This window comes from Curcuma longa, chromosome 8 (assembly GCF_044706935.1).
Source record: "Curcuma longa cultivar G26 ecotype Majalengka, Jawa Barat chromosome 8, ITB_CL_G26_1.1, whole genome shotgun sequence".
NCBI lineage: Eukaryota > Viridiplantae > Streptophyta > Magnoliopsida > Zingiberales > Zingiberaceae > Curcuma > Curcuma longa.
Window position 1 is genome coordinate 12,937,363 of NC_133868.1, and position 70,045 is coordinate 13,007,407.

General features: G+C 36.4%; 8 protein-coding genes across 11 annotated transcripts in view; 4 read left to right on the forward strand and 4 right to left on the reverse strand.

Moving 5' to 3' along the window:
• Positions 1–230, reverse strand: part of LOC141833687 (uncharacterized) — a 2,850-nt gene extending 2,620 nt beyond the window's left edge. Inside the window, exon 1 of the mRNA XM_074721174.1 lies at positions 75–230. Within this exon, the coding sequence (XP_074577275.1) occupies positions 75–211 (137 nt within the window). The 5' untranslated portion in view covers positions 212–230. The remainder of the gene's footprint in view (positions 1–74) is intronic.
• A 462-nt stretch (positions 231–692) lies between these two features.
• On the forward strand, positions 693–6,755 carry LOC141833489 (S-formylglutathione hydrolase). Its single transcript, XM_074720948.1, has 7 exons — positions 693–894; positions 2,586–2,703; positions 3,495–3,542; positions 4,630–4,826; positions 4,914–5,012; positions 5,098–5,163; positions 6,371–6,755. The coding sequence occupies exons 1-7, from the start codon at positions 748–750 to the stop codon at positions 6,551–6,553; spliced, it is 858 nt and encodes a 285-aa protein (XP_074577049.1). The 5' UTR covers positions 693–747; the 3' UTR covers positions 6,554–6,755.
• A 4,509-nt stretch (positions 6,756–11,264) lies between these two features.
• On the forward strand, positions 11,265–13,452 carry LOC141834055 (cytokinin dehydrogenase 4-like). The gene is made up of 5 exons (XM_074721507.1): positions 11,265–11,892; positions 12,002–12,129; positions 12,209–12,472; positions 12,551–12,813; positions 13,018–13,452. Exons 1-5 carry the CDS (start codon positions 11,265–11,267, stop codon positions 13,343–13,345), a joined length of 1,611 nt encoding a protein of 536 aa, XP_074577608.1. The 3' UTR covers positions 13,346–13,452.
• A 2,778-nt stretch (positions 13,453–16,230) lies between these two features.
• Positions 16,231–22,135, reverse strand: LOC141834200 (uncharacterized). The gene is made up of 13 exons (XM_074721654.1): positions 21,159–22,135; positions 20,976–21,057; positions 20,709–20,894; positions 20,381–20,445; positions 20,147–20,306; positions 19,832–20,077; positions 19,622–19,738; positions 19,321–19,506; positions 19,148–19,229; positions 18,093–19,036; positions 17,060–17,570; positions 16,795–16,985; positions 16,231–16,674 (listed from the first exon to the last, which is right to left on the reverse strand). The coding sequence occupies exons 1-13, from the start codon at positions 22,133–22,135 to the stop codon at positions 16,231–16,233; spliced, it is 4,191 nt and encodes a 1,396-aa protein (XP_074577755.1).
• Positions 22,136–23,773: 1,638 nt separating this feature from the next.
• On the forward strand, positions 23,774–34,326 carry LOC141833046 (uncharacterized). The gene is given in 11 exon segments (XM_074720437.1): positions 23,774–24,902; positions 24,904–26,097; positions 26,250–26,489; positions 27,308–27,437; positions 28,457–28,609; positions 28,755–28,942; positions 29,026–29,095; positions 29,884–30,090; positions 30,812–31,044; positions 32,411–32,627; positions 33,790–34,326. Coding segments are annotated over 11 exon segments (3,897 nt in total). The 5' UTR covers positions 23,774–23,823; the 3' UTR covers positions 33,976–34,326.
• Positions 34,327–36,932: 2,606 nt separating this feature from the next.
• On the forward strand, positions 36,933–41,735 carry LOC141833407 (nucleolar protein 56-like). 2 transcript variants are annotated; one of them, XM_074720837.1, is made up of 8 exons: positions 36,933–37,196; positions 37,282–37,496; positions 37,587–37,744; positions 39,755–39,942; positions 40,012–40,264; positions 40,488–40,636; positions 40,723–40,875; positions 41,215–41,735. In XM_074720837.1, the coding sequence occupies exons 1-8, from the start codon at positions 36,992–36,994 to the stop codon at positions 41,547–41,549; spliced, it is 1,656 nt and encodes a 551-aa protein (XP_074576938.1). In that variant the 5' UTR covers positions 36,933–36,991; the 3' UTR covers positions 41,550–41,735. The 2 variants fall into 2 exon arrangements, with proteins under 2 accessions (XP_074576938.1, XP_074576939.1); XM_074720838.1 differs by having other exon boundaries at positions 41,218–41,735.
• An 825-nt stretch (positions 41,736–42,560) lies between these two features.
• Positions 42,561–45,261, reverse strand: LOC141833303 (7-acetyl-epi-neemfruitin B aldo-keto reductase-like). Its single transcript, XM_074720707.1, has 4 exons — positions 44,904–45,261; positions 43,362–43,605; positions 43,097–43,276; positions 42,561–42,955 (listed from the first exon to the last, which is right to left on the reverse strand). Exons 1-4 carry the CDS (start codon positions 45,221–45,223, stop codon positions 42,731–42,733), a joined length of 969 nt encoding a protein of 322 aa, XP_074576808.1. The 5' UTR covers positions 45,224–45,261; the 3' UTR covers positions 42,561–42,730.
• Positions 45,262–49,778: 4,517 nt separating this feature from the next.
• Positions 49,779–70,045, reverse strand: part of LOC141832898 (rho GTPase-activating protein 7-like) — a 20,315-nt gene continuing 48 nt past the window's right edge. The window contains exons 1-23 of one of the 3 annotated variants that reach the window (XM_074720268.1): positions 69,938–70,045; positions 69,734–69,854; positions 68,492–68,540; positions 67,602–67,678; positions 66,765–66,835; positions 66,585–66,663; positions 66,320–66,464; positions 66,092–66,211; positions 65,558–65,635; positions 65,320–65,375; positions 65,161–65,230; positions 61,605–61,692; positions 60,949–61,192; positions 59,200–59,409; positions 56,245–56,574; positions 55,851–55,900; positions 53,897–53,957; positions 53,730–53,813; positions 53,019–53,132; positions 52,775–52,938; positions 50,787–50,856; positions 50,263–50,460; positions 49,779–50,193 (exon numbers count right to left, since the gene is read on the reverse strand). The exon at positions 69,938–70,045 is cut by the window's right edge and continues 48 nt beyond it. In XM_074720268.1, the coding sequence (XP_074576369.1) occupies positions 50,017–50,193; positions 50,263–50,460; positions 50,787–50,856; positions 52,775–52,938; positions 53,019–53,132; positions 53,730–53,813; positions 53,897–53,957; positions 55,851–55,900; positions 56,245–56,574; positions 59,200–59,409; positions 60,949–61,192; positions 61,605–61,692; positions 65,161–65,230; positions 65,320–65,375; positions 65,558–65,635; positions 66,092–66,211; positions 66,320–66,464; positions 66,585–66,663; positions 66,765–66,835; positions 67,602–67,678; positions 68,492–68,540; positions 69,734–69,796 (2,598 nt within the window). In that variant the 5' untranslated portion in view covers positions 69,797–69,854; positions 69,938–70,045 and the 3' untranslated portion in view covers positions 49,779–50,016. Of the gene's footprint in view, positions 50,194–50,262; positions 50,461–50,786; positions 50,857–52,774; positions 52,939–53,018; positions 53,133–53,729; positions 53,814–53,896; positions 53,958–55,850; positions 55,901–56,244; positions 56,575–59,199; positions 59,425–60,948; positions 61,193–61,604; positions 61,693–65,160; positions 65,231–65,319; positions 65,376–65,557; positions 65,636–66,091; positions 66,212–66,319; positions 66,465–66,584; positions 66,664–66,764; positions 66,836–67,601; positions 67,679–68,491; positions 68,541–69,733; positions 69,855–69,937 lie in introns of all 3 variants that reach the window. The other 2 variants (XM_074720267.1, XM_074720266.1) reach the window with 2 other exon arrangements.

A 70,045-nucleotide genomic window follows, 5' to 3' on the forward strand; every position in this document is an offset into this window, starting at 1 on the left:
CCATTAAAAAACCCTAACCATTAAGTTGAACAGCGACAAGTCGTAAAGAAAGAGCGGGAGGAGGCAAGGGTTACCGATTCCGGGAAATAGGAGGTGGAATCGAAGACGGCAGCCGCGGAGGAGCGGGTGAAGAGAGAGAAGGAGCAACAGATTTCACTTCGTCGATCTCCTCCTCTTCGTCGGAGGCGGCGTAATCCACCAGCGGCGACATGTTCGCCTCTTCAGCTTTTTTTCTCTCGTTGTTTTCTTCTTCTTCTTTCAACTGAGTTCATTTTAGAAGATAATTACATTTCACCCCTTCCAAACTTTAAGAACTCTTCAGAGAAACCCTCAGAATTTCAAAATTGTTAAAAAAATACTTTAGTGTTTCTAAATTCATCATTCACCCACGAACCACAACAATTGCTTGTTAAAAATTGTTTAATTTTATTATTTTAAAAATAATAAATAATTTCACCAATAAAAAAAATTTATGTCATTTTTAAACTCAGCCATTTTACTTTCAACTATTGATTAATAATTTCACAGATAAAAAGAGCTAAAAAATTAGAAGGTGTTTGAGATTTTTAAAACTGTAAAAGTTGTTTTCCAGAAAATTACAAACTGTGGAGGTGTGAAATGAATTTTTTCACCTTGTATCGATAAGAAAACCCCTTGGATGCTCTTGCCATTATTATCCTTCGTTCGGGCACGCGGCTGTTTACACATTCCAGATCGAGGCGAAGCGATTCAAGATTCCTGATCGAAATGGACCAAAAGCCGGCGGAGATCAGCAGCTCCAAGATGTTCGGCGGCTACAACCGTCGCTTCCGCCACTTCAGCCCCACTCTGGGCTGCGCCATGACATTCACCGTCTATTTCCCACCGTCCTCTTCCCCTTCCCAGAAGTTCCCGGTACGCTTGCCACTTCTCTCTATTTTGATTCCTTTTTCTTTTACTCTGGCCACCAGATTACTGCCCTTGTTTTGTTAATTTAGCTGCATTATTGAGATTGTTAATCTTTTGTACGCGCTAATGAAGCCTGCCTTTTAGCCTTTCCTCTTGGATGTGCATCTGTGTTTCACTTTTTAGGTTACAAAATTAGGATATTAGGAAATAATAAAAAAAGTCATTTTTATAAATTTCTTTGTATTATACGTAACAACGAATTTTCTTCTTCGGGTTTTGTACGGGACGTAGACCTAGTGAACTCTTTTGTCACTTAAGATCTGGACGTGTAAATGAGCTGATCCAAATTCATCTGTGCAGTTATTTAATATACAATAATTTTCATTTTTGAATCGATGGTTTATGATAAGTATGTTCTAATAGTGTAATGCTTTGTTGACCTTATCCATTTTAGATTTTTTTTATAAATAAATCAAGTAGAAATATGAGACGAGCTAACGTGTTGAGGAGGAGATATTCTATACAGGCACACATTAGGCCTTGTAGTATTGATAAAGATTTTTGTGAAGCGTGATTCATCATCCATGGGCTAGATGCCCTATTTTATAGACATGAGTATCATATGTGGGAGGAAAATTTGGATGAGAATAGCATTGGCACTATGGTAAATCAAAGCATATATGGAAGGAATAATCTTTCCTTTGACACCCCCTCAAGCTGAGATTCTACAGATAGATAAAGTTTCAAATAGAGATATCAAATGACCACATAGTGTAGAAGAGGTCCACCAAGTGTCTTAGAGGTTTCAACTTTGACAGCAATCAATCAGAAATAACTCAGCTGGCTTTGCTGGTTGAGCTGCTCATTTGATTGTCCTTGGCATCACTTGGTAATTGGCTGACAATAGTGACATGCAGACAGGATGCAAGAGATCACAGATGAAAAAAATGAGTTGAAGGAAATGCTCTCATAGGCAGTTGACAGAGTATCATGAATATGTATAGTGATGCCTCAATAAGGGATGTCAAACTTCATTTCAGCATTAGTGGCTAGGGCATCGACAGAATGACTTTGCCTGGAATTGGACAAGGAGCACCTGTATAAGAACATGAACTTTGAGGAGCTGTCAATAGTTATTACATTTTGTGGCTTTAGCATGGATGACCTAGATAGTTTTTGGGTGGATTAGTGCCTTGAAGCTACTGCACACATGTGCTACATCTTTCATGCTCTGTTGAACATATGATAGATTAACTTGGTAACTAGGCAAAATAGGAAGGAGGATGGGGAGGATGATTAAATTGTCTTTTCAATCTGTACATAAATGATTTGTAATGTTATTGCATGATACTTCATCATATTATTCGTCTCATAATTATGATACAATTAGAAAACAAACTGATTAAATCAGGGCAAAGAAGGGTAGATAAAGGAACAATTTTTTCTCCTAACAAGATGCTTACATTACCTAGACTTCTGGATGTAATTTGATGCTTTTTCTTCTCCTTGTACAGGTTGCAATTAACTTGTCACTTCTGATTATGACTTTTGTATTGTAGTTTATTGATTTTGTTCTGGTCTTTGGTAAAAAAATTCTGAAAATTTACAATAAAACAAAATTGGGGTGTTCTGTTAGTTGCTTTTCTGATACTGCTTCAAATTTTTTGGCCTAACTAGTAAACTTCAAATTATGTCAGATCCTTTACTGGCTATCTGGGTTGTCATGTACCGATGAAAACTTTATTATCAAATCTGGAGCACAGCGAGCAGCTTCAAGTGAGGGCATCGCTTTAGTTGCTGCTGACACATCTCCAAGTAAGCTATTTGCTAAGGTGTAATAGTTACTGGGATTTAGGTGTTTTTTTTCTTCTTCTATTCTTCAATGTTGGTTTGATACCAGATTTTTTACATGACTGCATCCCAGGCAATCCAATATTAGTGCCTTTAAGATATCTCTTTATAATAGTTCCCTGTTTGGGGAGAAGTTTAAAACTCTTAAATGAGATAGAGATTGTGCTTCAATGAATCATTGAAATTCTGACATGACAAGCTATTTTATATCATTGTAACTTTTTTACCGAGATATTATTTTTGTATAAATTTATCAACCAATCATTTTGCACAAGTTTGTCAAATTCATTGTTCAATATAGAAGCCTCTTGTTTTTTTTCAATTTATTAAAGTTCATCGTCAAAGTAAAAGCATTAGAGCAAACGAGGATTAAGGTATTTCAAATTACTGTATCACCTTTTAAGAGAAGTGTATTTCATGTTACTTTATGACATACAATTTTGGGGAACCGCCATCATGTTATCACACAGTGATGGGTATCATTTTAATTTTTCAGAATGAGACGAGAAGTGCAAATTTTATCCTCCTGCTCTGCCAGCAATTTCTATACTAAATTAGAAAACCCATATTCAGGTGTATTTCTATGTGTCCCATAAGCATCATAAATATTGGTTCTTCATGCCCCCCCCCCCCCCCCCCCCCCCCCCATTATTACCTTTGTGGTTGATAAGATTTAATGTGTTTTGAAATTTGATTGCTCAGCAGATGGACTAGGATTATGCAGTACATAATATGTTTCTTTGTGTTCCATGCAGGGGGATTAAATGTGGAAGGGGAGGCAGATAACTGGGACTTTGGAGTTGGTAAGCATAGAAAGTGCATGTTTTAAGCATATTTGATTGAGTGAGATTCTATCTCCCTTTCATATTTTATTCAAGCAAAGAACATTGTTGGTTCCACAGGTTAGTGTTTCTCAGGGACTTTGAAAATCTTCCTACATACTTTTTTTGTATGCAGTGGAACTAGGTCAATGCCTAAACAATTGATAATATGATGCACTGGAAATCCATCATTGCTTTGAGACCAAAAAAAAAAAAAAAGGGTGAAGCATGGATGTGCCTTTGATGTATGTGGGGAAGAAACAAAGATGGGAATTTACCTTCCAAATTCAGTATAACCATATAGAATTGCTAATCTCAGTCTGAATATGTAGCTTGTATTTGTAAGCCTGATTGGAACATATAGATCCATTATTATACTACATTCTGCATTTTTAGTGGGTCTACTTTGTTCTCCTCTCGTTTTTTCCCCATTAAAATCATGATCATTTTTTGGGTTTGTGTGCGTTGAGTGCATATATAATATAATTTGCTTGCATTTATTAGTCCCTGCAATATTTCATGAGATTATGGCCATCTTGGATTACTTTACTTTGCATTTAATAAAAATATTGAAGCATAACATGTAAATCATAATCTTAGGAAATGAACGTATCAAAAGTTTACACAAAACTCATTTGCATAAGTATAATATAACTCATATAATTTATTTATGCAGCTTCTTTATCTATTATTTGAATTTTCATTCATATAAATTGTCCATAGGTTTTTTGACAATTATTTTTACAATAACATAGGGAAAAAAACAATTCCTATGTTTCATTCTCATAGCTATACTCTCAGAGATAATCTCTAATTTGTTAAACCCTTCAAGGTAATTTTACCAATTAAAATTAATTTTTTGTTTCAAACCTCTCTGGAAATTACTAATAAGAGGGAAATTTTCTTTCCTTAGATTGCATATCAGTTTTAAAATTGGCTTTAATTTTCAAGTCTAGTCCTTAATTCACATGTCTTCCCTACTGTATGATACCTACTGCTGTCTCATTCTTAACATTAAGGAATAATTCCCTGTCATTTCTTGATTGAACTCATTTTTTGTTTTTTGTAGGTGCTGGGTTTTATCTAAATGCCACTGAGGAGAAGTGGAGAAATTGGCGTATGTATGACTACATCATAAAGGAATTACCAAAAGTTCTCGCTGAAAATTTCGAACAACTTGACATCACAAGTGCATCAATCTCTGGGCATTCGATGGGTGGACATGGCGCATTGACTATATACTTGAAAAATCTGGAAAAATATAAGGTACTTTGAAATGTTGGCTCGAATTAACAACAGCTATGTAAGAAAATTACATGAGTGTATGTCAGTTCGTCTTGCTATTGTTTTCAGTCAGTTTCGGCATTTGCACCCATTGCAAATCCCATAAATTGCCCTTGGGGTCAAAAGGCATTTTCAAACTATCTTGGCAGCAATAAGTCAGACTGGGAGGTATGCATCTTGCAATTCATCTGTCAGAGAACTGTTGAATTCTTGAGAACATTAAAATTTAACTTCTATTTTCTGTTACTTTCAGGAATATGATGCAACATCTTTAGTTGGAAAAAGCACGAATATTTCAACAACCATCTTAATTGACCAGGTATTAATATTGTTTTGTTTATTTACAATTTTTTTGTCAGCCATCTTTCTTTTGCCTTTTGCAAGTTAAATGCATCCTTGATGGTAAGACCTTTTCTGGGATGCTTGGTTTTAGGAATGGAATAGTGACTAGGAATAAAAGAAGAAATAAGTATTCATTAGTTTGGTTTATGAAATAAAATAGATATGAAACAATTGTTGTTATATTTGGTTCATAAGAAGTTCAAGAATAAACAAGGAATAGTTTACAAAATGATTAAACATCTCTATATGAAATATTTTATCTGTCAAGTCTAACTCTCATGATCTACTCGGTCCGGGGCGGCCAAACTTCCCTACCCATCTGCCCTGTCCAACCTGACCATGCTAATTGGTCCTTTAGTCCATTTTCCTATTTTGATTGACCCATTCAACTCACTCGGCTCAAGTATTATGTGCTTTGGCCCTCCAGTTTAACAACAGTTCCATCCAGATGATCACTAAAACTCATCTAATAGTTCGTTACCTCTAAAGATTTGGTAGCATTGTGCCATCCGCAGTGTGTAAAGAAGCCAGCCTGGTGTGATTTTGTTTCCAATGGTTTCCATCTTCCTAAACACTGCCCGACTCCACCTGCGGCACACTTTGGAGAGAATCTAGCTGGCGTACTTGATATGAGTTCATCACAAGTCAGGTTCCAGCCGGAAAAAGCTATTTGGCAGCAGAAAATGGGTAATCTTATAAGTTTGTGGCATCACTTGTATTCCCCTTGGGTAAATACACAATCGACATCATTCAATTAGTGTACACAAATAGGGAGTTGCCATCATTCAATTACTGAAGTCCTGAAACCTCCAAAATAACTCTACAACCATGAGATCGCTTACAATTAGTGTACACACAATAGGTGCCGCTGATGATTACAATCCAACCCAAACCGAAAAATGCCTTAGAAACTAGTTCCATCACGAAGGGCCAAGTAGAAAGCTGTAAATTGAAGAACTGTTATATGATATTCTTTAGACGGCTACACAATATCTGAAAGCAATTTAATAGGACACTTGTTCCATCTTAACATGGTTCTAATCCCATATAAGAATGTGATGTATGGTTGTTTTAGCCGTTTTATTATTTTTAGCTACTCGTACTATGATTCAAGAACTGTAGCTTTGTTTTTTCAATGAATACCAATTCCTCAAATTCTGACACAATTGTGGTTTGAATGACAGGGAGAGAACGACAACTTCCTTCCCAACCAACTTCTTCCAGCCAACTTTGAGGCAGCCTGCAAAGCTGCCAACGTTCCATTGGTACTTCGAATGCAGCCTGGTTACGACCATTCTTATTTCTTCATCGCAACCTTCATAGACGACCACATCCACCACCATGCCCAAGCTCTCAAATCGTCTTAAAATCATGAAAAATCTACCGCCAATGCTGCGGTTTCCTGGACGCAGAAGATGTTGCATCACTTTGTTTGTGTGCTGGCTTGTTTCAACTGAACCAGGTATTTTCACTCTATTGGCGAAAACTTACTTTCTTTTTAGAGTTGCAGGTCTGTAGTATGTCTGTTTCCCTACTTTCTTTATGTTATGAAAAATATGATTTCACTTAGGAATTTGTTCATTTTGTGGAAAATTGCAAAGTAGTAGAGGAAGGGTCCATCGATACTCAAACGCAGCCTGGTTATGACCATTTGTATATTTCATAACCCTCATAGGCAATCACTTCCACCACCATGCCCAGGCTCTTAAATCCTCTTAAAATTGCATAAAATTTTTCTTGATGCAACAGATATAATCTTTTACTTACTTCCCTCAAACTTGGGATATATATTCTTTTTTAATGACTTTCTCCCCTTGTTTTCTGTTTCCCTCTAGTTATTCCATTCCCTCTAGGAAATCGAGCCTAAAGTTTGCAATAGAATCGAGGAGAGTTAGAATTAGTGTTTATTTTAAAACATCCTCTAGATTTTTGTTTTTTTTGGCACATACAATAATTAGCCTCAGTGCTTAATATATCTGATCCCAACTACTTGGGGGGGAAAAAGGAGCAAAATTGTTTGATAATAATGGTCAAACAAATTAACCATAATTCTAGAAGAAGATAATAATGGTCATTTATTGAATATTCAATTAAAATTAAATTGAATCGAATTAATTAAAATTGAATAAAATTAAATTTTTTTAAAATTAATTGAATCGGTTAAATTTTTAAATAAAAATTAAATAAATTAAATCAATAAAATATCAATTAATTCGATTAAAAATTAAATTAATTGAAATAATTAAAAATTTTTAAATATTATAAAAAATTTATTAATTAATTAAAATTTATAAATTTATTTATTTAAAAATTTATTAATTATTTTTTATTTTAATTTATTAATTTTTAAAATCAAAATCAAATTGTTATTTTTAAAAAATAAATTAAAATTTTGAAATAATCAAATTGAAATTTTAAATTCTACCTATTTATTAAATTTAATTAAATTTTTATTCATTCTTAATCATTATTTTGACTTTGTATATTCAATCAGAGGGGGCCTGGCAAGACAAATTCCGTAAGGTAGGGGCCTGGTCAAGCCATGAGTGAGCTAATGCTCGAATTGTGAGATAACTATTCTATTCCTTCAAAAGATCTAACTATTCCTTCAAAAGTTAACCCTAAAAGGAAGTGTTTTTTAGGTGGTTGAAATGCGGGATGAAGGAAATGACTGGAGACAGAATTCACGTGTCGCTTTCCTTGAAATAGTGTGGAGATATAAAGGGAAGTTCATTGCTTTTATTTTTTATATATATATATATATATATATATATATATATTGTTATTTCATTAATGCTAACAATTATTTGAAACACACAAATTTGATTAATAATATATGGAATAGATTAGCTCAATCATCAATTCTTTCAGAGTTCAATCAATGCTCAATGGTAATGCTATGATTGTGAGATAAGTAAGTAATCAATCTCTCAAGGTAGGAGGTAGGTCTCTTGAAAACAAGGGGAGGGGGGTGGGTCCTCTTTCCATGGTCGGAAATAAAGGGTTAGAATAGGAGAAACCTTTTATGGATTCAAATTTTATTATTTTATTTTATTTTTATGTTTTTGATTTATTAAATTAGCTAGAAACTAAACAATCAACTTACTTATCCCTCCCTATCAACATTTTTGCTCTATGTGGCTAAACTTAATCTAGATTTATTAAAGCCATATTTAAATTGTCACATAACTTTGTGTAATGTCCGATCGACATATCCATCGACACAATCTTTCTAAAGATACGCATGATAAGAAGGAATAGTCGACAACATATGAGTCACCACTTTTTTCAAAAAGAAATATGGCGAGAACAATATACATGTAGAACAATAGTATCCACTCATCTCATTTTTATTATTATGAGAATAATATATTTTGAGAATAATATTATTCATCTCATCATCGAAATCCATGTTGCCACCCCAAATTCATGATGCCTTTTCTTTTAATTTCTTGCATAAGTGTGATAGTGGAGTGGATAATATTCAAGTTCTTAGTCTTAACATTGAAGCAATCACATCTCCACTTTGCCTCACACATTTTTTGGGGATAAAAAAAAGGTTGAAATAATTTAGGCATCTTTCATGGAAATATGTTGTCTCTCAAAAGTAATGCACACAAGTATCATCTTGATATATAATGTTGATTACCTCCGGGGTGGATGTGATGTAGCGATAAAATATTTAAGAGAAGAATAAATAAGAGGATTAGAATTCGAATCTTAGTAGAGATGATGATGAGACATCATTTTTCTCTTCTTAACCAACAATCTTAATTACCGCAAGGAATAATGCATGTTTTGACATTTCCCAATTGAATCTACAACAACAAAAACATGTGTAATTAAATTCATATGGAAGATCTAGATGACAATAATCTTCGAGACAGCACAATCTTTGCTATATAAATCACTTGGATTCTTTGTGTACCCGTTAACCCCACCGCCTCCGCAAGTGTACCTCTCGAAGGGTTCACATGAAACTCTTTCGACTAATGTTGAAATTTAACACATGTCATCTCAATGATAAAGTTTACCCTAGTTTCATAAATTGAAATGAATATAGTGGTTTGCGTTCGATGTTGATTGACGTTGTCCCGGCTAAGCTATGAATCGAGAAATTTGCCGATGTTTGATTAGGATTCTAGTACATACTTTAGATCTAACCTAGCCATATTTACCATATGAGGAAAAAGCAAGATAGTGATATCTCATTCTCATAGGGAGAGGGCCACAAAAGACACATTTTGTACTAAGCAATGTGAGGTGGTGTTTAGGTTGGTCCAATGCCATGTATTTTGCTCCCCTCCCCACATGATGCCCAAATGCTCCATGGCTAATTACATCACTCTCGCTCGCTTGATGAGTTCATTTCTCGAAGCATTCGGGTCCATTTCAATTCATTGGATGCGTTCTTGAAGCATTCGGGTCCATTTCGATTCATTGGATGCGGTCTTCGATGAGTTCTCGATGTTTATTAGGGAATACTAATGTCAATCTCATTGAATCGTGAAATTGAAAGCGTGTCAATAAGGAGAATTTTAACTCTAATGATTTAGATTGAATTCAAATGGGGCTAAGTCTAAGTCATGGGTTTCTTTAACCGTTTATAATCTTCATTCAATATCTAAACCCTAGCTAAATTGTGTGTTTACTTCGGAGGACTCCGAGAAGTCGAGCTAACTCTTGCTCGATTGGAAAGCCAAAATGTAATCGATCCTTGGTGGACAATCTTATGGAGGGTCCCTCCCTCTATGAAATTCTCGTTGCGACCTAAGGGACAAGAACTAAATGGAACATAGTGAGTTGTAAGAGACATGAAAGGAGAAAGGAGAAAGGAGAGGTATAATTTTGTTCCCATTATTAGCCTTTTGCTGTAGGATGGTCCTGCTCCCCTTTTGGAAATATCTGATCTGGCATACATGTATCTTTTAATTAATGGTGAGAGAGATGAGTCATTTTAATGAATTATCACGCGAATCATAAATCATATCAAAAAATATTATAAAAATAGGTTAAAAACAAAACATTTGAAATGAGATTCACATTTTGAATAACAATTGGTTACGTTGGCCCTCCAAACCAATTCAATAAGATCATCCTATCCTTCGCGCCTTTTGTCCTTCAAAATTAATTTCGAAGTCTCGAGATGGCAAATTCATCGAACCCCGACCGGCCACTTTGAGCTAACATTCGATAATTGGTACGCATAAGCATAGTTAGCAACAACTAGCTAGGTGTGACCTTCGCAATTGCGTTGGTAGTTGTTGTTGGTGGTCATGGCCATATGCAGGGCCCTCTCCAACTGAGTCTTAGTGTTGGGGAAAAGGCTCACCACTTAGACCCAGGACGGGCGAACCGGCCGGCAACTAGGCAAGGACCCCCCCTACATTGGTTCGATTAGGAAGAGTCAAGCTTTTTTTTTTGCTATTCCATCAGTAGTGGAACCAGGGCCCTTCAAGGCATGTAGCAATGGATTGACCCTAGAAGAAGATAAAATAGGTAGTACCAGAATCGAATCTTTATAGTGCTCAAAGTTACAACTCGAATATGATGGTCAAAATTGGTACAAACGGAACAAATCGGGATCATTACCGATAGGTGTTGTCGTGCATAACTCATTCAAACTCTTGTGCCGATCGACATGAATCGAGCTTGGCCGTGGATTTGAATATCTAATTTATTATGCTTAATAATTGAATTCAACAGATCATCCCACACATGTCAAAATGATCTCGTAACATGTTTAAAATGTTTGTTCGTGTTAATGCGATTTCAAATTTCATGTTGTAAATAGTTGAGACTGATAAAACACGATTTAACAACGACAACTACAGTTGGCCGTGGGTCACGGTGCTTGTCTTCGTATAAGAAACACATCTTTTTCTTAGTGACAAATAGAAAAAGGAGAAAAAGAAAAATAAATTAATTAATTTAAATTTTGACAGAATCATTCGTGTATCTTTATTTAATTCCAATCCACCAAAATCTTTTACTTCAATTCGGCCCTTTAAATTCTCTCAATTCCCTCTTCTTTCCACATCGTCAATGTGCTCGTAAATAACTAACAAACCATTCACCATGCAAAGCAGCAGCAGCTACTTCCTTCACCTCTTCGTCGCCGTGGCCCTCGCTGGCGCCGCCACCATGCACGTCTCCGCGCCGGTGGCGCCGCCGCCGCTGCTGGGGTCGCTCCGCCTAGAAGGCAGCCTGAGCTTCGACGAGGGCGACTTGTCCGCCGCCGCGCGGGACTTCGGCAACCGGCGCCGCCTGCTCCCCGCGGCGGTGGTGCGCCCCGCGTCGGCCGCCGACGTGGCCGCCACCGTGCGGAACGTGTTCCGGCAGCAGGGCGCCGCGCGGTCTGGGGCGCTAACAGTGGCGGCGCTCGGCCACGGGCACTCGCTGAACGGCCAGGCGCAGGCCGCCGGCGGCGTCGTCCTGCGCATGGAGTCGCTCGCCGCCGGCGGAGGGATGTCGCGGGCGGTGGTGCGGCCCGGGGCCGAGGCCGAGGCGTACGTGGATGCCTCTGGCGGAGCGCTGTGGATCGACGTGCTGCGGGAGAGCTTGAAGCAGGGGATGGCGCCCAGGTCGTGGACCGACTACCTCCACCTCACCGTCGGCGGAACGCTCTCGAACGCTGGCGTCAGCGGCCAGGCCTTCCGCCACGGCCCCCAGATCAGCAACGTCCTCCAGCTCGAGGTCGTCACAGGTTTGTGTCATTCGAATCAACAATAATAATTCTATATAATATATATATATATATATAATTAATAATTCATCATGAAAAAAAATGCGAACGATTATATTGTTGGAGGCAGGCAAAGGCGAGGTGATGAACTGCTCCGACAAGGAGAATGCAGATCTATTCCATGCTGTTCTTGGCGGTCTCGGCCAGTTTGGAATCATCACCAGAGCTCGGATCGCACTCGAGCCCGCACCGAAGATGGTAATGCATCGATACGATACGATACGATACGATGATTCCTATTCCTATTCCTATTCCTAATCCTATTACTTCGTTGCAGGTGAAGTGGATAAGAGTTCTGTACTCTGATTTCAGAAGCTTCATGGAGGACCAAGAGATGCTGACATCGTCGATGGAGAGCTTCGACTACGTCGAGGGGTTCGTGATAATAAACAGAACAGGAATTCTCAACAGCTGGAGATCATCCTTCGACCCACAGGATCCTGTTCGAGCCAGCAAATTTGATTCAGGCGGCAGGGTTTTGTTTTGCCTGGAGATGGCCAAGAACTTCAACCGCGAGGAACTTGAATCCAAGAACAACAACGTAAAGGCATATTACTTACACTCAAACTTTAAAAACTACTAGATTATTAACCATTTTGTAAGGGTGGTTTGATTGCAGCAAGTCGAGCAACTCTTGTCTAAGTTGAGGTACATTCCGTCCACACTCTTCCAATCGGAGGTCTCCTACTTGGAGTTCTTGGATCGAGTTCATGTCTCCGAGCTGAAGCTGCGGTCGATGGGCTTGTGGGAGATCCCCCATCCATGGCTTAACCTCTTCGTGCCAAGAAGCAGAATCCATGACTTCGCCAGGGAAGTCTTTGGCAAAATTCTCAAAGACAACAGCAATGGCCCCATTCTGCTCTACCCACTCAACAGAATCAAGTGAGTGCCACCTTACCCCTGCATATTCCTGCATTCAATCACACTAGGAGGAGGCAGAGCTCAAAACATTAATGTCTGAATTGTTATCCCACAAACCAAACAAACACACTGCTCCCATGTAATTCTGATACGTTAGAATTGTTGTTACTCGAATCTGAACTGACATGTCTTATAAACCCTGATTGAGAATGAATACTAATGCAGGTGGGACAACAGAACATCTGCAGTGATTCCGGATGAAGAAATCTTCTACTTGGTGGCATTTCTGTCCTCTGCGCCATCTCAAGGGAGCTTGGAACAAGCCCTGAAGCTGAACACTGAGGTGTTGGAATTCTGTAACAGGGCAGGAATCAGAATGAAGCAATACTTGCCGCACTACAGCACACAAGAGGAGTGGAGGGCCCACTTTGGCGACCAATGGGGCAGGTTTTCTCGGAGGAAGGAGATTTATGACCCTTTGAACATTCTTGCACCAGGACAGAGAATTTTTCACAAGGCAGGCGTTCAGTATTCTTCATCCACATGGCAGTAGGATTTTTGTGCAGGGGAACTGCTCAAGAATAGTGAATCCATACAAAGTCAGCAACAAGAAAAAGAAAAAAATAATAAAGAATTATGAAAAATGAGGTAATTGACTAATGAGGGTAGACTAATGACCTTGATGATATTAAATGACAGAAAATGACGTTTTTACAAAAAAAAAAAAAAAAAAAAAAAAAAGAATATCATGTGAAGCATGAGTTTGCTAGAGGAGGATGGTTAAGAGATCATGTTTTGCAGAGGTAAAAGGAAAAAATTGATGTATATATTTTTTTAGAGAAAATAGATTGAGAATAATTATATAGTTGAAAGGGGATGCTTCATGAAAGAAAAAACTATTTGAACGAGTAGAATATTGTTTTAGAAAAAAAAAATATATATATATATATATATATATATAGAATTTTATGGTGATATATGGGCAAAATATACCTCACTCTGTTGCAGATATCCTTCTTCAAATTAAGATGGTTCCTAGTGCTAAGTATCTTTAGAGATACATATATCTCTCAATAACTAAACAATAAGAGCCAATGTAATGAAACCTTATTTATATATATATTTCAACAAGAGTTAACATAAAATTAAATATATTTGTCACAACATACACTAAAATTAAACCCAAGTAACACAACACTGTATGATGTCTTAAAATAAAATTGCTTTATAGATTGGAGTCCACACATCCAAGTTGTCTGAAATAATTTACTACACGATGTGGAATAGTATCATAAGACGACTTTATTAACTAGGGATGACACTGAGTTAGGTATTCATTAACTTTTACAAGGTACCCAAATGCACTAATTTAACTATGAAGATATCTAGTCCCCATCAATGATCCACTAGAACTAGCATATATCTATATTAATTTGATGCATATTTGATAGGGCACAAATCCATGTGTGTGTGTGTGTGTGTGTGTGTGTGTGTGTGTGTGTGCATACTTTTTAGTTAAACAGTTTGTCAAAAGAATAACTAATTAAGACATCAATAAAATCTCAATTTAGCATAACACAAGTTACTCGACTAGCATAGCTCACACTACTTGATTGTGCACAGACACATAGCTTGATTATCATAACAACACATGCATATACACTAGTTGATAAGCATAATACCAGATTACTCAATTAACATGCACACACAAATGTTATTTGATTAGCATAGCAGACACATACTAATTGATTAGCATAATGAATAAACTTTAAGCTTCATTAAACCACTGTTTTTCAACATCCCTAGACACATCACTTTGTTTTTCGTGAAAGAAGAAAAACTCTATTTGAACTCCACTTATTGAGATGCATAGATATATATACATCAAGAGCACTTTGTGCTTCATAAAATAAGAAAGGAACATATCATGCAAATGAGAATTTTCATGTGTTGTAGTGGCTTTACTTTAGTTTTGGGGAGTTGGTACTAACCATGCTTAAGATCTGTCATATGTCCTAAATCTAAAATATAAAACTATAAGTTGGAAGAACGTGATTCACAATGATGTCAAATGGATTACGGTTTTGCATTTTATATCAGATATTGTTTTGTCAGATTGTTGCACAATTTGTTTACTTAGAAACTTGGAGCATATTCTTTTATTAAAAACAAGGTACCTTGTCCTGTATGAGAATATATATATAACATCAAAATTAGGGTACCTAATTTCTTACATCTTCAATATGTCATATTTTATGAATCAAAGTATTAACTATTAAAAAGCAAAACTATAAACTATTAGTATCAAAGTTAAGATGTACCGTAGATAATATTGAGCTGATATGAAGTTTTATAGTTGAAAGTGTTGAATCAATCTAAGTGGGAGAGGTAAGTTATAGAAATAGATCAAAGAAAGTTTCAGCTAATGTAATAAAGATGATTAAATTAATAGATTCAAATATAGTGATAGTTTTACATATAGATGAATAAAATCCATATGATCTTAAATAACTTGGAAAAATACAATTTGATGACTGTGATGAAGATTTTCTTTAATGCTTAAAAGTGCACTATTTATATTGTTGGCATGTTGCCTGTCTGTGGATTAACTTAATCTCTAGTATAGATTTACATCATCATGTAACCAAATGTAATTGTCAATTAGATTTAACTTAATCTTTTGATGGAGACAAAGGAAAGTGAAATGTCTTGCCTCTAACACTCTCTGGATACTAAACAACCTTATATCCAAAAAGAATACTCACTTTTTCTACAAGATTCTTGGTCCCTACAACCTCCAAACGCACTCTACAGTATCTCCAAACTAGGAAGCACTTCTTTCATTGTTCTAGATATTATCATGTAAAATCCTATTAAAAACCATATATAAAAAAATCTAAAAAAAGGATTTATTTGGTACTTGAGTCATAATTGGGCCTATTAGGACCAAAATGTTGAAAGCAAGTTATCAAAGCCCAAAGTGAGTGTCATCTCACTCCCTAATTATTGTTCATTTGCTAATTGAATCATGGAAAGTTCTCAATTATTAGTGTGGTGAGGAAGTTTGGTTCTTTTTTTTTACAAATAAAATGTTTGGAACATAAAACAACATCTCAAAAGAGCTGAAAGATATGGAGAGTAATTTACCATGTGAAATGTACAATAAAGGAAAATAGGAGCAGAGAAACATGAAGCATACTTAGTGATGCCGCAGGCATGTTCAAGTTTGCAATCATTGCAATTCTACAATCTTGCTTAGAGAGAGTTGTGATAGAAGTTGAATTTTTTGCCTTTCTTGATATTTATGATTTTTTCTGTCTTCTTGTATTCTCACTCAGGATCAACAGATGAGCGTACATGACTTTGAAAATCAAACCTGAGAAATTCATCTTACACATCTCTGTCAAATCCAGGTTCATTCTAGTGCATACTGAATTCTCATGATTCGGCATCAGAGTCTTCTACAACCTTGCGCATCTTTGCTCTCTTCTTTCTTATCAATATCTCTTGATCATCTCCACCATTTTCAGAATCTTCATCATCAATATCCCTAATGGGTTCAGGAGAAGCATGCTTGGGTATATTGTCATCATCAGTCTCTTCAGATTCTCTGCTCAATTCATTCTCAGATGTAGAATGGTATGGAGTAGGCTCATGCTCTCGTGCCTCTTCTTCCACTGGAACCTCTTTGGTTTCCAAAATCTTAAAATCCCTTGCCGTGCTGCGCTTGGCGTGCCTCAACATATTGACTTTAGTCAGTTTGCTAAGCTGAATGAGATATTTCTCATAATCTTCAATCTGGAATATCAAATCAGGAATACATCTATTTTCCCTTTTGATCTTGTTGATGATTGCCCTTCGTGAAGTTCTTTCTTGCTGATTCTGAAAAGCAAAATAAGATCATGAAACTTTTTTTATAGTTAAAAGTAAGCTCACATGGACTATGGATTATCAAAATGAAACGTTGAAATATCTTTTGATGAGTGGAGATGATACAACTACCCTTTGAACAAGAGCCACAAAACCATATAGAGGACTTGTTAGCCTTGTGCATGTCACTTCTGTTAGCTTCTGAAACTTTCGGCTAGGTAGGAATGGTTTGCAACCTTTTGGAGCAATCTGAAGCTTTGCAAAAAGAGCCAAAAGTTTGTAAAACCTAGTAGAAACCTTCAGTAACTGCTCTGCCTGCGAATCTGCAAGTTCAGACAAGTGTAATATCATTTTTGTCAGGAAAAAGAGAGAATTTTCATGATCTTTGTGTGCATACCTTTAAGGTTCATCATCACAAAAGAAGATAATAAAAACACGAGTGATTCTGATCTTGCACAGAGGACTTCTTCCAACTCAAGTCCTGACAATTTTTCACCGAATTGAAGGTTAGTCATCAGACCTGGTCGTTCCCGGTTGCATGCATAAGTTGCCTTAATCTTTGAGATGACCCAGTCCAAGTCACCAAGACAAGATTCAGCCACTTGTAAAATGATAGTAGAAATAGCATTTTTTGTTGATTGATTAATAACTGGGAACTTTATAGACATCGCTTCAGGCTCACTATCTTCAGATCCCATAACTTTCAGCAGTTCTGTAGCCATGTCATTTGCAACAGTGAGATCAGATTGGGTTGGTATCAGATGAATAGCTAGTGAGAAGACACTTCGTGCTGCGCTAGGATTTTCCACTTTTCTGCTCTGGCATAGTTTCATAGCCCAACTTCCATGGAAATTTTTTTTTCCAGGTGGCAACTTTTTTCCCGTAATCAACAATAATTCAGCAAGCACCTGATAAGAGCGAGTTCATTTTTTTTCCATGTTAGATACTTTTTTCCAGAAGACCATAAACCATAGGAATGGTGAAAACAGGGTAAAAAAAGCCAGACAATAAATTGAATTAGCCATCAGATGAAAATAAATTGTCATAGCCAAAATGAATAGGCAGATGCAAAGTGACCAAATGTATTAGATATTTGCACAATTTGGTTGTACTCTAGGATAAAAAGATTAAAGAACTCATCTAATATGACTGACAGAATCACTCATCGGATACTTCTTGCTCTAGCAAAAACTGAGTTCAATCTCTTAGAAAATTCTAGGAACAAGATAGGCACTGTTGCAGAAGGCCAATAAAGAATATGTAGTAAATAACTAGCATCGAACTGCACTAAGTAAACAACAAATAATATGTATCTTACAGGTATTGCTTCATAATAGGGTCAGAGGAATATGGCATCAGAACAGTATGCTCTTTGTTAATCACTATTAAGAGACAAAATTAGAATGATCAATCATCGGAATAAGTATTACCTCACATTCCTGAAAAAGTGACTGGTCTAGAAGTGAGGAATGCAATGGTTCTATTACTTTCTCTAAAAACAAATGCAGACAACTCATATTTGGATAGTCATCTACAAAGTTTTTGTTCCAATTAATGTCCTCGGCAGCAGCATCTTTTGCATGCAAATACAAATCTAGAGAATTCACTGTGAGCAAATCAGTCACCAATTCATACAGATTATCCTCGGATAAATTCATCTTAAATAACTCAATCAAGCACATTAATGATAAGAATAATAGATCTCTTGTATGTCCATTACTTATTTTCCCTTTGGCATCTTTCTTTTTCATATCCTTCTCTTGTTCAACAGTGGACTTGAGTTGCAACACAAGCTGCATTACTGGTTTCCCTAGACATTTGATATCTCCGCATAACAATTCACTGAAAGGATCACCATTTTGTTCACTTTTCAATGAGTAAACAGATTTCAGATGGCGAAGGCACACTTTTAAGCTGAATGACATTGTCTTCAAACAAAGGGCTGCTGCAGATGGCTCACTGCTTTTCTGAGAAGCATTTTGTCTACTTGAAAAATAAATTTTGCATGAATTAAAGGAAAGATCTAGAAGATGGTGAACTGTTGTGGTTGCAAAGAAGGTTCTTGCTTGATTTACTTGTGCAATCTCTTTTAGCTCACTATTGACCTTATTCAAGAGGTCACTTGAAGGACCTTTTCGATTGCCCGTCCTCTGTGAATTTTTAATTAATGCTTTTTCGACAAAATCATAAAATTCAGAAAATTCCATAATTTCTTTCTCAAGCACTAGCTTCTCCGAGCTTTCAGCTTTCTCCAGGTCAATAACTACAATATTAACAAGGACCTCAATAAGTCGAAGCAACATCTGACAATTGCAAATTATTTTCTCATCCTGCAAATGCTGACGACAAGATTCTTCTGTCTGGACTTCATAATCTGTTATCATACATGAGAAAAGTCACAAATGAGAGAAAGTTTCATGTCAGTATAAAGCCACTATAAGAAAAAGTTTTTTTATCAAACTTGTTCCATGACAGGAAAACTGACCTTGCAATTTGCAGTTCTTTAAATTTTTCCTGATCTTAGACAAGGCTTTTGAGAATAATTCTGCAGATATTGCTTTCCCAGCCTATAGTATATTTCCAAGAAAGGGAATGCCTGAATTTTTCAAACAAGAAAAGTAGCGACACCCACATCTTACCTGGAATTTATAGCATTACCTCATTCTCTTGTTGTGTTAGTGAGAAGCCAAAGCACTGCCATGAATTTTTTGATTGATTAACACCATGAGACTGATGAAGTATCCAAGAGACACATGACAAAAGGTGATCCAGTGGTTCTACTTGGCAAACTTTTCTGTTCTCCAACCTGAAGCAACAATCAAGCTGAAGAGGAAAATCTTTGTCCTGACAAGCCAACAGCATGAACTTATGCACACAAGTGAGGTATTCAAAGAAGTTCTAGCAGGCAAATGGAAGGGGAAAAAAACTAGTGTGACTAAGTAAATAAGGAATGGAGTACCTCTGTGTAAACCTGCAAGAAATGAGGCCAGAGAATGTCCAAGATGGAGCTTGTGCATGATGGGTCTGACATGACTAGTTTAACAAGGCCCTCATACAAAATCTCTTTGACTCTAACCTATCTAATACAAGTTGATGTATCAAGAACTGAACATTAAAGGAATATAAAAGGAATGAAAATGAAATCCATATAAATTTCTAGAAAGCACACCTGCTGGGTGAGACATCTCCTAAACAATCCACTTAGTTCCAGGAACAGATTACCCTCCCTCCTGCTAGGTATTTCTGCTTGCTGACTACAACTTGCTTGGCTAGATGATTCTTGCAAAATGTTTTCTTCATTTCTGTTTGATTTACTCTCAATGCAAATCAGATTAACTACAGCAATAGTTGCTGCTACACGAATAGTGTCTTCTCGTTTGAACATGGCCTTTCGAACAACCAATATAATATAATCCTGTAGAGATTGCGTAAGATTTACTAAACCCAAATTCTATTCCACTATTTTAAAACTCCAAAACACAACCTGGAGTTCAGAGCAGAATCTGACAAGTGGCAAGATAGCATCAACAAGTGCGACTGCAATTATCTCTTGCAGGAAAGTGAAATAGTCCAATGTTTCCTTTAGATGTGCTACATATTGTAGAATTGCATAAGGGTAGCTTCGGACCAAATTACTTAGCAACCTTTCAAAATGCATGAGATGTATTAATTGATGAAAGGAAAGAAGAGTACTTTACAATTAGTAGTATTTTCTCACTTAATGATCTGCATGCTTTTTTGAGGCTTCAAAGAAAGAATTCGGAATTTGCATTGCTCAATTATCTGCATGGGAAAAGATAGGCATAAGAACAATACTTGGCTAAAATCCTAAAAACATCAAGCAATAAGTAAACTTTAGGAATGGTAAGAACAAATTTTCCTACTGGTTTTAATTTCTAAGTTTTAACTGGAAAAAATGTGACAAGCAAAGCAAGACACAGATGTTCATGAGAACAAAGAAGGTACAATAAGCAACACATAGGATCTAAATTGAATTAACAAGAGCCTAGCAAACAGTAACAAGAAGAAATCTATAGCAAGCAAACCTCATTTCTTGACATGTCATGGACCTCAAAGACTGTCCTCAGGATTTGTATACTGAGTTCTCTAATATTCATCAAACCTGGAGAGACTTGTTTGCAGGTGTTATCATCAACATTTTCTAGCAAAAGAAATCCAAACTGAACAATGCTAGGTACAACATGCTCTCTCCCAGAGTTGCTTTCATTGACCTACGACATGACAAAATATACCATTAACAAGAAACAATTTGTGAACCTACTGACGTTAGATATATATCAAATGAAGCTGACAGCTTTGAGCACTGAGTTCTCTACGAATTTGGCAGTTCCCATGCAATCTTCTCTTAGTTTATCTGGCAACCACTCGCTATTCCTGCAAGCTTTTTAGATGAAATTATAAACAACCGGAACATTTCCAAACCATGGCTTAATGAGATTAACGCTATCAGAGCAGGCCGCAAACAGTGTCGTCACCTTGAGATCCGACAGTTCCTCAAGGAGGTGACTACCGCCAATTTCAGAACAGCAATGGAGCTCTCGTTGAATCTGCGCACTCTGGCCATGGAGAAGAGCACGGTGACTGCGAAGTGGTTAAGAAGCTGAAGATCAGAACGGATAACCATCAACATCTCCTGCCCCAACGATGGATCCTGTTTCACGGCGAAGTTGACGTGCATCAAAATCGTCCCTTCCACCTGTCTCATGATTGAAGGACGACCCTTCGAGCAGCTTCCCAAGAACGCTAGAATACCCCTTATCACCTCCCTCCGATGTATGCACTTAGAGGCGAACAGAAGAAGCTGGTAGACAAGGGACGGCAAATCCTGGAGGTCGACCCCTTTCATCTGCAGAAACACCTTATCTAGGAAATCAGAAACCCTAGCTCTGCCGATTGGCGGCAGTTCACGGAGGAGTGCCACGACCTTGAGCAACAAAGCCTTGGACCATTCGGCAGCGAGGAGTCTCTCGACGGTCAGATCGACGGGGTCGCAGACTCCAGCGAGTTCAAGGAGTCGGGGAAGGTGGTCGAGGGGCAGGGCGTCCTCCGGGTCGGCGATCTCGGAGAGACGGGAAAGTATGAGGTCAACCAGGGCGGGGATCTGAGAGCGGTCGAGGAAGGAGAGGTGCGGAGCGAAGAGGCGGAGGAGAAGAGCCGCGTCGTGGCGTGGGAAGCGACGGGAGTGGAACATGGTGAGGAAGGAGATGAGGAGAGATGATAGAAGAGAAGAGGACGGAGGGGATCGGGACCGGGAGAGGAGCGAGAGGAGGGCGGAAAGGTAGGTGGAGACGGGGAAGGTGGAAAAGGGGTGGTCAAGGGGGGCGAGGAGGGCGGCAGGGTCGGCGTCGGGCGGGAGGGTGGCGGAGGGGTCCTGGGCGAGCGTGATGATGGCTTCGGCCGTGAGGGCCAGCGGAGGACGATCGCGTCGTGGAATTTCAGCTTCGCTGGCCATCGTTCCCCACCGCCGCCGGCGTCGTCGAAGGTTGCTAGCGCTACCGACCTACCTCTCTCTCCCTCCCTTGTCACGCAGTTCGCCGATTGAAATTGCGCGGGAAATCATTATAGGTTGGATCTGCCAAATAATTTTGGTGGATTAGATTAATTTATTTTAAAATAGATTTAGGTAGATTGATCCGTGTAAATTTGCATAGATTAACTCATAATGAAATTGGATTGACTCGATTGAGAAAATTTATTTATTTATTTTAAATTTTAAAATTAAAATAAAAAATTCAATAAATTAATATGTTTGTTTTGTCTAAATTACAATTCTAACTTAACAAATCTAACTTAATTAATTTAAATTGTAATTCAAATTTAAATTTTTTAATATTTTTTTTTATTTTTTGACAGACTTGTAGATTGATCCATCTTGAATTGAGTTGGATTGAAGATTTTTTAACTCGTCAAATTGGTGGATGGTCCGTCCCACTATATTATATTATGAATTTTTAATGAGTTAATTTGTTTCGTCATGGATTGATTCAAGCTCTATAAATCATGTGGAACTTTGATCTGACTGTGTTCGTGATGACTCATCGCTTATGGTGCCCTAATGAATTGTATTATTGGAATTATTTTAAAATTATATAAAAGTATATAAACTCAAGTATAATTTTTAATAAAATATTTTTTTAAATTCAGAGTAGATCTTACGTGTGCATATCGTATTTATTTTTTTTCTATTTTATTTTATGTCTTTTCAAATATTAATGATAGGTTCGATTTTGTTATCGATCACTGAAGATAAATTTAAGAATTACTTATAATGAGTAAGGGTCGAATCTCGATGAAATTGAAATAATATTCTCCTCCATAATGATCAAATGTACTTTTTCAATTTATCTTTTAATAGATGATCGTGAAATTGCTGGAGTAACGAATCCTACTTTTTGTTCTAAAAAAATACTTATATTGAGGCAACCGATTCATCGTTGTAAAGTGTCATGTTCCATTTGAATATTAGAATAGTAGATAATATGATCATTCCGTCAAGTGGTAGTTTGATTCACCGCTCTCGCCTATTGAATTTATCTCTTAGTTACTCCATTTGCACGTTTAACTTTTATCTTTATATTCATATTTATCAAAAGATCGAATTCTCAAACCCATGAGGGAGGATCAAATATCTTTTATATTAATAAATTTTTTACTTTTGTTTTTGTTATATTATAATTAATATCATATTTAAAAAATATATAATTCAATAAAAAAAGAATAAATATCTATAAATTAGGCGGAGAGAAATCGAGAAGAGAAGATGCAGGAGCTCAAATTTTCACATCGAGGAGGCAAAAAGTATGTGTTTATGTTGAGGCAAAAATTACGGCCACGTGTAATTATCAAATGTTGCTGATTGTGTAAGTCAGCCACGTCGCACCGACACGTCAGCGACATAATTCGCTAGTACTTGCGACGGCATAATTTTTGCGATCGTTAATATTTAGGAATTTGTTTTTGAAAAAAAAAGAAAATAAAATAAAATACGTCGCTGGTTTGGGATGGGGAGCGGTTCAAATAAAGGGCCAAGCGAACCGGCCCGAAAGGATCTCGACTCACTCCATCGCCGCAACCCCATCAGCCTCCGTCTCCGGCGATCGTTCGAGGGAGTTTATCGCCAACCCCTCCGGAGATCGGGAGATGCCTGCGGCGTTGGTGGATGTACGGTCTCCCTCCGCTCCTTCCTCCCCTTTTGATCGCGTGCGTCCCCTTTCGACAAACCCTACTCCAGGCGAGTTCCCTACTTCCTTCGCTAGCCGCATCACTCCCTATCCAGGCCCCGTGTCTGGCGTCTCGGATCGGAGTGACATAGGGCAAAATTTTGATTTAGGCGGAAGGTTTTCTTCCCCAGCACCTCCTGTTTCTTCTATCCCATCCCAGCTGGCTGCGCCTTCCAGTGAGCCGTCGCAGGCTGCTGGGCTTTCAAAACCTAGGCTTGCGAAGTTGAAGAAGCATGCTGGTGCAACCAGGGCGAGGGCACGTGTGACAGTGAATCCTGATTATCGTTCTGGGAGCAACTCATTCCACTCTCGGCCAGTGAGGGCGGAGTTGGATACATCGAAGGGGAGTCAGGTCTGCGAAGCTCATGGGCTTCAAGAGAAGCTTAATGGATGGAATCCGTTCAAGTCTGATACAGGGTTAAAGACTTCGGAGGGTTCCGTTACAGATGATCCTCAGTCAGCAAAGGTTGAGAGTGCTGGTTTTGTAATGGATGATGTGGGTGCTTTTGTATTAGGAGGCATTGCAAAAAAAGACCCTATTTTAGGACGGAGCACTGGGAAAAAAAATCCCAAATCTGACAATAAAAGATATCCCTCTCATAAGAGTGTGAAACATGTAAGGTCTGCCAATGTGTTGGTTAGCGGTCAAAATATTGTTTCAAAACTGGCCTCTTCAAAGAATCTGAATGGGCAGACTAAGGTGAAGACAGAGCTAGACGATGAAGGAGCTAAGTTTAACGTGGAAAATACTTACGGCACCAATCATGATAGTGCTCAAAGTTACTTCACTTGTACTTTTGTGGATACACTGCCGCAGGTGACAAATAATTCAACTGTAAAAGATGAGCTGGGAAGCAGAAATGAACAGCAGGGCAATACAGCAATTGCATTTGTGTTTGGCGACAGAAGTAATAAAACTGCATCAGTTGAGATGCTAGCATCAGACGTTCACTTGCCAGATACTCATTCGAAGTTCACATTTCGAGCATGCAAGCAGGATATCTGAAACAGATAGCTGCTGTAGGCTCAAGGAAGCAGCTAAACCGTTTGATTTGTCATCATCAGCCCAGATACATTCTCCTGCAACCGGATTTAATTTTACTGGTGGATATGAAGAGCTAAAATCATCACAGATGAAATTCAAGGGTCCTGTACAAGTTAATTCTGGGTTGTCAAAGGAGAGTCTGTTCACTAGACCTTCAGAACATAGGACATTCAATGTGAAGAAGGGAAGAGCTAAAACTGGAAGAAATACAAGGAGAGACAAATTTAAACAATCCCTTCCACTTCACAAAAACTTTTCTCAGGCATCTGCTCCTGCAGAAACACTTTCTGCAACTGTGGAACAATTATCTCCTGCTGGTTTGTCACCGATGGACTATTCTCCTTACCATGAGGGTTTGGTGGTTGATCAAGATTTTAGGGAAATTTCTGTGACATCTAATGATGAATCACATCATATTATTTCAAGCTGTGAAACTATTTTTGAAGAAGAAGAATGTATACCTGTACAACCTGTAGAGCGAACAAGAGAAGAGTCAATTCCTGCACCACTTCACTTGGATGCAATTGGTGATAGTGTAACACTTGGGAAAGTAGAAAATTATTGCTCTAGGCATGATGCTGGGAGGAATCTTGTTGCTGGATCTTCTGCCACATGTGAGCAAAGTAAAGGACTTAATAGAGAAACTTGTGTTTTTGCATCTAAAGATGCAAATGATATTAGTAACCACTTCACTGTTGTAACAGAAGCAGAAACAAATCCATGTAGTCCAGACAGTGAGCCACAAGAAACTGTGCGTGAAAAATTATCTACACTTAGCTCCAGCTTAAAGGGTTCCACTTGCTCTGATTTTACTTTCGTCGCTTTACCTTTTGATCAAGGGTCATTACCAGTGTCAAAACGTGTACATAGAATGAAAAGTAGGAAGAAAGGTTCAAAGACTTTAAACAATGCAACCAGAAATCACAATGTTTCCTCAGCTCCCTTTTTAGAGAATGTGCTTCCAGTTCATGCTGCCAGTTCTGGTCAGCCGCTTGCTGGACAAGATCCAAGAGTCATTCCCTCTGTAACCCAAAGTGGAGATGATGTCAGACAAGTGACACAGAGAAATTTGGAAGAAGGAAACAATCTGAAGCCCAAAGCTGCTGCTAGTGTTGAAGAGCAGGAAGCTTGTGATCTGTGGCGTCAGAGGTATTTCTCCTTTTCTTCTTATCTTTATAGTCACTAGTATCACTTGTATATTTTATTGTTGGAGGCAGATTTTAAAGATAATCTCATATACTTGTGGCAGTCATCAGTCTTATCTTTGGCACTTTGTAATATATTTCCTTGATCTGCATTAGGGGCAATCGAGCCTATTCAAATGGGGATATGTCAAAAGCTGAGGAGTTTTATACTCGGGGGTTGAATTCCATCCCTACCAACAAAGTTCACAGGAGTGGAAATAGGGCATTGATGCTTTGCTACAGCAATCGTGCAGCTGCACGTATGTCTCTTGGAAGAATGAAAGCTGCACTTTCTGACTGCATGATGGCGGTTGCAATTGATCCTAGCTTTATCAAGGCCCAACTTAGGGCTGCAAAGTATGATCTCTGATCTCTTTTGGCACAAATCATTATGACATCTTTATGCTCTTAGGTTTAAATATGAACTTTTAAATGTGGACATCTTATTTCATTTTCTTGTTGTTTTTTGTCATGTTGGACAGCCAGTATTCAAATGGTTAGATTATAAATATTGATGATACAGAAGACAGCTTATTGAGATTTGAAGAATGAACCTACCCGCATGACAAACATGTTTTGGTTATCTATTGTTTACACATTCTAGGACTTTGAACTAGATTTGCTATACTCTTCTATTATGTTATCAAATAATGGTAAAACTGATCTAACAGAAGCACAATATTGCTATTTCTTTTTTCAAAATTAGCTGCATTGTATTGTCTTGTGATATTTTATCAGTCTATAAATAGTGCATCCTTTATTTGTCACTCATTATATTTAATCTTTTAGTCCTAACTTGCAAGTTGCAACCTTCATTTACCACTAGAGATACTCTGTCTCCACACATTCCAGTGGAGCGAAACTGTTTTTTCACCAAGAAAAATTCTATGAAGCTCTCTTCTAAATCTATCCACCCATCAATATGGGAATTAACCAATTATAGTTAATGGATGAAACATCCAGTGTATTAAGTCCTAAATCAAGATTTTTATAGGCTAGTTCTTATGATGAGTGGCATAAAAAGACTTGGGAGTGTATGTAAGTTTGCTGTGGCAGTTTGACTTGTGAAAAAACTGATCTCCACTGCAGTTTATTTTTCTCTTTATTTGCTAATTTCCTGTTTACTGAAATCATAAAGAGTAAACTCAATTTAAATTAATTTAAATTTGTTGTAGTTGTCTTCTTGCATTGGGAGAAGTTGAAGATGCTGCTAAATTATTCAAGAGGTGCTTGGAACAAGAAGATAATAATATATTAGAACAGAAAATCTCGAATGAAGCTTCTGATGGTTTACGGAAGACTCAGGTGGATATTATTTTTTTTCTGATACAGCTTTTAACATTTCACTTCATTGATAGGTGTTGTCTTTGGATAGAAGTCAAAAAAGTTTATCGGTGATAGATTTCTTCCTATCTAATAGTCTGTTTATTTGTAAACATTGCAAGTGTGCTGTCACCTTGTGCTTGCAATTTTTTGTTGCCTTGTAACATGATAAAATCTCCACAAACACCAATTCCTTAAAGTGTTCATTGGGACTTCTCTGGCATCTCCAGTTATCATCTAATTTAGCAGTGCAAATGATAAAGTTCTATTTGCTAATTGGTTTTGTTAGAAAGTTGGAATTCTAGTTTGAAATAGAAAGGTGATGTCTCATCTCCTATTGTTTTGTTTCTGTATATGAATAGAAAAGTGGGAATCTTTCTTAGTTAAATACTGTCGACTGCCAAGTAGATGACATGGATCCTGTTGTTTGATGCAATTCATATGGCATGGTGTTGAACATAATTCATTCTGCAACTAATATTTTTCCTGTTGGCAAAAATGGTTTGGATGTTTATAAAGATAACCTGAATCTTATTGTCTGATACAAAAGGCCAGACTGGCAAACAATACATTTCATTGTCATTCAGTTTTATTTTGACCTGAATGATTTTTTTATTCAGAGGAGTTTCTTTAGCAGACAGGAAGCAATCTAAACATTTCAGCAAAGATATCAAGTCACTGTTTTTGACAAGTGACTAGATGGCTTACTCTTGCTGTTTGTCAACATTGCTGTGATAGAATTTTTTTAGAGACTCACATCAATAATAAGTTTCAATCAATGATTACCAGGCACACTATTGCCCCTCTTTCTTTGTATACCTAGAATAAAATAAGTTTTAATTGAAGAAAATAGTGTTTTTGTTATTCATTCATAAGATTTCAGTCCATTTATATAAGAGATTCAAAATCCTTTCTTATTATAACATTTAACATCTACAGGTTATAATCTCTTAAATCAGTGAAATATTCTATGATCCCTGATATTTTGTTTATTGGAACAGAAAGTTGCTGCTTATATAGTTCAAACAGATGGACATATGTTGAAAAGATCATCTGCGGAAGCATCAAGGGCATTGCAATTGATATGCGAGGCCCTACTGATATGCCCGTATTGTGACAGACTGATGGCAAGAAAAGCAGAAGCTCTTCTAATGGTTTGTCTTACCTCTCTCTCTCTCTGAAAAAGGTTCAGATATGTGTATTAGAAATGGAAGACTTCCTTACCATTTCCTTTTTAAAGTCTATAGCATGACATTTTTCACCATTTTTTTGTGACAAATGTTCTTCTGGACATGGCAGCTGCGGAATTATGAAGAATTAATCCAATTCTGTGAGCAGACAATTGACATGGCTGAAAACATTCAAAATAATGCCATGAAGCTCTGGCGCTGGCGTCTTATGTCCAAGTCTTATTTCTATTTAGGGAAGCTCGAAGAGGCACTTGTGTTTCTAAAGAAGCATGCAGATGCGATATCTATATCGGACAAGTATTACTAAAATCTCATCCTCTCATTAATCATCATAATAATGCATTTTAACAGGCCTAATATTTCTCATGATAATTTCCCAGGAATGATAATGGCTCTACTGAATCTTTGGCCTCATTGTTTGATGCCACACGTGAGCTCTTACGTCTTAAGGTAACTTTATGGCTACATTGTTTAGCAGTTAAACAATTGAACAATGTTTTAACTTCAGAATCAGTTCAAGCCACTTGGGTAACTTTAAGATGTAGTATTGATGAAGAAAAATTAAGTTGTTTTAGACTTATGTATAGCTTGTTAATATTTTATTAAACAAGCAATATATTTATTTATTTTGGTCAGGTATCCTGCTATGTTGCATTAGTTGATAAAAATCTTGTCCATGAAAAAGAAGTATATCTGTCCCGATTGACAAACAATAATTCATTATGGAATTTGTTTACTTTTTCAATTGTTTGCTTGTATATTTTTGTTAAGTTCTTTGTGGCATGACCCAGAGAGTAAAGTCATCTCCTCACTGTAGTCCTGCATGGTTAAGCAAGACCCTCTCAGCTATGTTTAAGCATCAAGGGGCTCCCCACCCGAGTGCCTTCACATTTGGAGTTGGATTGGGCATCCTGTATGTTTTTATTTTACATGGTATTAGAACCAGTCCTTTACCATTGATGTTGGGATTAGGGAGCATAAGAGAGTTAAGTATCACCTCCTCCCTTTAGTTCTGCAGTGTGGTCCTCTTGGCCATACTTTGGTATCAATGGATTCCTCACTTATGAGCCCTTTATTGGATTGTGCTTTCTTGTTTGTTTCTCTCTACAATGGGACACATAATCTATGAACAATCAGCAAATTTGATTTTTCCCCCCTACCACTAAAAAATTAGGCGGTATTTGCCATTTTATTTATTGTTCTGGAATTCACACATTTGGAAAACTTTTTCATTTCAGGTTGCTGGCAACGAAGCTTTTCAAGCAGGAAAACATCAGGAGGCAGTAGAACATTATTCTGCTGCTTTAGCATGCAATAGTGAATCACGTCCTTTTACAGCAATTTGCTTCTCTAATCGAGCTGCAGCCTTTCAAGCACTAGGCCAAATAACAGATGCCATTGCAGATTGCAGTATAGCAATAGCACTTGATCCTAGTTATCCAAAGGTTGGTTGTTTATTGATTTTAGAGACAATCTTAATAATCTTGAAATCTTTTAGTATTAGTATTGAATTTGACTTAAAACTTGGATTGACTAGCTCTTGTATCTTATCTGTTACTTATGTGGGACTGTTTGTGTTGTCTGGATACTACAGGCTTTTTGCTTTGGCCTTGTACGAACTGTGCTTAGATCCTAGAACTTTAAATATATTTTTGCATCTTTTTGGCTTATGGTGAAATTGTCAAGATAAACAACTTCATTGATGCCAATAATTTTACTAATATAACTTCTCTCTTCCAATTAGATTTTAACTGAATATGAGTGGGACTTAATTGAAGCTCTTACTTTGCAAAGTCTTTCTTTTCTATTTGACTGGACCTTCAATAGTCACCTTATCTGAGTGTCTCTTCCTGTTATTGTCATTGCTTGGTAATTGTTGACCATAATATTTATGTTCATTTTTTACTGATAAATTAACTCTATTTGACTGGAACCTAATTGATTATGTTCAACAAAACAATTACTTAAGGAGATGATTACTTTTAAGAACTGAAAATCAGGTATAGACTATACTTATTAAACTAATAATGAATACAAATGAATGAGTTTCGCATTTTTAACACTGCTGACTTAGTTTTATATAATATGCAATATGTAGCAGTTGCAGTTTCTTTCTCCAGGAATTGTTGTTTCTTTGTTTATACACTGTTCCCTAACACATTGTAGGCAATATCTCGGAGAGCTACCTTGCATGAGATGATTAGAGATTATGCTCAAGCAGCTAATGATCTCAGAAGGCTTGTCTCTGTTTTGAAAAAGCAATTTAAGGATAACAATAATCGAGATGAAGTCTCAAGAAGAATTACTTGTAATGTTGATGTAAAGGGTGCCCATCTGCGTCTTCGTAGTGTGGAAGAGGAGGCCAAAAAGGAGACAACTCTCAATTTGTACATGATATTGTAAGTGCTTGATTTAACCAGCTATAAGCTGGTTAAATGTTCTTGTGTATTACCGTTCAGAATCTGATATCTACTTTTCAGGTTGATTTTAATAGCAAATACAATTTTTTATTAACTTGATTTCCTGTCGTTTTTAAATGATATATACGTGTCTCAAAGTGCATGTTTACTAATTTTAGACAATGTGAATTTAAATATGTAATATCAAGGATGTGCAACACTTATTTAGAACCAATATACAAGTACTTGTTCAATGATTCGACATGATAGTATCCTGCCAGGTTTGAAAGGATGGAGGTTATTTGTCACAAGTTGCCCAAACGTGAGAATTGAGTCATCAACTTGCTGGGTTCATCCACTTACTGAAAATGTGTAAGCTCGAGTTGTTTACTCATATAAAGTGTATGAACCCCTAGATTAACCCACAACTCTTTATGTTGGACTAGAGTGTTACAAACTCTTCTATAAGGGTCAAAGTCTGTGTTCTGGAGTAAATGTTGGAATTCTAATCTTATTTTTGTTTGTCACCCTACTGAATAGAACTTCAAACAGATAGATTAGTCTTTCGTCTCTTCCCTAGGATATTATTAAACATTTCATAGTCATTATCCTTATATTAACTACTCATCTCCAGACTAGATACTCAAATCATAATCTCTCTCTTTCACTTGATAAGCTTTACAAGTTATCATTTCATATTTGCAAACTTCAAAATTCTACGATATTATTGTACGAGGAGTTAAGACAGAAGATTATGTTAAGTCATTTGAATATTATCGCCAACTGCACATTTTGAAGATATCCGTTGAAGATTGTCATCAACTACAGTCCAACATTCAGTTCATTTGTGGATGAATCCAAAGCATATCATTTAACTTCTCAATTGTTGCAGTGGTATTGTGTCTCCATCGGACTCCTCCAGTGTGTTTACTTTTTTTTTCTACTATAAAACTTCTTATATTTTATGCATATAGTCCCCATGGCTATATAGTAATAGGTATAGGTTATTCTTTTTTTTCTCTCTCTATACATTTGCCCTCTCAATTTTCAGATTAAACCAAAGTTTGTTTAATCTCCATCTTGTCTCCAGTTGTAGTGCCTGGGGACAAGATGAAAGATTCAAAAACTGGGCATCCAAGATCAAATTATGTAAAAGTGATATATAGTTCCAACTTGGGACGGTTTGAACATTTCACAACAAGAATAATACATGTTTCCCTCGTGTCTCTTTGGAAATTGACTTATACGCATCACTTTTTTAAATTCTCTTTTTTACATCCATTTTGAGATATTAAAAATTTTAAGTTGCTTACTAATTCTGATCCTTTATGTTTCTTACAATTTCATTTCTATGACTATGATTTAGGGGGCTTGAACTATCTAGCTCTTCAGCTGACATAAAGAAAGCTTATCGAAAAGCTGCTCTGAGGCACCACCCAGACAAGGCTGGGCAGTTTTTAACAAGGACTGAGAATTTTGATGATGATTCATGGAAACAGATGGCTGATGAAGTACAAAAGGATGCTGATAGGTTGTTCAAGGTGATAGGAGAGGCGTACTCTGTTCTTTCAGACCCCACCAAGGTATGCAATTACTTTGCTACTGCAATTCATATAGTCATATAGAGAATAAACAATTCCTTTTTTATAAAGGAAAAGTTTGGGCAAAAAAAAAATCCTCATATTAAATTTCCTTGGATGTTAAATTGGAGTTGACGACAATTACACAACCTGCCACGTGGGACTAAATTAGGCGAGCTACAATAATGACTAAAAGAAGAATTAAGAATTTATAGAAAATTTGAGCATTTGAGAATGAAGGGCAGCTCGGTGCACGAAGCTCCCGCCAATACAGGTCCTGGAAAGTGTCTATTGTATACTCAATTGAGCATTTGAGAATACATTCATGTTTTTTCCTTATTAGGAAACTATGTTTAGCTTATCTATTGTTATGCCTCTTTTGATAAATTGGTAATTGAGTCAAATAGCTGCTAGTCATCAGAGTCAACCTCGTCCTCCACAAGATGAGGAACATGTACTGCATGGTATTGATGATACTAGGCCAGTTTCGATTGGCAAGTGTAAGACAAGTATATTTTGCCCATCTGAGCCTAGTTTCATTCTCAATCACCTATTAATTGAGTCGTACCTACTGAAACTCATTCTTATTTAGCGATACCAAATAAAACGCATCCTTAAATTAAGCAAAGTTTTTTAACGTGGTTCGGTCATGTTAGTATCAAGTTAGTCTAGCATCTGCAATGTTTTCATGTATCTCTATTGGATTGTTGATCGTCTCGCTAGTTGTTGCTATTTTTATGGTCTTGTGTGTATTAAGCTGGACAAATTCATGCTATTCTAAATCATGCATATAGCCTCTTTATCTCATTCTTTTATTGAGATATTGTCATTTTGCTTTTACAAGGAAAGTAATATTGTTAATGGTTAGGAAGTGAAATGAAAAGAGTTGAACACTGTGAAATAGTTTTTGGCAATTATGAAACTCTATGGCTAAAAGAGGGTAAATTCTGGTGTGAAATGTAATTTTCCCCTTTATACTTTATTCAATCAACCAGATCTCATCAAACCCTTACTTTGGAATAGACAATAATGTGGGTTGGTTCAGAAGGAAAAGATGACATTATTGATACTTTTATTCTCAGATCCTTGTCCAATTTTAGTAATTCTGATAATTTTATATTCATGATGGATTTATCCTCAAAGCATGTTTTGCCTCTTGTTACAGCGTTTAATTTATGATGATGAAGAGGCAACGAGGAGCATGGTGAGAAAAGGCTGCAGTGCGAGACAAACAAGTAAAACTCACGAGAGTTACAACAATCCTTATGATACAAAAAGCAGTCCGTATGAGCGGAGAGCATATGGCCGTTCACGTAACAGGTGGACAGACTCACCTCACTCCTACAAGTGAATTCATTCATTGATTGTTTCCTACACCCAAACACATGGAATCCAGTCCAGAATCCATCAAGCAGACCCTTGGCTGGGGCGTCCGAAGTTGTATCTGACGACATTGATCCATTGACATGGAAAAGAATTTCCCACCTTGTGCTGCCATAGTCAGCACACTTTTTCATTCCTAGCTTCAACCTATTTATGCCAATTTCATTTGGTGGCTCTGTGATAGTTAGAATGCTACAAGAAGATGACTAGACAGTATTTTTATCAATCATAACATTGTATTTTTTTTTAAGAGATTGATTTATTCTCTAGATCTCATGAATCTTCATCAAATGCTTTCCAAGTCCATCTTCAAAGAATAAAATGGCAGTCTTTGATGGATTATGTTAAGTTTCCTTAGCACATGGTCAATCTATTCATATCTTGATTTTAAGATTCAATTGGTTACAAGTTGATTTAGTGATTTTGGGGTAGAAGTTGAATTGTTGGGTCAAATATGGAGGTTATTTTGGAGTTGAATTGTCTGGTTATTTCCTTTGTTCATACCATCATAATAACTGGTTTACACGTAGTTTATTTATTTATCTTGCATGATCGGTAGTTTGGTGGTCATCCTTTGGTCCATAGGATAATCCCGAGAGCGGAAACTCCATCCTTTGTTCATACCATCATAAACCTCTTTACAATCTCACATGAGATACTTTACAATCAAATCACTCATCTTAACAAGATCAAAATGCAACGCTAAAGTAAAAGAGAATTCCAAGGTCCTTTAGTTTAGCTTTCAACCTTATCTAAGCCCTTGGAGGCTTTGAGAATAGGTACTGCACATTTTAAGATGTATTAGTGTAACTCTTCACCAGCTCAAAGCCCTCCACGGCTCATATATGAAATGACCCAACAACCCTCTTTTGTCCACCTCTAATGGATTGATTGATTAAATATAGTCATTGAGCAGCCAACAACTCCTTGGGCAGTTGATTGAATTTTTCTTTTGACTGAAAACACTGAGTTAATTGTTGCCTTCAGAATATGGCTGAAGAGCATCTAGCAACTTCAATCAGGGAGCTGACTCTAAAAAAAATGGCTGTTTCATCCATTGGATTTGAAGAAAATTATCAAATTGGTATGCTTAAGTCTGAAATTTTCTAATTTAAACTGGTTCCACAACAATCAAATAACTCCATATTAATAAACCGATATCCTTTCTTATTCTTCTATCTTGTGCATTTTGCTTTATTAGCTATTTTTAGCATTCCAGTAAATTAATTGTACATTGACGTTTCTTAATGCTTCCAGAATTAGTAGTTAGTGTTACTACTCTTCCTGGGGTTTTTATATGCAATTTTAGTGATTTGTATAGAAACAAAGCAAATTGCTTTGTCTCAAACTTAATAGTTACAAATTAGTAATACACTTCTGGGACTTTTTTTTTTGTTATACTGGATTTTAGTGATTTGTAAGTTACAAACTGACTTTATGAGAATTGAGAGGTAGACATATATGTTTTGAAGTTGCAGATTTGTCAGGTGTTCTTCTACTAACTACTATTCTTGAGCCTTAAAAGATCAAATATATTGTTTAGTGATGTCAGTGCATGCATCTGATGACTCTACTAACTACTATGTTGGCTTAGTTATTTTATTTTCTTATCTGGGTGTTCATCACTGGAGAGGGATTACCATAACTAACCTATTTGAACTCTTATTTTCCCTCTTTATTTACAGTGCATTTGCTAATCTCCCAGATGATTCAAAGAAGAATTGTCGAAGAAATTCGAAGATACAGGAAAATTTCACAGTTTTTACAAGTCTGTTCAAGCAATTTCTTCTGAGAATGCTCTGAAATTGTATTGTGCTCGTCTCTTGCAAAATGATAAGCAATTCAAAGAACATTTGAAAGGGAATCCTCGAGGATCATCATCAACATCAGCGGGTGAAGATTCATAACTCAAATAAGTTGAACTTTCATCATGAGGTTCTTACATCACTCGTTCATGAATCTTTATGATGTGAATATATGGAAAATCTGATTTTCAAGGTAGGGATTTCGAGTATAGCTGTCAATTTGGATCGTATCCATCGGATTGGCCCGTCCCACCAAGCAATTTAGGTAGATTAGGTTGAAATTTTATAACCCATTTTAAGATGAGTTCAGATAGGTTGATCCGTTTAGGCCCGCGACCCACGTGGGTTGGTCCACGAGTTGAGAAAATTTATTAATTTATTTTAAATTTTAAAATTAAAGTAGAAAATTTAATAAATTAGTGGGTTTGATCCGTCTAAATTATAATTCAAATATAAAAATTTCAACTTGATCAATTTAAACTATAATTCAAATTTAAAATTTTTAATATTTTTTTATTTTTTTAACCGGCTCGTGGGTTGACCTATCTAACCCGCAACCTGTCTTGAGTTGGGTTGGATTAAAGATTTCTCAACCTGCCAAGTTGGTGAATCGATCCATTTCAGCCCACCATATAATGAGTTTTTAATAGGTTGGTCCGCTTCATCATGAATTATTCTGTTTGACAGTTCTAATTTCGAGGTAGGGTGCATTCTTAACTAACCATAGTTTAATTTTTAAGTAGGACACACCCATGATGATTAAATTGTTAATACCCAATAGATATTGGATTTGAGATACAAATATCTAATTCAAAATATCCATTAATTATCCTATACTAATTTATTATAAAAAGTGATTATCTTATTTTTTTTTAAAAAAAATAGTTGTAGAAATTTAGTTTATAAAATTCATTACAGACCGATTAATAATAATAATGAAAGGATAATATTTTATGTTGCATTAAATTAATATTTATATGATGTATTTTTTTTTAAATATTAGCAGGTATTTTGATGTATTTTAAGATATTGATAATTATGAATTCAATGTGTCTCAAAACCCATAATAAAAGGCGTAAGCGCGCCGCAAAAACCCTAACAAAAGCGAGCTATTGCCGGCGCCTCCTCCTCATATCAGCACGGCGGGTTTAGGGTTTAGGATCGAAGAAGAGCACTGTCATGGCGCTCTATCTCCTCTTCGAGTCATCTTCTGGCTACTCGCTCTTCCACGCCTACGGCCTCGATGAGATTGGCCAGAACACGGAGGCCGTCCGCAACTCTGTCCTAGACCTCAATCGCTTCGGCAAGGTCGTCAAGCTCGTCGCTTTCCATCCCTTCTCTTCTGCGCTCGACGCCCTCAACCAGTGCAACGCCATCTCCGAAGGTCGGGAGTCGTATTCAAAAGGTCCTTTTCTTTTTTTTTTTTTTTACAGTGTGTTTAAGATGTCGTGATCTTGGTGTGAGTTTAGGGCTTATGACCGAGGAGTTGAGGAATTTCTTGGAGATAACTCTTCCTAAGGTGAAAGAAGGGAAGAAGGCAAAGTTTAGCCTTGGCGTCGCAGAGCCCAAGGTTGGTTCTCAAATATTCGAGGTTACTAAGATTCCTTGCCAGAGCAATGAGTTTGTACTTGAGCTCCTTCGTGGTGTGCGGTTGCACTTTGATAAGTTTATCAAGGACTTAAAGGTTAGACTTTGCTTATGCTTTTGGGATGTGCTCCTATTGCATTTAGAAGAATGGTCGGATCTGATCTGATATTTCTTTTTCTTGTTCTAGCCTTCCGACTTAGAGAAGGCACAACTCGGTCTGGGGCATAGTTACAGCCGAGCCAAGGTAAAGTTCAACGTTAATCGAGTGGATAACATGGTCATCCAGGCCATTTTCCTCCTTGATACCTTGGATAAGGATATTAACTCATTCTCAATGAGAGTCAGGTTTGTTTCTTTCTCACTTTTCTGTCATGATGATATTAAATATTTAGTAGCTGTATGATGTAGTAAAATTGCACTGAGGTTGAGGAGGTGCAGATCTAAATATGAGTTGAAAATGTGCTTGTTTCTGCATCGGCATTGTTTACCTTAAAAGTGTATATTGTTATTATCTAATCACTTAACCTAAGCATTTGAACCTTCTGAAGATTAAAGCCTAGCACAATCATAAATACAGAACCACTCTGAAATTGATTAATCATAGATTTTCTCTCTCTCTAGCTAATCACTTCAATTGCATGTACGATCTAGTCTTTAGTGTAGGAATTGAGCATGTTTGGACCATAGAGATTTTTTTGTCTCAGAAGTTATTCCTCAATATATTATCCTGTGAAAAGCATTGATTTTCATCCGGAATAATGTGTCTTTTTTATGCCTCTGCTTTAACTTCATCCTTAAAAGAAATTTAGAAAGCATAACCTCTTCTCTTCAGTGAATTGCTTCATCCCAAGGTGTTTATTGTTGGTGCATACCTGGTATTCCTTGCATATCTATGATCTTTGAAGAATATATGTACTCAAACCTAGACTTCAAATTTTAGAAGAAGTTATTTGATTACTTTCATTTAATAATGGTTGCTATGGTTGTGTAATTAAAAGCATAAACTAGGCATGTTTTTCTTATGGCTAGATCTTGAAGTTCTTTATGGTGCAGTTTTTTATGGGTATTACTATATTAGTTATTATGTAAAATCCTATACATATTGATGGACTTTTAACATTTTGATTTTTCATTCTATTGACTACTATTGTTATATTACTTCTATTTTGGTAACGAAGCTACTGAATAGTAGGATTCCTCTTCCAGGATTTACTCCTTGAAGGGTAGGCATTGGATTTGATAGTGTTACATTTTTAAGTGTGTGCAAATGATTTGTAGTCTACCCACTGCATAACCCACATGCAATATGCTGCTGTATATGCTATCCATATTAGATATATTAAAAAAAAATTTATATTGATTATATGTATAAGATTATGGGTACCGAAGTGTACAAGTACAAATGTTATATTTTGTATAACTGGTTAAAAACATAACACAATACAATTCTAAACATAATCTAAGCAAGGGCCATAATGAATTAGATGAATTTGATAAGGAAAACATTCTTATAATATGGCCTGTTCAGCCTAGATACATGTTTTGTCACTGGCTTTGATTTTCATTTCGAATCAAATGGGGATCATGCTTACAAGCTGCACTTGGCATTATGCACTGATGTGTTTTCACATCACTTAACATTTAGCAGATCACATATGCAATATAAAAGGCAGTCGTTCATTTGTGAAACTCCTATGGTGAAATAACCCATTTTTAAGCTACTGATATATGTTCACTTCCCATCCATGCTTCTCTCCTCTTCACTATATTCTAACTATTCTTCAGTGAGCAACTAACACTTTGTCTTGCTATTCTCTCTTGTTGTCATGACATCTTCAAGTCATTTCCATGTAGCCATGATCAAGTTCCAACTTCCTATCTGCTATAATGCATCCCTTGCGATGTGGCTTGACAGACCACAGCCATGCATAAGCTTCGCACAAGCCTCAGAACCTTTTTACAATGACTTACAATTATCTTGACACTACCTCATGAGTTTGCCTGCTGAGAGGGAAGCCCCTTTCCCACTACAGCCCTTTAGCATGTCTTGCCTTCTCTCGTTAGTGTTTAAATATGTAGTTTAGTCTTGCATGGGATTCTATTCTTGTAGATTAGTTATTTTGTTGCTGTCTTTTGTTTTGTATATGTATATATATTAGAGGTGCACTCTCTTTTTGTATAACAGTATTGTTTTGTTACTTTCTTACTGTCAAAACTTATTTATTATGTTTCTGTTCATTCTTCGAGTTTAACCATAGTGAGGCAAGATTTTAAGGGACCTCTCACTGAATTAACTGTCTACTATCCCTTTTTGCACAAGTTTACTAATTAGTTTTTTACTCCACATTGCTACAGAGAGTGGTACTCATGGCATTTTCCAGAGCTCGCCAAGATCATCAATGACAATTATCTGTATGCTAAAATTGCTAAGCTTGTGGAGAATAAATCTGACCTGTCTGAGATTAATATTCCTGAATTATCAGAATTAGTAGGAGACGAGGAGAAAGCAAAAGAAATTGTAGAAGCAGCTAAAGCATCCATGGGTAATGAGATATATTTTGATTAACTTGCAGATTGTGTCTGTATTTATCATTTTTATTTTGCCTTTGCAGGACAAGATCTGTCTCCAATCGACTTGATTAACGTGCAGCAATTTGCTCAGAGGGTTATTAATCTTTCTGAATATCGGAAGAAGCTCTATGAGTATCTTGTTACAAAAATGAATGATATTGCCCCTAATTTGGCTTCTCTTATCGGTGAAGTGGTTGGGGCTCGTTTGATATCTCATGCAGGGAGTCTTTCCAATCTAGCCAAGTGCCCTTCATCTACTCTCCAAATTCTTGGGGCAGAGAAAGCACTTTTCAGGTTCATATTCTCTTCCTAGTTCCCTGATTTTCGTTACTGAAGGATAGCTTCTGCATTTGTGTCCTAGAGGGAATTTTTTTGCAATCGGAGTCTAGCCATCCAAACTCTATTACAGAATTTGATTCCTAAGTTTTATCTGCATTGCATGAGCAAAATAGTTCGCAACTTTATCAACCCAATAACTTGCAAATTGATCTTCACTGTTCTTTCTAATGTGCTACAGAGCCCTTAAAACAAAAGGAAATACTCCAAAATATGGACTCATCTTTCATTCTTCCTTTATTGGTCGAGCGACTGCAAAAAACAAGGGTCGTATAGCACGTTATCTTGCAAACAAGTGTTCTATTGCATCCCGTATTGACTGTTTCTCTGGTAAGCCTTTGTTCAATGTGCATATTATTTTCTCCTGCAGTTAGGCTTGTATACACATCAGTCTTACGATAAGCATTCCCTTCCAGAGGTGAATACTTCTGTATTTGGACAGCAGCTCCGTGAGCAGGTTGAGGAAAGATTGGACTTCTATGACAAAGGTGTTGCACCTCGGAAGAATGTCGATGTGATGAAAGTTGCCATTGAGAGTGTAGTGAACGATGTCGCCGAAGAGGATGCCGGTGAGTGTCCATTCATTCGTTTTATATGTTCTTCGCCCTATCAACCATTTGATCAATTTTGTAAAACGAGCATTTACTCTATAAACTAATGACTTTTAAGACATTGGAAAAAGTCTGCTATAGCATCTAATGATGTCAATCTTGGCTTTGAGGTTTTAAAGCCATTCCATTTTTGAATTTAGAGATCTTGGTATGTAAAATTGATTCGCTTATGACCTATTGCTTGTTCTGCATTTGGGTCGTTCATTTTAGTTTAGAGCATCCTTGATTTCATTTGTTTTGCTTGTGGCACAACATGGTTTGCTGTCGGTTTAAGTGTTATTACTCTTTGTATTAAAGCAGATGGACAGCAGATAGATGAGCCTTCCCTAAAGAAAAGTAAGAAGAAGAAACCTAAAGGTGAGATTGAAGATGGCGAACCCATGGCCTTGGACGAACCGAACCTAGTCGCTGACACGGAGCTAGAAACCGAAAAGAAGAAGAAGAGGCAGAAGTCAGAGGAGCAACAGGAGAATGCAGTGCCGAGCGAGTTAAATGGTCATGATGCAGAACAAAATGGAACCTCAAAGAAGAAAAAGAAAAAGAGCCACAAGCCAGATAATGATGTCGAGGCTAAGGACCTGACACAAGAGAAGAAGAAGAAGAAAAAGAAGAGTAAATCACAAGACGAGTAGAGCTTACTACCAGCTCATGTTTTAGCTATCAGTTAGCAAATTTTGAAACTCCAGCATCCTTTAAGAAAGGACACCTCTGTCTCTATATGATACTTGTTTCGATTCGATTTGCAAGCTCATCCATCTTTGGAAGTTCCCACTGAGCTGTTTGAAATCATTGGTTCAGGTGCCGATATAATTTGAGTTGAATTTGTTTCATGGTGTTTCTTACCACACAGAAAGTGATCATCTGCTGAGTTCTTCACTCATGTGCCTTGCCACAATGGCATACAAAACAACTAGAAGAAGCTGATCTTATTATTATTTTTGAATCAGATTTGGATTTAATTTGGGATTTTTGTGGTGGATCGATTTAGTTTTACTTTCTTTTGAATTGATCTATGATATTCGCATCAGACAGAGATTCAATTTGCGATTATTTGCGTATGGTTCGAACCGGATTCGGTTGATCATAATTGTTTATTGCTAATGAACATTGATAATTGTTTATTGCTTATTAACTACTAACAATAGGGATCAAATTTAAAATTTTGATTTTGATCGTTGAAAGGTCAACAAAATTGGATTTTTATTTTTATTTTTTGCCCATGAAGATTCTTCGATCGAGCTTTGGGCCGTCGTCTTCCGCAACTCACCGTGCTCCTCATCCTTGCCGTCTATGATCGCGCCTTCGTCCCCTTGGCCGCCGCTTCGCGGGGCACGATTCCAAGCTAGCCTTCTTCCAGCGCCTCGACGTCGGCCTAACCGTCGGGCTGTTGGCGAACGTCGCCGCCACGTTGGTGGAGGAGAAGCGGGAAGCGGTGGCAGCGACACATGGGTTCTCAGACAGCCCGAAAGCCGTCATCCCATCAACGTCCACTGGTTGGTGCTGCAGAACGCGAACCATGGGATGGCGGAGGCTTTCATGTCGGCGGCGAAAATGGAGTTCCTGTACAGCCGAGCGCCGCACTGGAAACTACCTGACAAACGAGGAGGATGATTGGTTGCATATCACCTACTCCGGTTGCTACAATGGATGAACAATAGTATTAGTATAGGATTCGTATAAGCTTATGATGCTTATTTTATTTTAAACCTCCTACACTTTTACAGCGAACAAGGACTATCAGTGGAGGTATTTATATCATACAGTAAACTTACATATATCAAGAGCAAATTCAAATCATTCAGCTAAACCTTCATCATATTTCATCATCCCAAAACTCTTCAAGACTTTTATAGGGTCCATTCTCTGAGATGAAGAACAAAGATTGATTTCCTCTGCGCTGAGGAATCCTGCTGATGGTCTCCCTCTCTTCTTCATTCAACTCCCAGTCCAGTATGTCCAAATTCTCCATCAATCTTTTCTCATTGAAGCTTTTCACTATCACACAATCTCCTTGCTCGTAAACCCACCTCAAACATATCTATCATACAAACATGAGTCATACCGCAAGTTTTAAGATGAGTGGTATCAATCTTTAAATATTTGATCAGTTATTGCAATGCTCATTAAGTTTACATAGTCACCTATGACTGGGGCTGTCATGAGCGTTAGTCTCATTTACCTGAGCAAGAGTCTTTCCTTTAGCTTTGGCTATTTGCTGCAGAATCTCACACTCCATAACCCAATTTTGACCCCAGGCGGTTCCTCTCGCTCCCAACGGTGAGTAAGCACAGAGTTGAATGCCTTTAGCTATACAAAACTCCCTCAGCTTCTTTTGTTGGAAAAGAGGGTTCACCTCCACCTTATGCATTATTTATTAAAAAATAATTGAATCTAACATAGTAAAGTGATCTTAAAGCATAAATTTGTATGTTTTGTCTGTAAACCTGATTGGCCACAGGTGGAATTGTTGCAGCAGAGAGCAGTTTCTCAATCTTTTTGATGGAAAAGTTGCTAACTCCAATGGATTTGGTGAGCCCCATCTTTTGACACTCCTCCATGGATGCCCATACCGAGCTTATATCTATGGGCATTAGTTCATCCTCTGACAAGGATAAGCGAGGGCCTTCCGGTTTGGCACAAATGGGGAAGTGAATGAGATAGAGGTCAAGGTACTCCAATTGAAGGCTCCTAGTAAGATTTAAACAATGTAGAGGGAATGAACCTTCTTTGGGTAGCATGACATAATACAAAATCTTGTTTGAAAAGTGATGAACAAATTGAAATAAAGTCCAATTATAAGGACTCATATAACAGAGAACCTTTTAGGAATTTGATTTCTGAATACAAAAAACACTTTTACTAATTCACAAGCTCATGTGATTTCTTTCTTTGGAATGATAAAGAACTAAAGGTTAGATTTTTTTTTCTCCAGCAGAATATGAAATTTGACTTTTGAGTAGGCTATAATCTTGCTGTTTCTTTTTCTCAGGTTAATGATAGCACAAGAATAGTATGAAAAACTTGATACTTCTTTTTGGTCACCAAAAGTTGGTTTTTTGTATTCATTTCTTTGCTAGATTACTTTCGTGTCTATATCCAATAATTAACTAAAAGTCGTGAGTTCCCTATTCTCTAAGCTAGTTTTGTACTTATAAATACAAAGATTTGTGTGTGAACATAAAGAGTCATGTTTCACTCATGATTAAGTTGGCCTAACTCGGTAAGGCTTGGCTTGTGCAACACCTGCGCAGCCACTGCGGAACAGGCCATGCTGAAACCCGGGCTCAATAGCCTGGGATCTAACTACACCCCGGTCTCTTGCCCGAGTTAACTGACCGGCATGATCACAACCCGATTAGCTCTTGGGACAGGCCAGGCCGAAACCCAAGCTCAATAGGCTGGGGTCTAGCTACACCTGGTCTTGTGCCGAGTTAACTCTCGTCATGATCACGACCCAATTAGCTCTGGGCCAGACTTACTGCAGTCCAACTGTAGTCAAACCTAACGGGCCTGAGCCTAGCTCATTGCCCTTGTTCTACAAAGAGGTAATTTTCGTTTTAAAAGTCTACAGTATTATTGAACTCTTTTATGTCGAAAATGGAAAGATTTTAAAAATCTAACCGTCAAAAAAGGGTTTTTTTTTAAAAAAAACTCACAAAAGTTTGATTGTTTATCATCTAATTCTGAAATCACCATACCATTCCAGAAAAACAATTGCTAGGATAATTTGGTAAAATAACATGGAGAAAACGCTTCCTCCATTTATTTCGCCAAACACGAGAATTGAGCTTTGGATTCATAAGCCTCGGTTCTACTATCCAAACGACTTCAGATTATGTTAAAAGCGAAAAATCTTTGCAAACAGGCATCTCGGCAGTTGTTTGTAAACTATCTCAAACAGAAAATAATGCAAAAACTCGATTCGATAAGCGGCGAGAATAGATTTTTGCACCAGTACTAATTCACAAATTAAATAAATCGTTTACCTGAGTGACTTTTGCAAGGCAGGAAGCACGAGATGGCTCTGGGCGTCCCGGATCCAGAGTTTGGAGGTGATGAAGAGCACGTCCCGGGAGGCGATGAACCCTAATCGGAGCGCTTCCGCTACGGCCTCGCCTAGCGGCTCCTCCGAGGAGTAGAGCGAGGCGGTGTCGAAGTGGCGGTAGCCGATTTTGATGGCGTGGAGTATGGCGTCTCGAGTGGTGTCGGAGGTCGTCGGCCAAGGGAAGGCGGCAGTTCCCATGGCGATGCGGGGCACGGCCTTGGATCCGGAGCTCAGGGGAACCTCATGGATCGCTATCGCCATCGATGCCCTTCTTCTGCTTGTGCAAATGGAGGTGGCTTTGTCAAGGAAGAGGAGCGAATTATATAGGCGGTGGGCTCAACTTGGGCCGGCTTTTTTATTTATAATTGCACTATTTAAATAATAATAGTTATAATAATAATAATAATAATATAAAAATATATGTGGCCTTTGTTCTTTCAACTCGAAATCTAGATATTTTCTTGTATTTGAAAAGTAAAATAGAGTTGGCCATCACGTCGGCCAAGGGTAGAGCTGTCAGACGGATTAATTCATGACGGACAGACTAATCCATGACGGACTTATCATATGGTGGGGTGGGACAGGCTAACTTACTAATTTGACGAGTTGAGAAATCTCCAACCCAACCCAACTCAAGGTGGGCCGCGAGTTAGGTGGGCCAATCCGTGGGCCTATTAAAAAATAAAAAAATATTAAAAATTTTAAGTTTGAAGTATAATTTAATTTGATTAAGTTGAAAGTTTTAAGTTTAAATTATAATTTTTAAGTTTAAATTGTATTTTAACTAGATGAAACTCACTAATTCATTAAGTTTTATATTTTAATTTTAAAATTTAAAATAAATAAATAAACTTTCTCAATCCGCGAGCCAATCCAAGCCCGCCGCGGGCCAACTCACACGGGTTGCAGGCCTAGGCGAGTCAATCCACCTCAACTCATCTTAAAATGAATTGATAAAATTTCAATCCAATCTGTCTAAATTTCTTGACGGAGTAGACCAATCCGACGGGCCTAACCCAACTTGACAGCTATAAGAAGGCCGCAGTTCCCATGGCGATGCGGGCATGGCCTTGGAGCCGGAGCTCACGGGAACATGGATCGCAATCGCCATCGCCATCGATGCCCTTCTTCTGCTTGTGCAAATGGAGGTGAGAGCAGAGTCGGCTTTGGCAAGGAAGAGGAGCGAATTATTTAGCTTCTTGGATCGCGGCAGCCATCGATGTCCTTCTTCTGTTTGTGGAAATGGAGGCGAGAGCAGAATAGTGTTTGGCGAGGACGAGGAGACAGTGAAGACGCTTGTCGTATTATTGCCTGCTACTTAATTGTTTTTTTATAAAAAAACGTGCTTTATGTAATTATTATTATTATTATTTTCTAATATTTAATAATTTTACAAACGTTTATTTTATAAAAAAACGTGCTTTCACATGTCTCTTGGAGCGCATCCTGTGCACTTGCTTTATCATGCCGCCTTCTTAGATTTTGTGCTTTAAATCGCGTTCAGCAGCAACGTTGATTTTGCATATCGAGTAAAAGAAACCTTTCGAGCAAAGTTTATTCTGCTTGTAGTTTTATTGTTTTAGACTAAGTGTTTCAGTTAGATGAATCAACTGGAGATGATGACTGTTGAGGTGGCAATGCAAAAGGTTTGAAATTAAGAGAATGAAGACGTCAAAGAAGTCTTCAATACTCAAATAGAGTTAAGATGGACATTAAGAGAATTCGAGTGATCACTCTGACATTTAAATTAATATAAAAGTTAAAAAAAATAAAAATTATACAATTATAAAAGAAGAAGATGAGTGTATGTAAAATTACCTCTTGCACATGTTTTGTATAGGATTTATATAATTGCAAAAGGAGGTTCTTCATGTCAATAATGTAAGATCAGATCCTACAATCTTTATTTACTTCTTCACTTGTTAAATATCGTGTGCACAAAAGAAAGCATTTGAGAAATCAAATCTGACATTCATATAATTGTTCCTCCATTCATCTTTGGTGTCATTTTTAGGAATATTCATAATAACTGTCAATAGGCCCCTCTAAAATGGCAGAACTAATGAAATTGAAGAGTCTGAGTCCTCTGAGATCAGGATGACAGAGCTAATGAAGTTGGTCACCCCAATAAACTAATCCTTGAGGACTAGAATCACTTTATTTAGTTTGGATGATGGAGTTGATTGCTAACACGATCCAAAGGGAAATCTTTCTAATTGATTCATCCGCAACTTTAATTAGAACAGTTTAAGTCATGTTTTTGTTTCAATAAGTTACATGCATATGAAAAATAGGGTGAGAACATAATATAACTCTCAGGACATAATTGAGTTGATTACTACATGATAGATTTATGAAATCGAGATAATGTCTTCCTTTATAGTTATCAATTATAGTTTTTAAATTTATCTTTTATAGATGATCATGAGGTTGATCATGTCATACTGCTGAGATGATGAATTTTATTTTATTTTTTTTTTAAGATGAAAAGAAAATATAATAGAGAGAGAGAGAGAATTCTTTTAATTAATTACTTGTCTTTTTTGTTTTTTTGCTTTTTGTTGCAGTGCTTTGTCTCCAGGCATGCAAGTGGTGGACATAGCGGAATCACATATTAATGTTTGTCTTCTTTTGATTTATATTTTATTTATTATTATTATTTTTGAAAAGTATGAACCTTTCGTATATAGATGGTGACCATCTAGCTAGCTGTGCGTCTAAAGCAATCCATTTCTTATGGAAATGGGTTACCTCCTTAAATATAATCATAAAATCAATTATATAAAATCGTTAGAGTGATAAATTTCATCTTTTATTACAGCACAGCAAAGTGAAGATTATATAAAGGCCACCCACTAAGCAATTGCTTCTGTTTTTGACATGATAGATTTAGGCATCTTCTTGTTCCATGTGGATTCTTATCCACCACTAATTAATGCTAATACAAAGTGATTTCACTGACGTCTTTTAATAATCACATCACAGTTAATTGGATTACCGATCGGCATCAAATTGACTTGTTATTTTCTAGTGCTGTCCTGTGCTGTGCTGTGCTGTGAGTGCTTGATTCTTTCCCTTGATCTTCCTTCCACAGCCATGAGAGCACTCCAATGGACGAAGAAGAAGGACTCAGGACTGAGTATGGGAACTGGAGATTATACTATCGAATACTTGATTGAACCAGCTAGCTAGCGAGAAAGCAGTTCATGTATGTGATTGTTATTGTACTTAATTTGATCACTAGTGTTTTTTTATCAAGTCGATCGCAGCAACGATGAATCTTAATTACTCATCTTTAAAGCTAATTGAATTGAATTTCTTCCCTTATATTTTGATTTTTGGATTAATTGCTAAATGTAGAATGAAGATTAATTAATTTCATAACGAATCTAGCATATTATCGACTCGATTTCACCTTTTGTTTGTTTGTTTGTGTGAAGATCAAACGTGCGTGTGTGTGTTCAACGATGATAAAATGTTTATTTTTTTATCTTTCAATTTCAAATTTTTTAGAAAAGAAGATAAAAATAAAATGTTTATTTTTTTATCTTTCAATTTCAAATTTTTAGGGACCATAGCCCAAGTGGAATAATTTGATAATTTTCTCTTTTCACAAATTGTCTTACTGGAATTGGACGATATGAAGGTGGCACACAAAACAGGCAACGTTATAAAAAAAAAAAACAAAAATGGTGAGGAAAAATCGTGAAAGTTTAATTACATTTATCCTCGTGCAGGCCCACGGCCCTAAAATATATCAGCGGCCCACCGCCTCAAAGGGATCATTAGCCGACGACAAAACTAAACAAAAACCTATTAAAACGAGATTTCGATCCTCCGACCTGTGGATTATGAGCACTTCCACTGCGCCACCCTGATTGTCGAAAATGCTTCCAGTTAAATTATACATATTGTATGATATCTTAATTTCCTATTCTGCCAAAACAAAATTTCAATCTCGCTGGAAAATGCAAAAACCTATCAGAGCGAGGTTTCGATCCTCCGACCTGTGGGTTATGGGCCCACCACGCTTCCGCTGCGCCACTCTGATTGTTGAAAATGCTTCCAGTTAAATTATACATATTGTATTATATATTAATTTCCTATTCTGCCAAAACAAACAAAATTTCAATCTCGCTTCTGGAGAAAATCTATAGTGGGCTTATAAGTAATTTCCTTTTCTTGAAACAATATTTCAATCTCGCTGGAGAATCTTACAATTTAATTCCTTTCAGTTTTTTTAGCCACAGTAGTCACTTTCTCCCTACGAACTATTTCAATTTGCTTTTACAAGATTCAATCAATGATTTTTTTTTCTTAACTCAGAGGATGATTATTTATTCAAAAAGAGAGCGAAAAAAAATAAAGTTTCCCAATTATGCTATTATTTTAAATCCCTGGCCTTTAGTTCATTTATCAATAGAGCAAAAACTGTTAATCGCTGTCCCACACACTTCACATATCCTTATTATAAATAGAATTCACATCTTGAAGATCTATAGATTAACTCGTGTTCCCTTTTGCCAAAAATAACTACAAGTCTGAAACTCCAAATGTGCAAACGAAGAGAGAGATACCTGCTTACCAGTTCACAAAACATATCATCGATCGGATCACCTGAAAACTAAGAACTTGCAGGTTAAATGAAGTTGAAATGGATTATTCTACATGCTCAATTGAGCTAGTGGCAACTTGACCAAAGAACTTGAATGCTTCAAGTCAAACTACATGGTGCGATAACACAATAGCAATTTCTCAAGCTCACAGACAATTTAATCAAACAATAAGAACAATAAAAAAGAACAATATTTCCAGATCAAGAGATCATATTGGTATGTTGTTTCGAAAACAAAACACGAGAAGAACATTATTAATGAAAATACACCACCACACGGAGAAAATAAAAGAAACCTAACAAAATTTACATTCCTGCAGCAGTCACACCAAATGATGCACACTCAAACAGCGCAAGTTACAAATGCAAGAAGCTTTAAAAGTAGATTGCATGGATCACGGATGTACAAGCCCGGCAGTTATTGATGTCTCATCTGAGATCAATTACGAGGGGAGGATTTGTGTGGTATACCTTGAGAAGATGCTCCGTGGCTTAGATCGAGACTATGGAGCTGTTCCATTAGTTGTGATCGCCTCTCTTTGAAGAAATCAAGTCGGGTTGTCAATTCTGCCAGTGTAGAAGATGCCCCAGATAGCTGTCGAGGATACTCCGCAATCTGATAATAGATCTCCTTTTAAGTATTTCTCAGACATTTGTGTTTAGCAAACAAAAACACTACAATTACCTCAGTTATCTTAGGCGAGTTATCAACAATCGCTGGACTTACTTGCGAAGACATGCTGGTTGATGCTTCGATCTCCAGGCCTCTTAAATCATTTAGACTAACTTTATCAGCAGAATGCTTCCTCGAAAGTAGTTTCGAACTAGTAGATGGAGGACCTTGTGGCATTGTTCTCCTCCAATCTGTCGCTGATGAGCTTTCCTGCAATCCAAGAGAAATTGGCTATCCATGTTAACACACTAAAAAAGTCCAAAACGTCCAATGTGGCAGCCACGTTTGTATTTTCATTTGTAGTTGATGTAATTTCTGATGGTAATTTGTTGCACATATATCTCTTTAAATAACTATAATATAAAATTTATTTATTTACGGAGTAGAAAAATTATATAGAATTAGTGCTTTAATTTAATGAGAAAATAATGATATAGTAAACTGGATGTTAACATTTGAAATTTTAAAATATTCTAACTGTAATGGAACTGTTATTATGAAATTTGTTCATTATAGGCATAATTGATTAAACATACCTCACTTATTTGTTTCTTCTCATGATTGCAAAAGGCAAGGCTCATATCGAAATCTTGTTGGACAATCTTCCTGCAACAAGTAGACAGAAATGCAGTAGAAATACAAGGAGCACAAAGATATCACATGTAAAGAACTTTTTGAAACATAAAGTACAGTAAGAATAAAGGTATATTCTCAAATACACATATTTGATCCTGACTGAAGATGATGAACATCAAATGATACAAGAACACTAATGTCACTAGGGATTTAATATCGACTTAAAAATTTACAATTAAGACTTTATTGGTATGTTTTCTTTCATACTTCTAACCATAATGTTCGTCTACCTGCTGAGTTATATTTTCTTCCATTTGTGAGCTATAATGATCATGAGAGATACATATTGATGCTAGGAACAAAATTGTATTAAGTAGTTATTATAAAGTAGCTAGTAACTCAGTAAATTCTCATCTTGCATTTATAAATTCATATTATTAATATCAATAGTAGAACTACAACTGTAAGAAAAAAAATTATAACACATGTTTATCATATGGAATAATTTGAATTTATGATTTTACAAGTTGACATCAGGAAAAATTAACTCGGAGCATCCATATTTAGGGACACTATGAGAAAAATTGATTATAATCCATGTTTATTTATTTATTTGCTGACTTATTTAAACATAAGTTCAATTATGCTAACTTTTTTTTTTGGAGAAACTCAAGCATCCATCTTTGGATGTCACTTTGTTACAAGTTGTGCTTATGACAATTTGTCCTCGACATTACTACTTTCACCTTTGGGCAAGCAAAAAGAAAGGAGACGAAGTCAAAAACTCAAAAGAAAAGACAAAGTGCATTAGTTTCTCACTTATTGGAAAGGCCACCCAAGAAAGAACAATAATAAAATCATGCTCAACAAACTTCATGAGATCGCCAATATTTATGCATGGAAATGACAACTGAAGAAAATGTTAATAAACTCACATGGAGCACATGGAGCCAAGTTCTCCTTGGTTAAGGAGAATAAGGCAGTTAAGATTTCTGAATTCTAGTTAAATTTCTTGAAAAATTCAAAGTTGTTTAAGCAAGTTTAAATTTTTATATTCTGTTATATTTCTAAGGTAGTTAGACGATTTCTAAAAATAGTTTTTCAGAAAAAGTAGATCAGGATTTTTATTGGAAGAAGTGAGCCATTATTTTACAAAGAATGACTCTTATTGGCAATCTATAAAATGGATTAGGATCTATGTATTAGAATAGTTTTCAATTAATTAAAACATTCCCTTCTGATTCTGTGTGAAATTGTATTTTCTGTGTGAGATAATTATTCTAATTTTTTAAATCAAAATTGTGATTTAGGACTCAATTTTGGTGCTGCATCACCCGTACAAATAAATTGCAATGCATCCAGGCAAACCATAGAATAGATAAAATTCCTTCCCATGTACACTAGATTAGCTGACCTTTATTGCCGAGTAAGCTACTTAACACAGTTTATGAAATCAACCTAATCAACAGTTAATTTATCTTGATGTGACAGTGTAAAAACTACAAATAAAAAAAAAAAATAAGAACAGTTAACCAACTAATTTAATAACTGAACCAATTTAACAGCAACAATAACCAGAAAACAGCTTAGGCAAACAAAGAGGACTAAGATGACAGTGATAGACTGTTAAACAGCATTTTGTTAACACATGATTCTAGGATAGTGTAAAAAGGAATTCTGCAGACAGATTGTAGAAATATTCAGTAATTTTTATTATATTTTAGAAAATGTAGAAAAATATTATAATGGAGTTCTTTATTATTTGAAAAGAAAAGGTTAGTTTAGTTTAAATAAGTTTGTTTAATTTTATTGGAAAAGTTTGTTAGGAAGAATAACTCGTGTCATCAATGTATCAAAGGGGTTAGGATCCCATGTGTTAGACTGAATGATTTGAGAGTTAATACAATTTTCAATTTTTTGTTTGGAAACATTTTAAAAGGCCTCTTACTGTTGTTTGAGATGAGATGGAAGGTGCAGATATCTATCACAAGGGAATGATCCATAATGATTTTGGTTTTGTTGGTTGAGTTGGAGATGGAGCTCTGCTACTTTCTGCTTCAATCTAGCAACATCTGCTTCAGCAAGAGCAATCTCCTCAAGTTCTGCCCTTGTCTTCAAAGAAAGTGGAACACGTTTAAGAATTCAATATACCAGCTTAAATAAGTGGTAAATTAAGAAAACAATAAGCAGACCTTAGAATCAATCGTGCGTGAGTTAGAAAACTGTCCAGAAGACATGCTTAAACCAACCTCCAAAGCAGCTCTCAGATCTCTTTCAGCCTGCAATTGCTCCTGTAGCCTTGATACCTAGGGAAAACCATACATGTTGAGAAGATTGTTTCCTTCAAAATACCAAGAACAACTTAAGCACATCAGCAGCAACTGTAGAGGAAAACGGCTTAATTTAACGCAAAGGTCAGGGGTTCTTAAGTCTTAACACAATTACAACCAGAATTTCTGCAACACCAAGTCACCAACCTGTCCAAGTCCTTGAAATAAAATCAATGTTTGTTGATAATTTCATACTGCTTCAAATGCATATTTCCCAAAGATTGACATATAGATTCCTAGGCTTACAAGTAATATTAATGTTCAAACTGTATGATCAGATTAGGAAGGTTATCCATGGTGGTTAAGTATTTATTTTTCACATATATGGAACAATAAGAACCATTAGAATAGGATTGTCTGGCAATGGCATACTTATAAACATCAGTGCAGGAAGAAGGTTGACAATACTAACACCATAAAAAACAAAATACTTTGGTCTAATTTAATATTAGGAAGTTCCAACTAATAAAAAATTAAGAAAACTAACAAAAAACTAAGCAAGAAGCTGTATTGACATGAAGATCATCAGGATATATAGGTTTCATAGGTTATTGAAAAATGAGAAATGCATACATCTTGTTCCAGGGCTAAACGACGCTCATGCAAAGCCTGCTTTCTTCTTTCCAGACTTGCTTGTAAAATAGCATTGCCTTTCACCTAAAAGAATTAGGGTTTGTTTCAGAGTTTATTTTAAAATACTCACTATCCATCAACTGTCTTGAAAGAGTTACCAATCGAACCTCTTTGGCTATTCTTATCTGAAGGTCATTCTTTGTGATCTCAAGCCTCTGAATAGCAAGCCTAGCAAAATTAGATTCTAATTAGCAGTGAAAATTTTATGTGACAACTCAAGACAAAATTTTAGAAGATATTGCAGCTTATTCTAACAATTAAAACTCTACACCACAAGAAACTCATGCTATGCTACATATTGTAGAAATAGAGTATAAAGTTTTATTATCTCATGTTTCAGTTTTTTTATATTGGCTGCAAGGATTTCCCCACCAGGTGAGACACATTACGAGAATGCCACTAGATAGTTTAGAGCCACCACTGACATATACACTAGAAACTAACAAGTACAAAGGTAAAAATTCAAGCTTATGGTGCTAGAAACATGACAGTACAGACCCTGATCAACCATGAATATTTCTAAAGTTTGCCATCAGTTGAACAACATAATGATACTCTTAGTAGCACAATGCAGGGTACTAAAATTTATTTGTATTGGTCTGTCCCTCTGCCATAAAACATAAAATCAAAGACTACAAAGACGCTAAGAATTAAAATGAACGCATAAATAGAATGGAAGCAGAACAATAAAGAAATTTTACTTGTATTTGGGATCATAAAATCATGCATAAGTTGTTCTGAGACACAAACATATAATGCTTCACATACAATATTCAAAGATTTTCATCCTGATAATTCAATCTAAGTGATAATGATACTGGAAATCACTAACCCCTAACAGAACAAGCCTCTATATTCCATAAATGCTTCAGTTACCTTAGTTTAAGGACATCTCAAATCTAAATTATTGCATGTATAATAGATTTAAAGACAACATGAAATATAGCATTCAATCTTCTAGTTATTGTGTCACCTTGTATTTTGATGACTTTACATTTTTTGTGTCCTTGGACCAAACTTTCAAATATCCTTTTTGGTTGAACAACATAGCTTTTTATAGGTAGTTCTATCCCATAAGATAGGATTAGATAAGACCCCCTCTAAGCCTGCTCTACTTGAGAAGAGGGCACAACCTACTTTGCTACCATACAAGTGCACCAAGAGGGAAGACCACCTAGTTCTTAAAATTTTAGGGATTTGAGTGAGAAAGGGTAGCAAGTTTTCCTTTGTCTTCCTATCCTCCTTTTTTCTTTGTGAATATCTGTTCCAGTACCTTCTGATTTAATCTCGCTTTGCCCGAGCCTCTGGAACCATCTTACTCAGTGAAACTGGCCAAACGTGGTCTGTTCATGGAGGATATGGTCGAAATTGTCTCGCTGATGTACCAACCTTTTCTCTCATAGAGCACGAATTAATTTCATAGAATCAGCTCAATAGGGATCTGATTGGGTTTGAATCCTTATATTTGGTGTGGACCTTAGGCCTGGTTTAACCTTGGTTCTGAAAGACTTGATTAATCACTAGAGCTTAGATCTGGTTTTTGAGTTTGAATTTAAGGATTGAAATTTTGTACATAGGTTACGAAATTTTCCATTCCAAATTTACTTCATGGAGACCTTAATACTCCTTCCCTATTTTTCAAATTTTATTGCCATTGTATGCCGGTACATAGGGGTAGATTTCCGCTGATCACCATACCAAGGATGCTGCTAAAGTCAAATTTATCACAGGGATCTTATCAGTGAGAAGAAAATGTATATCAGCACCAACATTTTGCATGGTACATTTATGTGTGAGATAATCTCCCACATTGAATGAAAAGCATCGAGAAACATAGGTTATGATGAATGCAAGAATCTCATTCACTTTTTCTAGCTGGGTCAAGATAAAATATTTTTCCAATATTTGTGTCTTTTTGTTCAAAATAAATATATATAAACATGTATAAGTGCCATAAAGAGTAAGAATTAAAAAGCACATAAATCCAAAAGCATTAATTCTATAAAATAGCCCCTATTAATGATACTATGTTGTGTACTCTTGGAGCTCAACCAAACTTACTCTTCTTCACCAGAAGAATCAACTTGTTCAAGTGGCTGATTCTTTCTTACCTGAAATAATCAAATTAATATCAATTACCTAAGGTACTCATTTATACAAATATAAAAGTAAAAAAAAAAAAAACATGATCCTTAGCATGTACATCAACAAAAAGTTCTTTTTTCAAATGTTACACAAGAGTGCTGAAATATGCAACAGAGAAACACAGACTGAGGACTGATTAGCCTTTGAACAAACATCTCATTCTAAATCAACAAATAAAGGTAACTCCCAATATGCATTCAACAGTAAAAACGAAATAGAATTACTGAATTTATACAAACTATTTTTTGGTCTTCGTGGTAGCCTACAATTAATCAGCATATCGCACATAGGCACTGTGAAGGTGACTTACATTGTTACGCCCCCAAAAATTAGTGCGCTTCATTTGCAAGTGAGATCCATTCGGTTTAATTGAGTATCTTTCAGCACTACATTCAGTTGCATGAGATGGAAAAGAAGTTCCTGGATGTAGGGAAGATAGAATCTCTCCCATTGACAAGGGAGACTCTTGCAGAGGTAAGACATCAGAGGCATCCTTCTCAATCAGTGAATTCTGTGTACCTTTGATACTGGAAACTTGCTCATCTAGGGGAGTTCTAGAACCTACAAGTAACTCTGGTTTTGTAGCTGAAACCTGATTCTTAGGAGGAGATTCTGCATCTGAATCATCACCAGCAAAGACCTATTTTGCAAAGACATCAATATAGTATTGGACTCCCAAATTGAAAGGAACAGTCAGTAATCACAGGGATGGTAGTACGATATAGCGATTAAAAATCAAGACTAGAATGCACTCATGACACAATGGAGTAGAGTTGAATATATTAGCATCGTCAAGGTTATTCAAAATATAGTGTCAGAAATTCTATACAAAGTCCAACAATATATTCATATTGAAGATAGATCTGAACAAGATTGCTACTAAACCCAATAAATAAGTCGTGAAAAAAATAGTCAAATATAATGCAACTCAGAAGATTGATCTGGCATTACTAACTCTGAATTATCAGCTCTTTTCTGTTCTGTTGCCTAATTAATCAGATTAGCCACTTGACTAACAGTTCAGGCCTCAGAACATAGTTGTGTATATCAAACAAAAAAAATCCTTTTACATGGACCAATTGTAACAAGCAACTATGAGCATATTGGCAAGCCCACAATTGCCAAAATTTTGAATGGTTGAATATGCACTGCCACAGTACAACTTAGGGGTGTCAAAAATGGACCGGCCATCCAACCCGACCCGACCAAATCCGAAAAAAAATCAGGTTAGGATTGAGGGTTTTCGGGTTCAGATCGGATCTGGGTTGAGGGTTTTGGATTGGATTAAATTCGGGTCGGATTCGGATCGGGTTCAGATTGACCCAGTTAATCCAGATTTAGGATTTATGAGATTTTTTTGGGAGTTAAATCAAATTTTATTTTGAAAATCATGATGTTTTATGTAATATTAGTACGACAATGATAGAATATTGAGATAAAAATGAAGAATTATAAGGGAAAATAGCAGGTTATAAAAAAAAAAAAAAAAAAAGGTTTTTAGGTTTGGTCGGGTTATATAGGTTTGGGTTAAAATCGAGTTCAGGTTGAGATTTTTTAATAATATTTTATTTCAACTTGACCCGAACCCACCCAATCTATCCGAATTGACACCCCTAATTTAGCTCAATTACCCAGTACCGACAAGGCTGAGAAATGTTCTCAAGAGTTTAGTTTTGTATAGGTCTGTGGCATATAACAAACTTTATAGTGAATAAAATTAACATAACACCATGGAATATATTAGTGTGATGACAAGATGCTTACCACTTCAGGGAGCTCCTACACCAATTAATGCTCTGTTTAGGAGGAGATGAGGGAAGGGAAAGGAGAATTTTGACCCTTGTTTGGGATGAAATGAGTTAAGGAGGGGAAGGGGAGAGAAGGGTAAGTTTCACCCTTGCATGCTCACGAATCGATACAATTTCTTATATCCCGATTTGAGGTGTAAGGAAGGAAAAAGGGAACTCAAAAATATTTTATTCCAATTTATCCCTATTTTAAAATATTAATTCCCAAACTAACTCATCTGTTTATGTATCTCATCTTTGCATCGTCGCTCTTCACACAACGCACACCGTCACCGCTCGCACTCCACGACATCGGCACCAGTCCTCCTTGCATATTTCTTCGAGGGCAAGACTCAAGAGAACAAAGACAGATAACTCTAATCTTCTTCTTCTTCTTCTCCTCCTCCAAGGATAGGGACAGGGACTTGTCCAAAGAGCATGCGTTATCTTTTTAAGAACCTTCCATATCCCAGCTTCTATATGCAATATTAACAGAATTTTTTAGAAAAAATCTTATATCCAAAGGTTTAATGAGTTATACACATTTTTTTCACATGTAGATTTATTTTAAAAAGGAAGAGTATTTTTGTAACTTTATATATTAAACCTTCATTCCCCTTCCTTTCCTCCCAAACAAGGTAACACATGTTACGTTAATAAACCTTCCCTCCTTTCCAAATAAGGGGAACATAAATATTTTACTTCCCCTCTCTTTCCCTTCCTTCCCTTCCCTTCCTCTTCCGTTAATGAACCTTCTATCACCTCATCCAAGCAGAGCGTAATAGTAGAAAATCAATGTGGTATAAAATGGACCTTAGACAATTCTCTTAAAATGGTTAGGACAAAATAACTAAATATAACCAGTCATCCCACACTTGTCTAACATCACTTTGGGACTACCAGTACAAGATTGCTTGTATGATAGAAAATCAATTAATGGTACAAATGAACTTTTTAGACAATTGTCACCGAGAATGCTAAGGACCAAATAACTAAATACAGCCAGCCATTCTACACTCCCCTATCTCATCATTTTATATACCACTAAAAAGTCAATTGTGGTGTAAGAGCTGCTACAAGATCATTTGTATGATAAGAGAATGTGGCATAAATGTACGAAGTGGAAAGGAAAAGGCACCAGTAATTCTAAACTGGACCAGTTATCACTTACTGACAGACATTAAGGATATGAACATTGCTAGAAAGCATGGCAATTAGCTTGAAATCAACAATTTGATCCAAGATATTCAGACCTGAAGAATTCTTTAATCTTGGCAATGTAAATTTTTCACAAACTCATACTGAAGGCACATATCTTTTGAAATTTGGAAGTATTTTCAAACTTATCATTCCATGATTTCAGCAAACACCTAAAATACAGTCTACATTAACTGATCCTTTGCTAAAGTAAATAATTATAGAAAAGTGCAATACAGAAATAGAAGTTCAGAAAGCTCACCATAAAAATAAGAACATACCTTGTACTCATAAAGATCACTGCCAGCATATCCACTGCTTCCACTCAGTTTTCCACTGAGCACACGCTCATCATTATCGCTTTCAATTTCTGGTTCTGCATCATTTTCTGCATCATGATAGCCATTATCTTTAGCATCTATATTCACATCATCTGCAGACTCTTCGGTCCCAGTGTCTCCAATCTGAGAGTCAGATGACAGTGAGCATCTCTGCAGATTACCATCCTGTAATGGTAAACGCTTATTGCATACATGATGATATCTAAATATGGAGATATGAGATAAATAAAATCAAACAGAAAAACTAGGCCTGGGTTCCTATTATTTAATTAAGCAGACTCTCTGTGGAGTCATAGAAAGACTTACAAAAAAAAAAAGATTAAAAATACAGTAGATATAGATATTTTTTTCCTTTTGGCAGAACATGATGATGTAAATTGCATAACACAGTAAATGTAAAACATGGATGAGCCAATGGGTATATAGAAGTGAACATCAACAGACCTTAAGAACAACAGGTAAAGTGAGAAAAGTAAAACTAGGAAAAACTATAAAATTTTGAAAAAAAAAAAAATTTATGCATACGTTGTAACCTTCAAGGATAAAACAATTGCAAAACCAAATATTATCAAAAAAAAAAATGGCAAACATGAATCCATAATTTCAATGCACAATATTAGTGAAAAAGTACAAGAAAGCCAAGAGAGATCGAACAATATGAAGACTGAATGGTAGGTGCACCATGGTTTCCACCAAACTACTAACCATTTGTTTGAGGAAGATGACGAGAAGAAAAAACAAAGGCCAGGTATGGGTGAAGGAGTTTCACCACCACCACCAAACCATGTTTATCCAAATTATTTGGGGAGGGCTACATCAATTTATGTCTCCATTAAGCTCTATGCAAAGCTATATCAATCAACATAACGAGTTTACCAATAGCTAAACTCCTAGTGATATTGGTTCCCATTGTGTTCGAAAGAGGGATAAGGTTTGTGTAACCAACCCCAAATAATTGGGACAAATGGCTTTATGGTGATGGTGATGATGATGATTGCTTATTTTCCACCAAAACAAGTGTAATAACTTCAATTGGAACTTTCGTCATTAGCTCCTCTAATATAACTAATTAGCGTTGGAGAAAGATTCATAGCAACCACAGTGAAAGCAAGTAATGGATTCCATTAAAAATTGAAACAGTAAAAACAAAATAGCAACGAGCTGAATTATTCATACATTACCTAGAGTTGAAAGGTCAAAGATAGAAGTGAGCTGACCATTCATCCACATATCTATACTTTTGACCTATTAACTTTGTGTATGAATAGCTCAACATTTTCTATTCTCCCGGATCTTTCTTACCTTCATAACCACATCTTTGACTAAGGCAAGTAGAAAGAACTAAACATAATAGATTTGAGCCGGTAAGAGTGTTGTATCAATGAACAATGAACAAAATGTATGTAGGAGGTAAGAGGGTAAGAAAGGCTAGATTCAATTGATGGCTCATCTAGCCAGTAAATGATTATTGGAAATGGCCTTGACAATGGGTGATGCAAAGACTGGGATCAAGTGATCATATCAATACCATGTGGAACCAGTCGAAGGCATTGAAACAGGAACTGAAATAGATACAACTTTTGTTTGCATATGGCAGAGCTGGTTGAGTAGCATGATTCCATAAATCTTATTTCAAAACAGAAAATATAATAACGCATAAACAATTTAGCTTATAGATAAGAAACATACATCAAATATGGTTTCATACTCCTCTAAAAGAGTTGAGATAATGGCCTGAGCATTGTTAGCTGCATTTGCTGCCGCCAAAAGCTGAGCTGAACTGTCACCGTTTGAGTCGAGATCATCATCCAACTCACACTCACCAGCCAAAAGAGGTCTTAGTAAAAGAGGAGCCATGCAAGCAGCAACAGCAGATGGAGTCATCCGATTCTCAGCAGTATGAGAGGAGATAACATGCATCATTTTCAAAATCCTAAGAAAGAAAAAGGACAAGATAAGAACTGAGCACATCTAGATATTAAGACGTTGTCCAACAAATGAAAATGGTACACAAAATGTCAGCTTGCAATCAAGACAATTACCTATTTATCAACCATATTGTGCATTAGAGCTTAACAATTAATCCAAGATGGTCTGTGCTTCTATGTGACATCTACGATTTCATAAATTAATCCAAGATGGAGCTTAACAACTGGTATTGGAACTTGAGTTTATGAAGAGTTAGAACCCAAGGTGTATATGAAATTTAAAAATATGAATAGAATCATTTAAAATTAGATGATATTTGCAAACTTGAACAAGTATAATACAGACTTATTTAAAATGGAGTTATAAATATAGATTTTAAAACTATAATATTATAATCACATGAGTGTAGAATCAACCTCTGTAACAGTCGCCGATTTGGTTCAGGGAACGTCTCAGTTATAGCAGCACGCATAGCATTTACACGAGCCTCATTGTGTATCAATTCTACAAATATAGGAAGAAGGTAGGCACATAACACAAAAACACAATGACAGCAGTTTTAGAAAAAAAAAAAAAAAACCCATGAATAAAGTATGACTAATATTATACTTTAAATGAAACCTAAATTGCCTGATATGCCTAAAGAGGGGCAAATAGACCATCATGAGAAGCAGAGTGTAACAAATCAATAGCAAAGAAAAGAATGCCTTATATGATAGAATTCCTAGAAATAATCACATACTTATTATTATCACATACTTAAGCATATAGTCAACTAATTGGATGTAGAGGGGTTCAACTAATTCAGCTGAACACTTTGCTAACTAAACTAATCAATGACCTTCTCAGACACTAAGTGGTATGTCCTTTTTCCTTATCAACACCGTAGAAAGCTCCCGAATCTATGGAACTTGGGGGACTTAAAGCCCTTTTAGTTTCAATATTCCAATGTTAATCATAGAGGAGGATGGCATTGCATGCCCACAAGCGGCTTCCCACTTCATATCAGCCCAAGCCCAGGGTGATGAAATAGATAAACATTTCCCTCTTGAAACCAATCCTGAGGTTCAAAGAGACACCACGAGTTCCTCATTAGCTAGACATGAATCAATTTTGATCAACCAGTCTGCCCAGCTCAGCTTTGACAGATATGGGTAGATAGAGGGTGGGATTGAATTAAAAGGTACAACAAAAACTGAGAGTTCAATTTGAATCAAAATCAGAAAAATTGTTTCCAAATAGTCATTGAGATACACAAACAAAGTTGAAGTTCAAAGAGGTCATCAAAGCTAGATCTCGTCTAAAATGCAGAAAGTAATACACAAGTGCATTTCCGACTAGCATGGCAGGGATCAAGACCTACTTATTTGTTAGATTGCTTTATTTATGCAAATACAGTATATAACTGTACTTATATATAAATAGTATCATGAACTCATAAATCAAGGTGAGATTTCCTTATAACATTTCAATGCATGTCAAATGCTGATCAAAGATAATACTTGTGGAACTAAGATGGATAGACTATTCTGTTTTATGTGTCACCATCATCATCCAGCCATGTTGGTCTGTCCCAACTATTTAAGATAGACTTTATGATTCTCCATCGAGCACAATACAAAGCTATATCACCTAGACTTACATAATATGGAAGATGTAATGACACAGCATCTATTTCAAGTTATCATAACCAGGTTAATCTAGTAACATGAAAGAATAAGATAAAAAATGTCATGTTTCATTCAAAAGTTGGCACTAAGTATTGAACCATAGCCCATGTAGATTTCATAGTCACATTTTTCAAGTTGAAGACTATCTAATGTCAAAATCAAGTCTCTGTGTCAAGTTGGTTGAAGTTGATTGTCACTTCAACCAATATGTAATGATGTCCAAGAGAACTATTATCACAATTGTCAATTTTACAGATGAACTTGTAGATCAAATTTAGTAATTTTTTTCTGCTTTTATATGAATCTGGGTTGATTGATATGCCATCTATGGTCCAAATTGAGAGAGCTTGAAACCCTAATTTAGTTTCGCACTGAATGTAGAGACTTAGATGGCTAAACTACTGTATTATGTTGGGCTTAAACATTTGGCAGGTGGCTGAGCTTGTTTGTTATCAACAGCTGCATTTTCAAAAATTGCACTATGCCTAGCATTACTTTCTAAGCCAACAAAATCCTCTGATTAGTCAACAAATCTTAATGCAAAACCAAATTAGGAGAGATAATCTCCCCCAACTAAAGGTTTGACATCTTCTTCAAGATCCAAAGTCTTGCTAATTGCCTAGAATCATTATACAAAAACTCTTTCCAACCACTTCATCATGCTTAAGATTGAATCCACTTTGGTACCAATTGAGACAGACTGCCCGGAAGAGATAAAGATGCCCAAGCCAAATTTAATTGCAGTATATTCATCTAATCCTAAAAACCATCTTCAATAGTCCACAATTCTCCATGTGGAACTAAATTAGGTGTTAATAGTGTTTAAGTAGCTCACGAATATGCAAGTCTAGTTTACTTAGGGTAATAAATTCTAAACACCATTCTAAAATACAAAAACTATATATGGCATTGGATAAACCATAACTCAAGCATGTTTTTTTATGTTAAATTGTGATTCTTTAGGAATTATTTAGTTGTATTAATTCTTGTATGTGTTTATGGTGTAGATCATAATTTGATTATCTCATGACTTTTCTATTGAGTTGATTTATTTTAATAGTTCATAATTTGTCCTTTGTTGAAAATTTGTTTCCAATAACACCAGCTATTAATGTAATGAAAGTAATATTTTTTAAAGTTGGAATTAGCAATTTAGACAATGGATCTAGGTCGGTTAGCTAATGGGCTCAGTCAGTTGAATGTCTGAGTCAACCTGTGGTTCAATTGGTTGACCCACCGGTTCAACCATAAAACCAGTAACCGTTACTGGTTCGGTTTTCATAACTATGGCTAAGATGCAGTCGATAATTATAGACATAAATTCATGACACATGCAGAGGCAGGAAAGCCCATGCAATGCTTTACTAGCATGTGGGTCATGGGTCATGACAACTAAGGCTCTGTTTACTCAGGCAGATGGAGCCTGTTCCCACTGGAAGGATGGCAGCCCTGTCCCTCCGATTACCAGGCGTGAAATCTGAGCTAGCAAGAACAAGGGCAAAGCGCACATTCATTTTTGGCGAGTTTTGCTTGTGCCCAACAGTAGGCAGACACAAAGGATAGAAGCATGCAAAAACAAGAAAGGACAAGTAGCAACACTTGAGCATTATTTTCTCTCTTTTCTTGCTCCGGAAACCGTTCACCTGGTGTTTCTTCAGCTCACGAATTCTGGTTGTATCTGCAATCAAGGATCAGCAGTTAGAACTTATCCAGCTTCTCTCCAGGTCAACACTGGCAGCTGGCATACAAGAAACTCCTTGTTCCGTAGGTCGCCGGACAACTAGGGGTGATTTCATCATCATCACAGTGACAACTGCAACAAGGAAGGTCGATGGTTTCACATGGATAGGAACTATGGAATTTTCAAACTTATCTAGGGTAATGTGGTTATTTGGCTTTGTTTCCATCATTTTTTCCTCACAGGAAAACAGAAAGAAAACTCATCCATCCTTTCCCTGTTCCAAGTAAATAGATTCTGGAGAAGTAGTTTATCCTCTGCTATCCCTTCCATCTCCTCTCCTACCCCCTCTCCACCACCCCTCTCACTTCTCTCGAAGTAGACAGCCTAAATTTTTCCATACAAAGTGTGGGATGGATTCCAATGTGATAGGAGTAGATATCCTCAGTTAGTCTTTATGCTACAGATGCAACTTTCCCCTGTAGAAAAATCCGTCAGAGATATTGACAATTTTGAAAGACCATTCTAACAACTATTCCATAAGTGTTCCATTTGATTACTGATAAAATGAGCACAAATATGCATGCAGTAAAGCACTATTAGAATATATAGAGAGAGACGTACTATAAGCTTCCAACAATGCAGTACAACAAGAAGCTGGAACTGGAGAGGATGGTAACTCCCGAAGAACATACTGCAGAATTGTATGAATATTAGTAATTGATCAAAGTAAAATCGAAATTAGAGGCTACCAGGTAATCACTGAGAAAAATATAAAAGAACCTTAACACAATCACCAACAATATGGGCATCTTCATCAGCTGCAAACTCAATCTTTCCTGAAAAGGTGTCGTTCAACTAGGCTTAATAATAATATATAAAAATAATCCTGAGGAATAAAAATCAAAATCGGGGAAAAAAATATGGGGAGTTACAGATAAGTCTAGATCAACAAAGATATTGTCCAATGTCTATATGATTCCGCTAAAAATTATTAATTCAATGGAACAAGGACACAAACCTTGCTCATACTCTTGGATTCTTCGATGAACTTCTTCAACATCAGCAGCTTGCCGCAAAATTCCTTCCACCTTTGTTCCTACAAATTTTATTTCTTAAGATGTAGAACTGACTACTAAAGATCAGCATTCAACATTCAATCCAAAGGCAGATATGATTTCATAAGTTGGAATAATTCTTGCTTCAGTTTGAATCAAGTCTTTTACAGATTTGATTCTTTTACAGTTTGAACATGCAGGGATGAATTGTGAAAGGAGTCATTGTATGTTAATCGATATATAAATCAAGTCTAACTATTTAAGCGGGCATGCAAACATAAACTCCATCATGATGTCACAATCTTTGTATGTGCTATCTCTGCTGTATACCAGATCCATAAGTTCTTGGCATGAGTAAAGGTGACGAGCATGTTCGCATGCACCATCTATAGTTATCAAGCATGTCACAATCTATAGAAAAGGAAAGTACCAGAAGTCCACAAAAAACAGTAACAGGAGAATTGAGAGTAAAACAGCATATTTGTTTCATTACTCACCAAACTTCTCAAGAAAGCATAAAGCCTTTTCTAGAAAGGATGGCCCTCCGTCAATATCTTCAAGGGCGAGCAAAATTGGCCTACCAACAACCAAGGATTTGATAGGTCTCTTGTCCCTCCCTGTCCATGATAGAAAAACATAGTAATCAAATTAGAAGGGTACAAAAATTTCAATCATAGTCTATGTTAAGTAAAAGAAAATCAGAACTTAAAATAACTGGAACTTACAATAATGGAATGATCCTTCGAAAGTATCTCCATTGTCATTATGAAAAATTCCATTATGTCCCATCACAAGAGCAGCATTTGGAGCTTGCGCAAGCGCATGCTCCAAAGCTGTTTTCCATTCAAATAAATCGTCCAAAGATTCTGCCTGGCATAGCCATAAGCAAAGCTCACAAAGGTTAATTGTCCATAAACAACGAGAGAAGGGTGGATTATTGACTCTTCAAGAAAATTTGTTCAAAGGTGAGATGAAGAATTCATAAAGCACCTTAAGGGTAAATGCCCGACCATCACGTCCATCAGGAAACAAAACTGTTAATAATTTTTTATCTTCCCTAACAACAACACTGAAAATAAAACTTTTAACAAATGGGACATATATCCACAGTAGCAGCTGATAATATATGAAAGAAGGATAGTTAAAATAAATATTAAAAAAAAAGTTTACCTTCCAGAATTATTTAGGTCAATACCACCCAAAGTAAGATTGACTTCGCCACCTCTTTGGGGTAGTGCACTCTACAATGCCACCAAAATTCAATTGATACTTTATGTGTGCTCCAAGTTACGATAATATTTATACTTTTTCACTCCATATTCAATCAAATTTTATCACTCATATTGCATAAAGCTTCAAGCATCATGAAGAAATACCATTATAAACTATGCTTAAACAACTTATAAACATAAAAGAGAAGTTGTGGTTACATTCCAGTTCATATATCTTAAAGTACATACACACAATACCTAGAAATAAGCATGTGTTTAAAATTTTCTTCAGCGATGTGACATTCAAATTGATGTGGAATTATAGAAATATTTGATATATGATTATATTTTTTTTCAGACCACAAAACATAAGAATGCATCCACAGTTCATGTTTTCTCCATCGTAGATTTACAGATGTGCCAAAACTTTGCACAGCTATACACATTTGTGCATTATGTAGCCCACTGAAGCACAACAGTGAATTTACTCATCCCCTGATTTTATCCTGATAAATACCTCTTGACAGAAAATTGCAGCCAGCTCCATGTGCTACTCAAAGGACCATTGGAGGATCAAATAAATGTGATTTTACTCCAACATATAGAAAATGTATTTCTATGACTCGTATCTTCCCACTAATCTATGATTCAAGGCTTTTCCATCTAATTTTAACAGCTACAGTATAAAGGATCAACAAAAGCTACCCATAAAAATAATAACTTATCGACAAAAACTATTGGGATTAAAACATAAAAAAGCAACCATTACTTTCTAAATAAAAGTAATCATACATACAGGATCATTCTTGAAGAAAACAAGAGATGTCCGTGTGAGTATAAACCAACGCCTCTTCCATGATTTCCAACCAATTCCTAGTATTGTGATATGCACATAAAGGGTTAGAGAAAAAAATGAACTCACAAGTTACTGCTACTAATTCAGCTGTTGTATCAAGATATTATTAGAAAAGAACAAATAGAATTGTGATCGCCAAGAAACTGAATAAACTGATATGACACAACTACTTGTAATATTTTATATTAGCAATTGTCCGTATTTTATTATTAGTTAAATATTATCGTCTATAATAATAGAGATCAACTAATCTAATTTTTTCCATATTTTTAAACTTTTGTTATTGATTCAAATCCTACTGATCTGATATGGCCAATCGATTGATTTTCTAGATATCAGATACAAGTACTGATGCTGATTTTGACAACCATGGTTAAAATCTCTTTTATATATAGCCTCCGAGCCAAGTCATGGTAGAAATTAACAAGATGGAACTAAACTAATTGTTTTAAATTTTATTACAACATTACCAAGCAAGAAAGAAAGTCGAGAATATAGACTAAAGTTGAAAGATAGCTCGAATGAAATTTCTGTGCATGTTGCCAATTTGAATAGGCTCGAACAATCACTTGAGCTTGAAGCTTGTGTTGGACAAGGATCTAAATGTAAGATGGATGAAGTTCATAACATGTCAATGACTAGTGGCAGCTTACCTACAACCTAACATCCAATATCTAAGAAAGTATTAGACAATGGACCAAGACATGCTGGCTCAACTTGTTAGGCATCATTATAATGAATCCACTCAAAACCAACATGGACAATAATACAGTGAGAAAGCTTCATCATATCAACATAATCTCAAACTTGTTAGAAAGAAGAAAACTGACCTTTAGATGAAATTGACAATGGTCCACTTTTAAACACCTGCATTGGCAACTGGAAAAGATAAATAAATAGTAACACTGAATCAAATTATGAAGTTCCAACTTGCAGTCATCATATGTAATTATAAATTCATATTTAAAAAGAAAAGGAAAAAAATCAACCGTACTGGATTTCAATACTGAAATATACGAGGTTTGCTTGGTTTTATTTTTCTCTGGTATGATGAGCTATTTTGGCCATCTTCTATAACTAATATGATTTAGCTTTTTACTTTTTGTAACAACATATTCTCTTCATGGAAAATTTCAAATCTTGGAATATACTGAATTACTAGTTCACAAATCAAGATATGGCAATACTTACAAAAAATGTAAAAAAAAAAAAAAGAAAAAGAAAATGAGTAATAGATTTACAACCATCCTTGTTCACTTCAGGAGGACCACAAGATGTGATAAAAAACAATGTGGCCTCTTTGATCAAATAGGAAAATCTAGCCTATGGATTGCCTCACAGAGGTATAGACAGCTTGCATGAGCATGAAGCATCAAAAAGTTTATGTAAATATGTGGACTACAACATTCATTACTTGTTTTCGGGTTTTGTTAGTAACTACATAGGTCTGCACTGCACAGACAATATGGATCATTTGTGCCTACATAATTTTCCTCAAAGCATAGTGACATTATTGTATATTTTAATCACAAATATCACGTGACAATTTACAAATTCCTGATTTGGTCGCATAGGAAGCTATTAACCTTGGTTCACTTAATCTTCACTATGTTGCATGTTTATTAATCCGTTGCTAGCTTATTTAGGTGGCAGAAACACATGGTAACTCTCTTTTCTAAGGATAATTTAGCTGGAACATTCGTAATTCTGTGCGATCATTGATAAGAAATCACCCATTTGGAATCAAAAGCATGAAGATAATATACTCACTGCTCCATCAGCATACGCATCTCTGACCAAAATAGACATGTTGGGAAATGGGATTTCCAATGGATTGCCATGTAATATAAACGTGAACTAGCGACTAAATAACACAAAGCATAACCAAATACCCAAGTTACTTGCTCCCTGCAAGAGTCTAGTCGTAAATCCAAACTTTTACCAAAATGTGCTCAGAGGTAATAAAAGAGGGACCTCGAGAGCACAAACGGGAAAGGGGAAAAAAAAAATCTCAACTACAAACTTTTAACGGCAAAGCGACGCGAATCGGAAAGTGATGATGAGAAGTATACAGTATGGGGTGCTACGGCACGATGCCGCTCAAACACAGCCCCCGCAGTCGGAGCCGACGACATCGCGCGCCGTCTCCCGCCGGCCGCAGATGGGGCATCAGATCAGGCGCTCCTGCTCTTCCTGCCCTACGAAGTCTCCGAAATCAGCATCAACCCAACACCCACAAGCTGGAAAACACTACCTTGGCAGGATACCCAACCCACCCGCATTTCCCGGTGCGCAGGCTACCGCGACGGATCTACCCCGCGGCCCACGCGGCGAAGCGATTAGGGCTCGAGACGGCAAAAGGCAGCCGGGAAAGAGTAGGTGAA

Excerpts from the sequence above, each read along its gene's own strand:
- LOC141833407 (XM_074720837.1), top strand. The coding sequence starts at position 36,992 with ATGGCGCTCTATCTCCTCTTCGAGTCATCTTCTGGCTACTCGCTCTTC. Across the intron at positions 37,497-37,586 it reads AGTTTATCAAGGACTTAAAG|CCTTCCGACTTAGAGAAGGC; the intron begins GTTAGACTTTGC and ends TTCTTGTTCTAG. Across the intron at positions 40,265-40,487 it reads GCAGAGAAAGCACTTTTCAG|AGCCCTTAAAACAAAAGGAA; the intron begins GTTCATATTCTC and ends AATGTGCTACAG.
- LOC141834200 (XM_074721654.1), bottom strand. The coding sequence starts at position 22,135 with ATGGCCAGCGAAGCTGAAATTCCACGACGCGATCGTCCTCCGCTGGCC. Across the intron at positions 20,078-20,146 it reads GATTCTGCTCTGAACTCCAG|GATTATATTATATTGGTTGT; the intron begins GTTGTGTTTTGG and ends CAATCTCTACAG. Across the intron at positions 19,739-19,831 it reads GGAGATGTCTCACCCAGCAG|GTTAGAGTCAAAGAGATTTT; the intron begins GTGTGCTTTCTA and ends TGTATTAGATAG.
- LOC141833489 (XM_074720948.1), top strand. The coding sequence starts at position 748 with ATGGACCAAAAGCCGGCGGAGATCAGCAGCTCCAAGATGTTCGGCGGC. Across the intron at positions 895-2,585 it reads CCCCTTCCCAGAAGTTCCCG|ATCCTTTACTGGCTATCTGG; the intron begins GTACGCTTGCCA and ends AAATTATGTCAG. Across the intron at positions 2,704-3,494 it reads TGCTGCTGACACATCTCCAA|GGGGATTAAATGTGGAAGGG; the intron begins GTAAGCTATTTG and ends TGTTCCATGCAG.
- LOC141834055 (XM_074721507.1), top strand. The coding sequence starts at position 11,265 with ATGCAAAGCAGCAGCAGCTACTTCCTTCACCTCTTCGTCGCCGTGGCC. Across the intron at positions 12,473-12,550 it reads TTGAATCCAAGAACAACAAC|CAAGTCGAGCAACTCTTGTC; the intron begins GTAAAGGCATAT and ends GTTTGATTGCAG. Across the intron at positions 12,814-13,017 it reads TACCCACTCAACAGAATCAA|GTGGGACAACAGAACATCTG; the intron begins GTGAGTGCCACC and ends ATACTAATGCAG.
- LOC141833303 (XM_074720707.1), bottom strand. The coding sequence starts at position 45,223 with ATGGCGATAGCGATCCATGAGGTTCCCCTGAGCTCCGGATCCAAGGCC. Across the intron at positions 43,606-44,903 it reads GCCTTGCAAAAGTCACTCAG|GAGCCTTCAATTGGAGTACC; the intron begins GTAAACGATTTA and ends AAATCTTACTAG. Across the intron at positions 42,956-43,096 it reads AAGGAAAGACTCTTGCTCAG|ATATGTTTGAGGTGGGTTTA; the intron begins GTAAATGAGACT and ends TTTGTATGATAG.